We start from the raw sequence: 71,890 nt of genomic DNA on the forward strand, positions 1-71,890 counted from the left end.
GCGGAGCATTTCGGCACTAATTAGGTTAGTTGTCAACAGTTCAGTGATGTGACTGGGTATAAAAGGAGCATTTTAGAGAGACAGAGTCTCTCAGAAGTAAAGATGGACAGAGGTTCACCAATCTGTGAAAACCAAGTCTAAAAATTGTGGCCTTCACAAACAAGGAACAGGATACACAAGATAGCAAAGGCCCTGAATGTTCTAGAGACACCACTGGAAGCAGAGTTCATAAGTTTAAAGTTCCAGGAACTGTGGTTCCATGACCTGGACAGAAAAAGGAAGTGATAACGGCTGCTACCAGATATCTGAGAAGGCAGGTTGTGAAAAACCCTCGAGTGAAAAGACCTCCAGCTAAACCTGGTGGCAACAGGGACTGAGGTTTTAGTGAGGTGGTACTTAACGGAGAGAGTCTCCATGCCAGAACTACAAGACCTACACCTCTACTGACCCAAAAGACCAAGGAGAGTTGGCTCCAATCTGCTCAGAATCATAGAAATAAGCCACAGAGGTCTAGGGTTCTGTTCTGTGGAGCCATGAAACTAAACTGAAACTTTGTGGCATGATGGATCAGCGGTATGTCTGGAGGAAGAAGAATTTAGCAGATGCTAAGAAGAACACAGAGCCCACAGTTAAGCATGATGGTGGCGTGGTGATGCTCTGGGGCTGCTTTGCATCCTCTGGCACTGGAAACCTGCAGCGTGTGGAAGGATGGATGGATTCACGGAAGTATCAGGAAATCCTAGGAGGAAGCTTCATGCCACCTGTGAGGAAACTGAAGCTTGGGCATCATTGGACTGTCCAACAGGACAATGATCCCAAGCAGACCTCAAATGTTTTAGACTGAACTCATGCTTTTTATCTATTTTCGATTGTTAATTAAACATTTCTCCTTTCAAGGACCACATTTGTTCAAATTTCTTGCCAAAAACTAAAATTTGGATTTTCTCTATGTAGCTTTGAACACATCAAAATAAGATGATTTCATCCTCCTTGAATTGTCAGAAGTCTAACGGTCTTTAAACACATCATAATGCTACTGTATGTGGCCTCTTTGGCTTGCTAATTAGTGTTTTTCTTGCTGATTTTCTACTTTGGATTAATATTTTTAACTAAAGGGACCTAGTGCAAGATTTTGGAGTTTTTTTTAATCACTCTGACCAAGACTGAGGAGGATTACTGTTCAGCAGCAGAAGCTAATATTAGGAGTCTATGCTACTAAACAGCTGCTGGAGATTTTCAACGGTTCAAAGGTAGGCTGGCTGCATTTAGTTTAACGTCTTAACCCTTTACCTACTGAGCCGGCGCCAGCACTGTGTTTTATATGTCCAGAGTATTATTACTGTAACTCTGTCGAAGTTTGTCTGATCAGAAAAATTCTAACAGTGTTGGAAAGCTGAGAATTGTGGGCATGCGCACATATATGGTTACATGGTTCGCAACCATATCACATGGGCATTCATAGCAAAACACCAGAAGTATCGCGAAACTGCTACACAGATTCTCAACACTGTAACTCCTCAAAAGTTTGCTCAATCTAAAAATTTCCAATGCTGACAGAGAGCTGAGAATCTGTGCTTTCCGGCAATATATGATGTGTGGTATATACAGAGCTTAACAAATGCATTAGACCACCTGTCATATCTGTCTCAGAGACCATCCAGCATCATGAAGTGCTTTAATGCAGACTCTTTCATTTTCAGTCAGCTCTCCACGTTTTACCATTTTGAACAGGAATGAGGAATTTCAAACTGAATTCACCCAAATTTGAGCCAGCCCACTGGGCTTCTCTGAGAAGTCAGAAATTAATCAAGCATAACATTCAAGCACTAAAACTCAATCTTCTGTTCAGGAATGTAAGTAAATAACTATAATTTGACATATTAATCAAGAAATAATAATATGCTTTACTATCTTTTCAGTTTTTTGTAAATCAGTAAATTTAAAAATTCATGGATAACAATAATAATTATATTTTAGCATTCAAAATATCATTTGGGTATAAGAGCTTCTACATATTGGTGTATTAACCATTGCAGAAACATAAAAATGATTTTGGTAATTACCAATGCTGTTAATTTAGGGCAGCTGTGGCAGAAACATTACTTTGGTTAGGGTTAGGGTGGTCTAATACACTTGTTAAGCTCTGTATATTACAGTACTGTTGAACAGCACCAGGAAAACGGCAGCTTTGGCAGAAGAAGAGTGAGAAAGGAGAGTGAAGGAAGAGAGTGAAAGGAGAGCAAGCGAGAGTGGAGTTTAGTTTTCTAAAAATAGCGTTAGATAGTGGCATTTGTGCACGTCTGTCATGTGCAATAACAATATGTTACTGAGAATGTTGAGAATGCATTTTTCCACCTGTATTTGCACTAATTGTCACCTATGTATATAGTTATTTTTTGCGCTGTTTTTTGCACACCCAGAGTCCTAGACTCAAAAATGACTGCTGATTGTTCTAAACATGTATAGGTTCACATTTCAAAATTCAAATCAAAACTTCATGAGCAATAACAACATTACTTCTCATAAAAGCCATGAAAAACACGTCCGTTTTTGTGTTCTTCTTCTTTTTAACTGCTGACAATTCCATATAATGTGCAATAATCTTTAACCAGATGTTGAAAAGTCAAGTTCAGGTACTCCTGGGAAAAGGGAGCAAAGCTCTCAGACTTAGGGCATTTCTGACTATTTTACAGCCACAATAACAAAACATGTCCAAATTCCCATTTTTAGACTCAGTAGGTAAAGGGTTAAAGACTATGACTACAATACAGAGCAGAGCTGCAGGTTTAATCAACATCAGCTCCTCTCTCTGTCACGTTGCTTCACACCCAGGCTCGCCGCTCCTCCTCCTCTCTCTCCTCTGGTTGTTCTAACAGACAGCTCAGACACAGAGGAGAAACATCACACAACCTGAATGTCGATCAGTCCAGCATTTTAGTCTCAGCTCTGTAACAAAAACTCGTCTGCTTTTCATCAGAGTTTTTATCATCAGTGATCTATTTTTAGCCCATCCTCGTCCTGTCTTCCTCCTTGAAAAAAGGTTGTTTACGGACACTTAACAAACAAACAAAATAAACACTGATTAATAGCAATTAGATATTTTTTCAGTGTTAGTTAATCTATCAAGTGTTGTGTTCATTTAACATAGAATAGTTTATTGCTTGTTTTTTGATGTGGAACTTTAGTCGCATATAAAATAGCAATTGCAATATTGGGGAAAAGAAACACAGTTCGATTATTTTCACACATCAGCCATATTAGAGATCCAGACAAACAGTGCACAACAGGGTTCTGGTTCCAGTCCTCCGCAAACTCAGCACAGGTTCAACTCCTGATCCTGTTTCTAATCCAGGTGCTGTTTGGTGCAAATCTTCCCCTGTATTTCCTCACTCTTTTTTATTGTCCTATCAAATGAAGGCTACAGATCCCTGAAACGATCTTTCAAAATGCACACAACAGTGTAAAATGTTAATAAAGCCATCCAAATGAACAGAATCCAAGAATGTTGACATTTCCATAGTGTCGCACAGCAACTAAAAAAACAGTAATCATCATTTCAGTCAAATTTCATTTCGTATGAATAATGTAAGAGTAATGAGGCAGACAACAGGCCTAACTGTTAACAAGGGGAATACGAATAATGCATGACATGTTTGTGAAAAGGCCGACGGACATCAGACATCTCTCTTTCTCCTGCTTCCACACCTTAGCTCAGGCACAGACTTCGCCTCCAGAGCAGCCTCTTCAGGTGTTTAGAGATTTCCTTCATCTTCAGCCCGTACATGAGCGGGTTAAAGAGAGGATGATACAGAACTAACTGAAAACTCATCACAAAGCCAGCTGTTTTTGGAAGATCATTTTCAAGTCTAATTACAACGGCATCATACACACTGAAACAGAAAATACTGATCAGAGCCATCAGGTGGGGTAGGCAGGTCTCTGCAGCTTTTTTCCTGACTGCTCCATAGCTGCGATAAGACACAAGGAAGATCCTGGAATATGTGAAGAATATGAAGAACAACAGGAGCAGAGCAACATTAAACAACACAACCAAACCATAAAGAGATTTCACTCTCGATAAAACACAGTAAAGCTTTACATTTGAATTATTACAATAAATTCCTCTCAGAGTGAAACTACATAGCTGTTGTTGTGCATAGTGGACAGTGAACCCTAGAAGCTGACAGGCAGGTAGGAGCCAGGCTAAAAGAAGCAGACAGATAACGGTTGTTTTCCTCATGATAGCTGGGTATTGTAGAGGTTTGCATATAGACACATATCGATCATAAGACATCGCTGCCAACAGAAGAAATTCAGACCCACCTAAAGAGTAAAACAGAAAAACCTGACAGAGACACGCTGAATGTGAAATGATTTGTTTCTCCGAGAGAAAGTCGATCAAAAGCTTGGGATAAATAACAGTGCTGAAGAGAACAGAGTTGAACAACAGAGCTGCAATGAAAATGTACATGGGCTCATGAAGGTTTTTATGAATCCAGGTCACACACACAACAGCAGAATTAAACAAGAGGACAAGAATGTACGCGGTCAGCATGACCACAAAAAAAAGATACCTGTATCTGTGCACCTCTACGTACCCATCAAGAGTTATATATGTTTCATTGGAATCATCATTCATGAAGAAAGTCATCCATGAAACCATCTTTGAACAAAGTCATAACAATCACAAATGAATAAACCTAGAAAGTCCAATACTTCACCTTTCAGACCATGAATGTCTCAGAAAGATACTGAGGCGGTCTCTCTGAGAGGAAGTGGACCGTCTGAGTCAGGGGCAGGATAATAAAAGGCATTCTTACTCTCAGTGGAGCTCATTAACGATGGAAGAAACAAAGGCCTCTAGCACTAGGCATTGATTAATCTGAGTGAGATTGGCTGATACAAGAGCATCTTATGTTGTGATGTTTGATGATAGAATATCTATTAGGGGTTTAATCGATGCATATCAATACATCGATCGTTGATTAAATATCTAATCAGATCAATAGAAAGTCTAAACATCAATCTACACCGCCATCTTTAAGATTGCGCTCACCAGCAGCGGCCTCAACAAGCTAGCGGTAGCAGCCGTGGTTTAAAGATCACGGCTGATGCAGAGAGGACATAGCTTCTTCTCTTGGCTGTGTGGACTGATTTCAGACAGGGACTGCACCAGGGCTCCAGCATTATTTTGTCACCTACGTCTGCATTTTTATCTGTGCACAACCGCTGCGTGAGGTCTCTCATGTCGTTTTAGCTGAAGTAGCATGAGCGGTGTCTGAAACAGGCTCCGTGGATAAACAGAGTGCTGCATGTCTCCTTTGAGACACAGATTGAAGCCTGATGTCTCACGTTAGATTAATAATGGCCCCCCATAAGCTGTCTGAGCTCAACGCGGTTCAAGCAGGACAGCTGCTCTCTTTCGTTGTGAGGCTGCTCATCACAGAGTGTCCAATGAAATAAAACAATATCCTCCATTTATCAAAATCAAGATTTCAATCAATCAAAAATAATATAAATTCATCACAGGTCACAGATTTAACCTCATTTAAAGCTCATAATGTACAAATCAACTACAAATGAACTATAGGCAGCATTAGTAGGCCCTTGTGTTCATTATGGAGGGCAGATATAGAGCAGAAATATCTGTGAGAGTTCATGTGTGTAAAAAAATTTCAATAAAAACATCTAAAATGGGAAAACAATAAAAACATCTAAAATGGATGTCTGAACTCCTCACTCTATCTCTAAGGCTGAGCCCAGCCATCCAGCAGAGGAAACTCATTTGGGCCGCTTGTATCCGAGATCTCATTCTTTCGGTCATTACCCAGAGTTCATGACCATGGGTGAGGGTTGGGAGGAAGATCGACTGGTGAATTGAAAGCTTTGCCTTCCGGCTCAGCTCCCTCTTCAACCCAATGGTCCTGCACAATTCCCACAGTACTGCTGACTCTGCACCCATCTGCCTGTCAATCTCACACGCCCTTCTACCCTTACTCGTGAACAAGACCCCAAGATACTTGAACTCCTACACATGAGGCAACGACTCACTCCCCACTCAGAGGGAGCAATCCACTGTCTTCTGGCAAAGAACCATGGCCTTGGATTTGCAGGTGCTGTCTCTCATCCCTGCTGCTTCTCACTCAGCTGCACACCATCCCAGTGCCTGCTGGAGGTCCATCCAAACCACATCGTCTGCAAAAAGCAATGATGGAATTCTGGAGCCCCTCCTTCCCCTGGTTGCACCTTGAGATCCTGGTTCAGGAAGATCATAAACAGGATCGGAGATGAGGGGCAGCCCCAGCAGAGGCCAACGCACACCAAGAACATGTCCGACTTTGTGCTGAGTACGAGGACACAACTCTCACTTTGGTCATACCTGACGGCTTGCCATGGTGGCCCCAGGACCCCATTTTCCCAGAGTACCCCCCACATGGCAACCCGTGGGAGAGGATCGTAAGCCTTTTCGAAATCCACAAAACACATGTAGACTGGATGAGCAAACTCCCATACTCCCTAAAGAAGTCCTTCAAGGATAAAGAGCTGGTCCACTGTTCCACGGCTGGGACGGAATCCACATTGTTCCTCCTGGCTACGGGGTATGACAGTTGGGTGGAGTCTCCTTTCCAGCACAACATCAATATGTTTTAATACTTATGTCCATATTATGTTCCTAATTAAGAGGTGTAGGCTGAAAAGTTTGTAGGTTGATCAAGAAGGAGTTACGCCACAGCAGTGAAACTTGGCATGCATTAAATTCAGCCTTCCCTGATACTTACTGTATTGTTTCCTTCCATATTAACCCACAATGAAGAAACCAGGACTTTGAAAAGCAGCACCAGAGACATTTTGTGAATATGGACAAAATTTGGTGCCATGGTGTTATGAAATACCTGCAGAAAAAGGGTTTAGCCCCAAGGGCATTCATGCTGACATGGCTGCTACATTAGAGGATGATGCCTTAGCTTTATCAACTGTTTAAAAGTGGGCAGTTGAATTCAAGAGGGGTAGGCAGAGCCTTGAAGATGACCCAAGGTCTGGACATCCTGCAACAGCCACCGCTGAAGAAAACACGGACCGTGTTCACCACACGGTGATGGATGGCAGAAGTTTAACTGTTAATCAGACAGTTAATGCTGTAGGGATCTCCTGTGAACAAGAAGAGAACACTCTTGGCATCTCAAAGGTTTTCGCTGGATGGATGCCATGGCTTTCGATGCCCGATGAAAAGTAGAGATGTTCAATACCATTTTTATTTAACTCAGAAAATGGCTCAAAAACAGAATCATAATGTACAGCATCTCTGTGGCCCTAAAGTTGTTTTACTGCTAATTATTGAGTTTTACCACTGAATATTAAAATAAGACTAATACAGGGGGCTGAATTACAGGCTCTCTTTATCTCTCCATTATGCTCTATTTAGGCATCATGACATGATAAAAGCCTGCCATTGGCTGACAGACGCTCACAAAGGGTAAACAATATGGCAGTTAACATTCAAGCTAGCAGTGATAAATTATCGTAACTGGATTAAAATGGGTAAAAAAACGTTTATTATCGTGTAAATTGTTGTGGATTTAATCAATAAAGTCACAAAAAAGTCAGGAGTTCCAGGCTCTCTGAAAACGCTACCTCAAGGGATGCAGAGGCATCAATAGTGTCAATGTAAAGGCACAGCGGCTAGCTTCAAGAGGAAAAACAACTCAGAGACAACGATTTACGGTTCAGAATGATTTAACTTTTGAAAAACTGGGTCACTTCTTATCGTGTACGACAGCGCTGGTCTGGAAGACATTTTAACAGTTATATTCAGAGAAAAACTGTCTCTCTCTCTCACATACACATACACACACACACCATTCTTTGCTGCTGCTACAGGGCCTTTGGTTCTTCTTCGCTGCTCTAAAAACGGTAGCTGATGCATGCAGTGTTTTCTGGCTTCAAAGAAGAATTAGTTTCTGGTTTATAGTGCTAACAGTTAACATGGCTAAAAAAAGCAAAATATAAAGTTTATCAGCTTGGTGCAGAAACTCCTGTACCTGCTGATACCAATACCTGCATTTAAGCAGTGGCAGACATATTCGTATCTGCTGTTGAGGCCGTTTTTAAGGATCAGGATGAGAGCTTCATTACCACAGCAATCCAAGTGCTGATGGAAGAAATTTGTGGGCTGTCCATAAAAGTAAAGTACATTTCGTCAAATTCAACCATTGCATCACAGTCAGCCTAGGAACTTTCCAGCTCCTTCTTGTCCAGGCAGCAAACAGGGAGGGAAAAGTCTGCTGCTGTCCCCTTAGACCATGTCTCCCTTAGGCTGGTAACCTGACACGCCAGATAGATTTGTTTCACACATCCATCTGCTTTGCAAGGTTATTAGCCTGGGAGATCATCCTTTAAAATTGGCTAAAACTTTGTTCTTACATCTCAATTTATCAAATCAATATCGCAGGGAACCGAAATGATGTAAATTCATTGTTGTAACATAATGTCTTAAAAAATGAGAAATGAACCATCTGCCACATTAACAGGCTTCCATGTAAAGCATCAAGAGCTGATATCAGGCAGATATTACTATATATATATGTTGGATATATTATATAAGCCCACATGTTCAAATGACTTCATGAAAAACAATCAAAAGTAGGAAAACAGAGGCCAAAAGGCTTAAGTATGATTATGAGCTGTTGCAGAAAAAAGTACATGCATATGAGGACAAAATTATTAGCTTCTATGACAATGCCATTGATTTAAAAGTATTTTTCAAGTGCTGTTAAACAGAGTGGAGAGTTTTTAACACAGCTTTTTCAAACATTCTAGTTCTATTTTGGATGCTGAAGTTATTTTACTTTGCACACAGAAATGAAAATATTCCATAAAAAATGAAAACTACCACCCCCCTGTGCTAATAGTCAATAGTGTCTCCTTTTTGCTGGATAACAGCCTGCAGTGGATTGTGGTAGTTTTAGTCTCAGACTTGTCTCCTGAGGAATCCCAGCCCATTCTTCTTTGGCCAATCTCTCAATCTCCTCCAGATCTGACAGCCTTCAGGCATGGACCTTCGTCTTCAGGTCCACCCAAAGATTTTCGATAGGATTTTATTTAGGGCTTTGTGCAGGCCACTCAGTAATGCTCACTGTTGACTGCTTCAGGTTTTCTTTCTAAATCTCCACATATCCTCCTTTCTTCATGCTTCCTTCTTTCTTTATGTTTCCTTCTCTCTTCGTGGTTCCTTCTTTCTTCATGGTTCCGTCTCTCATCGTGGTTCCTTCTCTCATCGTGGTTCCTTCTCTCTTCGTGGTTCCTTCTCTCTTCATGGTTCCTTCTCTCATCGTGGTTCCTTCTCTTCATGGTTCCTTCTCTCTTCGTGATTCCTCCTTTCTTTGTGCTTCCTTCTTTCTTTATGTTTCCTTCTCTCTTCATGGTTCCTTCTCTCTTCATGGTTCCTTCTCTCATCGTGGTTCCTTCTCTCTCTGTGGTTCCTTCTCTCTTCGTGGTTCCTTCTCTCTTCATGGTTCCTTCTCTCATCGTGGTTCCTTCTCTTCATGGTTCCTTCTCTCTTCGTGATTCCTCCTTTCTTTGAGCTTCCTTCTTTCTTTATGTTTCCTTCTTTCTTCATGGTTTCTTCTCTCTTTATGGTTCCTTCTCTCTTCGTGGTTCCTTCTCTCTTCATGGTTCCTTCTCTCATCGTGGTTCCTTCTCTCATCGTGGTTCCTTCTCTCTTCGTGGTTCCTTCTCTCTTCATGGTTCCGTCTCTCATCGTGGTTCCTTCTCTCATCGTGGTTCCTTCTCTCTTCGTGGTTCCTTCTCTCTTCATGGTTCCTTCTCTCATCGTGGTTCCTTCTCTTCATGGTTCCTTCTCTCATCGTGGTTCCTTCTCTTCATGGTTCCTTCTCTCTTCGTGATTCCTCCTTTCTTTGTGCTTCCTTCTTTCTTTATGTTTCCTTCTCTCTTCATGGTTCCTTCTCTCATCGTGGTTCCTTCTCTCTCTGTGGTTCCTTCTCTCTTCGTGGTTCCTTCTCTCTCTGTGGTTCCTTCTCTCTTCGTGGTTCCTTCTCTCTTCATGGTTCCTTCTCTCATCGTGGTTCCTTCTCTTCATGGTTCCTTCTCTCTTCGTGATTCCTCCTTTCTTTGACCTTCCTTCTTTCTTTATGTTTCCTTCTTTCTTCATGGTTTCTTCTCTCTTTATGGTTCCTTCTCGCTTCGTGGTTCCTCCTTTCTTTGTGGTTCCTTCTCTCTTCGTGGTTCCTTCTCGCTCCGTGGTTCCTCCTTTCTTTGTGGTTCCTTCTCTCTTCGTGGTTCCTTCTCGCTCCGTGGTTCCTTCTCTCTTCATGGTACCTTCTCTCTTCGTGGTTCCTTCTCGCTTCTAGGGTTCCTTCTCTCTTCGTGGTTCCTTCTTTCTTGGTGGTTCCTTCTCTCCTCATGGTACCATCTCACTTCGTGTTTCCTTCTCTCTTTGTGTTTGTTTTTTTCATCGTGGTTCCTTCTCTCTTTGTGGTTCTGTCTCTCTTCTTGGTTGCCTCTTTCTTCATGGTTCCGTCTTTCGCTGTGGTTCCATCTCTCTTCGTGGTTCCTTCTCTCTTCTTGGTTGCCTCTTTCTTAATGCTTCCTTCTCTCTTCGTGGTACCATCTCACTTCTTGTTTTCTTCTCATTTTGTGTTTCCTTTTCACTTCCTGGTTCCTTCTTTCTTCATGGTTCCTTCTTTTGTCGTGTTTCCTTCTCTCTTTTGCAGTTCCTTCTTTCTTCGTGGTTCCTTTTTTCTTCATGGTTCCTTCTTTCGTCATGTTTCCTTCTCTCTTTTGCAGTTCCTTCTTTCTTCGTGTTTCCTTCTCACTTCATGGTTTCTTCTCTCTCCTTGGTTCCTTCTCTCTTAGTGGTCTCTTCTTTTTTCATGGTTTCTTCCTGGACAAGGTTTCCAGTTCCAGACTCACTGAAGCATCCTCACAGCATAATCCTCCCACTACCATGTTTCACTGTGGGGATGGTGTTCTCTGGTCGATACGCCTCTTTCTTCTCTCTCCATACATCAACAACGTCTCTGTGGCCAAAGAGCTCTAGTTTAGTTTCATCTGACCAAAGGTCACGCTTCCAGGATTCATCATCCTCCTCCAGGTCGTCCTTAGCAGACTTCAGTCTAGCTTGAATGGGTCTTCTGCAGAAGTTGAGTTTTTTCTGGGTCTGTAACCTCTCAGTACATTCCTGGTCAGGGCTCTAGTGATGGTCTTCTCCTAGATTACAGTTCCTGGCTTGGCTAAATCCTTCTCTAGAGTCTTGGTAGTTGTTCTGGGGTCTTTAGACACATCTCTCACTAGTCTTCTTTCCAGGGTCTTTGAGATCTTTCTCTTCCTCTGCCAGGCTTGGTCTGGACTCTGTGGCTCTCTTTGAATTTCTTGATTTCTTGACTTCTCACTCCAGTTCTTGACTCTTGGAAACGCTGTGATAACTTTCTAAATTCTTCTCCTGCTTTGTGAGCATCAACAATTCTTTTTCTCAGGTCTAAACTGATTTCTTTGGTTTTTAATTTTACAAGCTTTGAGCTTTGCAAAGTTAATGAATGTCATTGACTAACAGTGGTTTTTGCCATGGCTCCACTAAAAGGTCATTTCTAAAGGAGGCTAATAATTTTGACCCTGGTAGTTTTTGGTTTTAATGAAATAATTTTGTTCCTGTGTACAAAGTAAAATAATGTAAGCATCCAAAATAAAACTAGGATGTTTGAAAAAGCTGTATTTAAAACTCTCCACTCTGTTTAACAGCACTTGGGAAATACTTGAGAAAAACTGACATTTTCAAAGGGGGCTAATAATTTTGTCCTCATGTGTATTGGTGCTTTAGAGTTGTCAAAGTACAGGAAAGGAAATAAACTGTTTGGTACAGAAAAGGTTTGCTGTTAAAAATTTAACATGTTTTAATGCAAAATGTCCAGTCCTCTCGTGGCAGACTTTGTGACATCAGAAAATACTGTATAGTTGTCCAAGATATCAAAATCGTATTGTATCAAGATAAAGCCGGTGATTTACACCCCTAGAAAATGCTGGACATTCTGTGAGTATATTCATAGAAAGCTTAATTACAATCAAAAGGGCAGTGATGCATTGGATAAACATAATTCATGCTAATGGACTGATGTGGAAATGTTCAGGTCTTGATGACCATTCAAAGGGCCTTCTGTCAGATTTCACTTTGACTGGAGTGTGCTTCTGGAAAATCTCCATTTGTTCAACAGTCAGGACATCCAACAGCTAGACAGGGCCGTGGGGAACATCAGAGTAGGGGCGAGGAGAGTTAGGGGATCTGGTTTTACACTTCAGAGAAAATAACATGAAGTCATTAACAAAGCTGTGTGTAAGCTGACAACAATGAATATCATTTATTAACTGATGCATACTAGTCACTGCTCTGTTTCAACTGCACACTCATGCAGGATGTTATTTAAATACTTTCATTACAGGCAAATGATCTGCCTTGAGGCTTTGCTTAAATCAGTCATATATGCCCATGGTAAACATCCCGCTGTGCCACACGGCGTGCTGTGTTTTACATGGATGGTTATTTGTGTGGCACAGTGGACCTGTTTCACTGTTTTTATAACCTAACATGCAGTAAAGATGAAGCGCTGCACTGAGGGAAGAGAAAGAAAATGATGCAGTCATGTCGGCAGGCATTCTGTGTGCTAAAGAAAGTTTTAAATAAGGAAAAACAAAGATGGGGAGTGTAGAGCCTTTAACGGGTGGAGCTACACAGATCTCTGAGTGGTCAGTTTGTGTCTGCAGACCTCAGAGGATTTCATGAACTCCTCCGATTGACCCGACAGTTTTACAGACGAGAGATGAGAATCATGGTTCAAGCCCCGTTCTGGTGCTTTCTCTCTCTCTCTTCCATGTGTGCATGTCATATGTTTGATTATGACTGATTTAAAATTCTGCACCCTCACATCTTTGTTACAGTATATTTTTCAAAAGCTTTCAGCATACCGAAGTATTTAATGAAACTACATTTGGATAAATACATACCAGTCAGACAGAACTATCACTGCTGCAGACAGTGAGAGAGGCACAGAGATCAAAGAGGTCAGAGTTCATCATCATACAGTCAGGATTCATCAGGCTATAGAGGCAGCTTCAGCCTTTAGAATCTGTTCTCCAGGTCCAGGGATGGTGTTTAAAAGTCACATTTTTTACATTCCATCTCCTCACAAACAAAGATGTGGTTGCAGAAGTTCAAAGTGAATACCCTTTGACAAGTAGATTATATTCTGATGTGTGAAAGTTTCAGACATCATCAGACAGAATGTGAAATGTTAAAATCGTGCATAAAGTAGAGGATGTTAAAATTATTAAATATCCCTTTACTTTTATGAAAAATTAGAAAATAAAAATAAACTACAATAGAAGAAATGAAATGTAAGCACCCAAAATGTCCCAGGAGAGAAAAACCCCAAATATGGCATAATTTAACTATTTAACTTCCTTTCCTTCTAACTTTAATAAATGTATTAGAACGGTATTGTGTTGTTTAAAATACAACATCTGTAGAGAACCTATTAATAGTCGTTTTTAACATAGGAGTAGTTCATTTAAGGGTTCATTCATCTGGGACAACTTCTGTTGAAATAGCAAAAGTGACTCATTCACTATTTTTTATTAGAGTACTTGATTAATCAGCAGAAGAACTGATTACTGCGGCCCTAACATGAACCTCATAATCTCTGACATCAGGACCGCTCTAACGCCCAGCTCTAACATCCCCCTCTAACATCCCCCTCTAACATCCCCCTCTAAGGTCCTGCTCTAACTTCCCGCTCTAACATCCCCCTCTAAGGTCCTGCTCTAACACCCCCCTCTAACATCCCCCTCTAACATCCCCCTCTAAGGTCCCGCTCTAACATCCCCCTCTAAGGTCCTGCTCTAACGTCCCCCTCTAACATCCCCCTCTAAGGTCCTGCTCGAACGTCCCGCTCTAACATCCCCCTCTAAGGTCCTGCTCGAACGTCCCGCTCTAACATCCCCCTCTAAGGTCCAGCTCTAACCCGCCGCTCTACCGTCCCCCTCTAACCTCCCCCTCTAAGGTCCTGCTCTAATGTCCCACTCTAACGCCCCGCTCTAACATCCCCCTCTGACGCTCAGCTCTAACATCCCGCTCTAACATCCCCCTCTAAGGTCCTGCTCTAATGTCCCGCTCTAACATCCCCCTCTAGGGTCCTGCTCTAATGTCCCACTCTAATGTCCCCCTCTAAGGTCCCCCTCTAACGCTCAGCTCTAACGTCCTGCTCTAACATCCCCCTCTAACGCTCATCTCTAACATCCCGCTCTAACATCCCCCTCTAACATCCTGCTCTAATGTCCCGCTCTAACGTCCCCCTCTGACATCCTGCTCTAACATCCTGCTCTAATGTCCTGCTCTAACATCCCCCTCTAAGGTCCCCCTCTAAGGTCCTGCTCTAATGTACCGCTCTAACATCCCCCTCTGACATCCTGCTCTAACATCCTGCTCTAACGCCCCGCTCTAACGGTCCCGCTCCAACATCCCCCTCTAAGGTCCTGGTCTAATGTACCGCTCTAACGTCCCGCTCCTTATGTCAGATGACCTTTGCTTGACAGAACAACTTCCTGAGGTGTCTAGAAATTTCTTTCATTTTTAATCCATAGATAATAGGATTGAATAGAGGATGATACAAAACTGCTTGTAAAGTCATAATCAAGCGTACAGTTCTAGATAAACCAGAGCCCAGCCGTACTATGAGGATGTCATACGTGCATAAACAGGAAAAGCTGATTAACACAAAGAGGTGTGGTAAGCATGTCTGTGCAGCTTTTTTCCTGACTTCCCCACAACTTCGAAAGGATATTATGAGTATCCGAGTATAGGTATACAGGATAAAAACCATAGGGAAAAGCCCGGCATACAGCAGAGCGAAGACGCCGAATATTGAAAGTGCCTGTGAAGTCACACAGTGCAGATCATAAATCAGATTGTTGCAGAAAATTCCATCTAAAGTGAAAGTGCAGAGCCTCATATCAGCACTCAATATTACTGCCACTGCAGTCTGACAAGCGGGCAATAGCCAGGCTATACCCAGGAAAACCCCCACCGTGGTCTTCCTCATGATGCTGGGATACTGCAGAGGTTTACAGATAGACACTGTTGTGTGGGTGTAAGGGTAGGACTCAGGATGCGGAGACGATGGAGCAGATTAAACAGATTTATTGTGCAGGTAAGTGACGAAGGGAGGGGGGATCTCAGGAGTCCAAGGGATAGTGAGAGTGTGCTGGAGCTGGCTGCGGTGATCAGGGCAGGAGGCACTGGAAAGAAGAGGGAGAGGCACGTTAACAACAAGAAGCAAAATACAAGCACTGGAGATTACTCAAAAAGGTTCTTCAAAAAGAGCACTGGAAACTTCTCTGGGAGATCTCGAGAGAAGGAGCCTGGAGCTGACGTTTACCTTAAGGTAAGGTTGGCGAGACTCAGGTGCTGAAGAGAGCTGCAGCAGGTCCTAAATAGTGATCCTCAATGAGTGATTCGCTGCAGGTGTGCGCTCTCCACAGCACCAGGGGGGGAGGGGTGAATGCCTCAGGGAAAGCAAAGAAAGTTAGCAGCCAGAAACAGCCTCCGGAACTGGAAGCTAACCAAAATAAGATAATACAACGACAAAAAACACCACAGTACCCCCCTCTCAACGGACGCCTCCTGGCGTCCTACCAGGCTTGTCCGGGTGGTCCCTGTAGAAATCTCGTAATAAGCTGTCGTCCAAAATCAGTCTCCTGGAGATCCGGGAACGTTCCTCCGGACCATACCCCTCCCAGTCCACCAGGAATTGGTAGCCCCGGCCTCGTGGTCGAACATCCAGGATCTTGGAGACAGTAAAGGTAGGGTGGTCATCGATGATCCGGGGGGGTGGAGGGGCGACGGTTGGAGGGCTCAGGTCACTGGTGGATACAGGTTTCAATAATGACACGTGGAACGTGGGGTGGATCTTCATCGACTCGGGGAGTTTGAGCTGTACAGCAGAGGGGTTTATGATCTTGGTGATCTCAAAAGGTCCAACGAAGCGCGGGGTCAATTTCCTGGATTCGTCTGCAGGGGTAGGTCCTTAGAAGAGAGCCAAACCTTCTGGCCCGGATGGTATTCGGGGGCAGGCGTGCGGTTTGCGTCAGCCAATCTTTGGTTACGCTCCGTCGTGCGTGAGAGCGCAGCCTTGGCTGTCCGCCACACCTCTCTGACGCGTTGAAGATGCTGCTGCACAGATGGTAGGGACACGGAGACCTCTTGTTCAGGAAACAGGGGGGGCTGGTAACCGAGGCAACACATGAATGGAGACATGCCGGTAGCAGAGCAGGTGAGAGAGTTGTGAGCATATTCAATCCATGGTAGGTAAGAGCTCCAGGAGGTGGGGTGATGAGCAGCAACACAACGAAGAGCAGCTTCAAGGCTCTGATTGGCTCTCTCCGACTGGCCATTGCTCTGCGGGTGGTAACCGGACGAGAGACTGACCGTGGCACCCAGCTCACTGCAGAACTCCTTCCACACACAAGAAACAAACTGTGGTCCGCGGTCCGAAACAATGTCACAGGGGATGCCATGAAGTCTGAAGACATGAAGGACGAGAAGGTGAGCGGTCTCCAGGGCAGAAGGGAGCTTGGGGAGTGGGACGTAGTGTACGCCCTTGGAAAACCGATCCACAACAGTGAGTATGACAGTGTTCCCATCAGAGGGCGGTAGGCCGGTGACAAAATCCAAGGCGATGTGTGACCAAGGACGACCAGGAGTGGAAAGGGGGCGCAGCAAACCAGCTGGGGGTTGATGTGAGGATTTTCCTTGGGCGCAGATGGAGCAAGCAGCCACGAACTCCCGGGTGTCCTTCGTCATACCAGGCCACCAGAAGCTTTGCTGGAGGAAACTGAGGGTTCTCTGAAAACCGGGGTGGCATGTAAGTTTGGAAGCGTGGGCCCACTGGAGCACTGGAGAGCGAACCGAGTCTGGAACGTAAAGACGCCCCGGGGGACCGGTACCGGGATCCGGCTGGAGTCTCTGGGCATCCTTAACCGTCTGTATGACGTACCAGGTGGCGGCTCTGACGATGCAGGACGGGGGAAGGATGAAGTCGGGCTCGAGGTCTTCACGAGAGGGAGAGTCCACACGAGATAGGGCGTCCGGTTTCGTGTTCCGGGATCCTGGTCTGTAGGAGAGAGTGAAGTGGAAGCGGCTGAGGAAAAGGGCCCACCGAGCCTGACGAGGGTTCAGCCTGCGCGCCGTGCGCAGGTAGGCGAGGTTCTTGTGGTCCGTCCATATGATGAACGGGTGCTGCGTGCCCTCCAGCCAGTGCCTCCACTCCTGTAGCGCCCACACCACAGCCAGCAACTCTCTATTCCCGACGTCATAGTTTCTCTCAGAGGGGGACAGCCGACGAGAAAAGAATGCACACGGGTGAAGCTTCTGGGTCTTGGGGTCTCTTTGAGAAAGCACTGCCCCAGCTCCGGTCTCAGAGGCGTCCACCTCAACCACGAACTGGAGGGATGAGTCAGGATGTTTGAGGACGTGGGCAGAGGTGAACAGAGTCTTTAGGCGGGAGAAAGCCTCAGCAGCCTCTGGGGACCACCGATAGGGGGAGCTGGAGGAGGTGAGTCTAGTGAGGGGAGCAGCCACCCTACTATAATCCCTAATGAATCTCCTATAAAAATTAGCAAACCCTAGGAATCTCTGGAGCTCTTTGTGGGTGCTAGGGATGGGCCACTCAGTAACCGCTCTGATCTTAGCCGGGTCAGGCTGTAACTGTCCTTGGGCGATGATGAACCCTAGAAAACTCACTGAAGGGGTGTGAAATTCACACTTCTCAGGCTTGACAAATAACTTGTTCTCTAGTAATCTCTGAAGTACTAGCCTGACATGTTGTTGGTGCTCCTGGGGAGAACGAGAGAAAATCAGAATGTCGTCTAGATAGACAAACACGAACCGGTTTAACATGTCCCTGAGCACATCGTTAATGAGAGCCTGAAAAACTGTGGGGGCGTTAGTGAGTCCAAAAGGCATGACTAGGTACTCGAAGTGGCCAATGGGGGTCTTAAAGGCAGTTTTCCATTCGTCCCCCTCCTTAATCCTGATGAGGTGATACGCGTTTCTAAGATCTAACTTAGAGAACACTTGGGCGGAGCAGAGAGGCTCAAAGGAGGGGTCGATCAAAGGGAGAGAGTATTTATTCTTGACGGTGATGTCATTAAGGCCTCTGAAGTCAATACAGGGACGCAGAGTGGAGTCCTTCTTTTTAACAAAAAAGAATCCAGCCCCGAGTGGGGACGAGGAGGGGCGAATGAGACCTGTAGCCAGGGAATCATGAATATACGTCTCCATGGCCGATTTCTCAGGGGCGGAGAGGTTATAGAGGCAACTGCTAGGCAGGGATGCACCAGGGAGTAAATCAATCGCACAGTCGTAAGGACGATGCGGAGGGAGAGAGACGGCTAACTCCTTGCTAAAAACCTGTGCTAAGTCATGGTACTCAGGGGGAACATTGGACAGATCGGGGGGAACAGGAGCGACAGGGGGGCGACTAACTGAGGGGATCGCTGACCGGAGGCAGTGGGAGTGACAATGGACGCTCCAGTTGGTAATGGTAGCGGTTTTCCAATTGATCTGAGGGTTATGTAACTGAAGCCAGAGGAGACCTAACACAATGGGAGCATGAGGAGAAGGGATAACAAAAAGTTGGATACTCTCACGGTGATTACCAGAAATAATGAAGGTTATGGGAACAGTCCGGTGAGTAACTCTGGCAATGAGTCGGCCGTCTAAGGCGGTGACGTTCTTGGGAGCAGACAAGGGTTCTAGGGGGAGTTGGAGCTGTTGAACTAGGCTGTCCTGAATGAAATTATCATCTGCTCCTGAATCAACTAGTGCTTGTATGGGGACGGAATCGCGCCCCCAAAGGACACTGGAGGGAACAGCTATGCGCAGGGGAGGGCTAGAGGAAGAGGAGGTCTGGCTCACACGAGTGCCCTCGTTCACGGGTGAGCCCTCTCTTTTGGCGTCTGGGGACAATTGGCAAGAAAATGGCCCGCTTGACCACAATAAATGCATAATCTAAGATTAAAACGCCTTTGGCGTTCACTAGGGGTTAACCTGGCACGACCTAACTGCATGGGCTCGTCTTCAGGGGTAGTGGAAAACTCATTGGGAGGTCTCAGTCTTACAGGAGAGGGAGAAGTGGCGTGACCAGAAGGGGGTGCTACAGGACGGGGCCTGAATGACCTATGCTGACTCCTTTCCCTCTGCCTTTCCCTCAAGCGATTGCCAATGCGGATGGCTAAAGATATAAAGCCCTCGAGGGAGTCGGGCTCGTCCCGAGAGGCTAGTTCGTCTTTAAGTTCTTCTGAAAGACTTCTCAAAAACACACCCTTAAGTTCCTCCTCCCCCCACCCGCTCTCTGAAGCAACAATGCAAAAATCAATAGAAAAATCTGCCACAGACTTAGAACCCTGGGAGAGGGAAAATAAGCGTTTTGCTGATTCTTGGCCCTGAAGGGGATGGTCAAAGATGCGACATAATTCACTAGAAAAGTCAGAATAGGAGGCTAACACTGGGGATTCACTATGCCACACAGCAGTGGCCCAGCGGGAGGCCTTCCAGCGTAACAAGTTCATAACGAAAGCAATCTTAGCTCTGTCAGTGGGGTAACTCAAGGGTTGCTGGTCAAACACTAGGGAACAACGTAACAAAAAACCTCTGGCGTTACCAATCTCTCCTGAAAAGAAATCTGGGTGAGGGACTTGAGGCTCTCTAAAGTGGGGGAGGGGAGGTGAAGGTGAAGGATCTACTGAGGGTGGCTGATTGTTAACAGGTGGAGGCTCTGGAGAAGGGTGGTGAGGCTGAGTGGCTGAGAGTAACTGTTCGGAGATGTTGGAGACCTGGGAGTTGAGAGTCTGTAGAGATTGCATGATACCTTTGAGAATGGATTCGTGCTGGCCGAGTCGTTGTCCTTGGTGAGTGATTGCTGTTTTCAGGGTGTCCGAGTCCGCTGAGTCCATTTCTGGCCTGAGTCTTCTGTTGTGTGGGTGTAAGGGTAGGACTCAGGATGCAGAGACGATGGAGCAGATTAAACAGATTTATTGTGCAGGTAAGTGACGAAGGGAGGGGGGATCTCAGGAGTCCAAGGGATAGTGAGAGTGTGCTGGAGCTGGCTGCGGTGATCAGGGCAGGAGGCACTGGAAAGAAGAGGGAGAGGCACGTTAACAACAAGAAGCAAAATACAAGCACTGGAGATTACTCAAAAAGGTTCTTCAAAAAGAGCACTGGAAACTTCTCTGGGAGATCTTGAGAGAAGGAGCCTGGAGCTGACGTTTACCGTAAGGTAAGGTTGGCGAGACTCAGGCGCTGAAGAGAGCTGCAGCAGGTCCTAAATAGTGATCCTCAATGAGTGATTCGCTGCAGGTGTGCGCTCTCCACAGCACCAGGGGGGGGAGGGGTGAATGCCTCAGGGAAAGCAAAGAAAGTTGGCAGCCAGAAACAGCCTCCGGAACCGGAAGCTAACCAAAATAAGATAATACAACGACAAAAAACACCACAAGACACGTATCTATCATAGGCCATGCCTGCCAACAGAAGGAACTCTGATCCACTCAGGGAGTACAACAGATAGAACTGGAAAAGGCAGGCTGAATATGATATGATCTGTTTTTCAGACAAGTAGTCAATGAACAACTTTGGGTAGATAGCAGTGCTAAAAACAGCTGAGTTAAGCAGCAGAGCAGCAATGAAAACATACATAGGCTCATGGAGGTTTCTGTGTACCCAAATAAGGCCCACAATAGTGAAGTTAAAGCAGATTATGAGAATAAAAACCATCAGCATGATCAAAAAATAAACATATCTGTATTTGTTCACTTCCACATGACCACCTAGAGTGATGTATGATACATTCAAGTCTTTCTCCATGGCAAAAGCTATCGATGAACCCAAACAGACTTCATAACAATTATCAAAGAATGAATGGAAGAAGGCCTTCTGCTAAGACTGCACAGATAAACATGATCATGATTTTCATTAAAGGATACCCACCCTTGAGTGCCCATCATCAGAACACAGATATGGGACAGCTTCAGTCAGACACATTACTTTATGAGATTTCGTCACCCTCCATGGATCTCATTAACTCCGCTGCTACCATGTGAACAACTTTAACTATCCAGGCTGAACACATATGAGGAGAACGTTGTCCACAGGGCACGTGTTCTCTTTTCAGACTCCTTTAACACTGACCGCTACTACTCAGAGGTACCTCCAAGATACACTAGAGGTTTTTATGTCAGTTTTGGGGCCTAAGATACCTCATTTTGTGGCAACTTACAAAAAAACAAAAATCTTCATAAACCATTCACTTTTATGTGCTATTATTCCTGTCTGTCCAAGCAAACAGGACCTTAAAAACAGCTTCTCCTCTGACTCAGTTTGGGGTTCAGGGTTAAGGTTCTTTACTATAGCAACGCTCTGTACTCTGGTTCCAGCAAGGCAAGCAATGACAAGCTGCAGCTCGTAAAAAATGCTGCTGTAAGGCTCAAGATTTCATCCCAATCTTTGTGGACCTTCTCTGATTAACAATTAGTAGCAGTACTACTGCTACTGCAGTATTTTAAAACTTTGTTGCTAGCATTTAAAAGGAACCCTGCAGGATCAGACCACTGGTAGTACTGCACTGATACTGTGAGGTCACTAGCGCTGCTCGCTGTTGCTATAGTAACCTCTGTTTCAGACTGGCAGTATGTTTTGCTGCTTGCAGCTGTCGCTGACACCAGTTTGCTGCGTGTTGGTTTTGTCTCCCTGCTGTCAAAGCTCTGTCATTCCTCCTCATTAACCTCCCTACAAGTGACTGGATTCAGTGTGTAGTGGAAGCGTGCCGACAGCTTTTTAAAATAAAAGCATTGGGCCAGATCTACTAAGGTCCCAATTTGCGTGTACTAATTTGCGTGCGCAATCTAGAATTTTGCATTTTGGGCTGGACCGTGGTTTGCGGGTGATTTACTAAGAGTGAATGCGCAAAAGACAAGAGGTGCAAATGTGTTGGAGACACACCTATTTAAATGAGTATTTTGTGTGTTTCATGGTTTGCAGCATGAAAGCTGAACACGCAAAATGAAATTGGAGAATTAGAGGAGTTGATGGATGAAGCCAAACACTTAAATGAGCTATAGCAAAGAAGCACTCAGGGAGTCGGGGAGAAGAAAAAGAGTTTTCCCTGTTAGATTTTGCTTCCTGGATTTGGGGGTTTTGGGGGTTTTTGCTGTGTGGATTTATTGTGGGGTTTTTCTGAGGAGACTGGTGGATTATAAACTTTTGCCTTTGCGTTTACATGAGTCATAGACATTTAAAAAAGATTTAAAAGACACTTAAAAGTACTAGGATAAGGATGGGGTGGCTGTTTTCATTAGATTTGGACTTTTAGTTTATTATGAAATCATAAAGACTGAGATAAATCTTTAATTTTGTTGTGACCTACTTTTCATTTGAGTTTACGCATGCCGTGCGCTTATGTTCTGGGGAGGTGTTAATTTAATGGGAAGCGCTTTAAACTCATTACGTTCTCTTGAGATATTTATTGATTATATTTGTTCAGAATTGTTGTTTATTGCATTTTTATATATTCTTTACTTTAAAAAGGTTTTCTATTTTCTTTTAAAGTTCCCCTTGTGTGAGTTTAACACTAGTTTGAGAAAAGTTAAGTGTTACAACTTCACACAGAACATCAGAAAAACGGGACTGGGAGATCCCAGCTGTAATAGCTACTGTACGCTGGAATGACCCAGATGCAAAAAAAAAAAAAAAAAAAAAAAAAAAGTAAACTTGCAAGGAGTTTTGTCATTGCAGGTATTATGTCTGGCTCCAAATCTGCTCTGAGTTCCTGCTACAGCTTCAAAATGGCAAGGCTGGATAGGCGTTATGTTCATTCCAAAAATGTTCACACAAGGGTGAAAAATGTGTTCTCTGCATCTTCTTTTATCGTTTCATGTCTCCTTCTTGCCACAATAACAGCAGCCATGGGCATACAACAGTTGCACAAACTGTTTGCACCTCCCTTCAAGATGTGTTAAGACGTTGTTTCTATGAGGAAAATTGCTTTCAGGTTTGATAAATCACTTTGCGTGCACTAAAATAATATATTTACATTTTCTCCTCCCAGTACACTCACAATTGCGTGTAAACTACCCTAACCCTAACCCTTGAAAGACGCAACCCTTAGCGCGCACTGTTAGTAAATTAGTTTGTACATTTTTTTGCGTCTGCAATGAGTGTGCACACGTTTTTATACATGCAAGCCTTTAGTAGATCCGGCCCATTACGTACAAAAGAAAGGAGTTTCTCCAAAGAAATGCTAAAGTGGATTTAACGTTGAAAAGCGCGAACCAGAAATGTTTTCGTATACTGTTTTTTTATCTTTACCTGCAACATTTTGAACTGTGTGGAAACTGAAAGCTTCATAAAGAGTAGAAGTTCGGGAACAACTTTATTAAACAGATGCATTTGGCTCGTGGCCTTCATCTGATTCATCAAGACACAGATTTCAAATGTATTCTACTGATGTGGATGTAAATATTTGCTACAACAAGGTAATTATGGCTGTGTATTTATCATTTTTCTGTCCAGTTTGACCGATAACCACTAGTGGTGCTGATAGAAAATAGAAGAGACCTCAAATCTCAAAATTGTCTGTGTGTGAGACGTGCAGGGTCTCTGAGATCAGCCCTAACACTGACTGCCAGTCTGAAACAGAGGTTACTGCAGAGGAGTGGTGAGGAGCGCTGCGGCTAAGTGATATCACAGTGCCAGAGCAGACCAAAACATGGCGACTTCCTGGTAAGTCTATAAACTCATCCCCAAAATGCAGATATCCAGTGAGTTTTTAGTTCAATAAACATATGAGAGGTACAGATATCTATCCATAAGGTGAATTGTCTGATCATGCAGGATTCCTTTAGAAGCCTTACATAGCCAGGCACCACCCTTTAGCATAAGAACTGTCTGTCTGTTCCTGAATTTAGGTTTGTGGTTGAGGGTGATCCTGCTTTTGCTGTTCAGGCATCAAAGGTAGTCAGGCCTTTGATGTTGGGCCCCAAAGGTGACTGGACTGTCTCTGTTCTGGACTCAAAGTTGATGGGCCCTCTGCTCTTCAGGCCCCAAAGTAATCAGACTTATACCATTCAGACATCAAAGGTGGTCAGGGTTCAAAAATAGCACGTCAAATCTAAGAAAGCAGTTATGGTAAGAAAGCTAAACAAGCTAACGACTGCACTGCTAGTTAGCTAAACATTTAAGTTCAAATGCACAGCCCCTCATAAATCTCTGTTTTAACTTGCAGACTGCAAAGACACAGTTGTGTCAGTGATAAATGACGTCACGTGTCCAACCACCTATGCAGCTCTGCCACAAAAACGTTACATCATAGGTGATACTATTATCATGTATGTGTGGCGTATCTCTGATAGGAATCCAAGCAGGTGCATAAACTCTCTAAGTATTGTTTTGGTTTTCTCCACAGTCAACTCTTTGAAGTGCAAGTGTGACCTGGGTAAGGTTAAGGTCAAGCTGTCAATCTGTCTAATTCAAAGACACATGAAAGAGCACACATGCACATGCACACACATGCACACACACATATGTACTGATGCAGACACACATGTGCACACATACAAACACTATCTAAAAATAGCCTTATAAGCTCAATAACACAAGCACTAATACTAATGAAATGACAGGCTTTTCATGCATAGGACTATAATGGGGAAATGGCTGATTTTAGTGATGAACATTAAAAAGCCCAAATTTTACTATTTTTCTCAATAATGAAACCATAACATTACAGAATGCATAATTATATCATGCAATGGTGACGAGATCAAAAAATGTGGTTTGAATGGGAGTCAATGGGACGTTTTTGTCCAACAGCTACTCAAAAGGGTCATAAATTTTAAATCAGATGCTACACAAAAACTGATAATGCATCAAGGTTAATATTTTGGCTATTGTTGGACATACCCAGGACTGATTTAAAAAAACACCCCCCATCCCCCCAACATTAGTTTTCTGGAAAATAATGATTGTTTTGTGGGGTTTTTTTTAGAAAAAAATTACATCCTGTAATCAAACTGGCATTTAAAGGGTTAAAATCCTGAAAATTATTCAATAATTGATTGTTTTGATCAGAACTGAAGTTAATCAAAAGATCTGACCCAAAAAAGCAGAAAAAATATTAATGTATACTATTTTTATTGCCATTTTTGAAAGTGGGCGTTTTTGTCCTTAATGGCTTTAAAGGGTCGTAAATTTTAAAACGGATCCTACACAAAAACTAATGATGCAACAAAGTCAATATTTTGGATAATCATTGACATGTCCATGATGGATTTAGAAATAATGCCCCAGCCATCCAACATTTGGTTTGAGGAAGATTTCACATTTTTTCACTTTTTTTCATAAAAAACCACATTGACTTTAAGTAATCAAACTGGCATTTAAAGGGTTAAAATCCTCAATATGATTGAATATTTGGCAGCTTTGAGCACAACAGAAGTTGTTTAAGAGATTTATGCAAAAAAAAAAATCAGAAAAAAATAATCTGTTAAGTGTTTATAGCAGTTTTTTAGAAGTGGACATTTTTGTCCTTAATGACTTTAAAGGGTGGTAAATTTGTTTCACAGTGTTCCCCTGACCTATTAGAGCAATTGAAATTTGACTTTGAAAATTTGCCAAGAAAGATATTTTGTTACAAAAAATTAGACCTTATGGACCAACACAGCCAAAATGGTGAGCAGATAAAGACGAGAAATTTGCTAAAAAATGTCCCTGGTGATGCCTGAGGGTTAAGTAAAGTTTTTTTTATTTCTTCTACTTTTGGCAGGTCATGCTACTTTGTTTAAGACAACGTACAGTTTACATTACTACCCCTGAATAATATGTTGTAACGCAATACGTTTTAATAAACTGCACAAAATGAAGTTACTCACTACTTAAGTAGCCTTTTAACAAGGTACTTATTTACTCTTACTCAGGTACTTATTTTTATGAGTACTTTGACTTCTACTTGAGTAATCATTATTGTTAAGTAACAGTACTTTTACTTGAGTACTGTAACTGTGTACTCTACCCACCACTGGCCTTTGCTGAAAAGGCTGAAAGTTTGAACGTGCTTTGGTGTGAAATGTGTGTTTGAACTGTCGAAGAAAAGCAAAAGACCTGTGAAGATGCTGGCTGAGAATGGTGAGTGTCATTATCCACAGTGAATCAGTCCTGCACCCACATGTGCTGAAAGGCCACTCAGCGAGGAAGAAGCCTTTACTCTAAAAGCAACATCAAAAAGCCAGATTACAGTTTGCAAATTCACACATGGACAGAGAGCTTGAATTTTGGAGACATGTCTTGTGGTCTGATGAAAGTTTAGTTGAACAGTTTGGCTGTAATGACCATCGCTACATGTGGAGAAAAAAGGGGGAAGCTTGTAAGCCTGAGAACACCATCAGTGTACAGGGGTGTCAGCATCAGGAGGAAAGAACAATAAGTATGTAGAAATATTGAAGCAACATCTCCAGACAGCAGCCAGGAAGTTAAAGCTTGGGTGCAAAGGGTCTTCATATGGACAAATTAGTTAGTGAAGTGGCTCAAGGACACAATTTCAATGTATTGGAGTGGCCATCACAAAGCCCTGATCTCAGTCCTGGAGAAAGTGTGTGGGCAGAGCTGCAGAGGCGTGTGAGCCCGGCAGCCTAAAAACCTGACTCAGTTACTCCAGGTCTGTCAGGAGGGATGGGTCAGAATTACAGCAAACTCTTGTGAGAGGCTTGTGGAAGGAAACCGCAAACATTTGACCAAAGTCATACAGCTTAAAGGCAATGCTACCCAATACTGAGGAAATGTATGTAAACTTCTGACTTTGAACAAAGTCATAAAAAAATCTCTGTCATTATTCTGTCATTTATCAAATAGAATAATGTTGGTAATCCTACCTCTGAGTCTGATTTAATGTCAGAGGGAGAAATAAAAGGTTATGTGTCTTTCTATACGGTGTGAGTAAAATTCTGGTTTCAACTGTATCTATAGCTGATATATTGGTTGTACAAACTGGGAGAAATTTTCAAGTCTGCCAATTCACGATTTAAGCTTTTTCAGCTACAGATATCACACCTTTAATTCTGTGTATGCCCAAGAAAATGTACAACTTCAAATCCCTTCAGCTTCATCTCAAGCATGAATCACCTGCAGGGATAAAATTCTTTATTGGTCAGAAGAATCCAGTTTTAGAAAAAGCTGAGAGCTTTCTTTAAGAGTGACTGAACAAGTATAGAAGTACAACAAAGAGAGAGCATCCAGGGTTGATGGTGACATGCTATTATTAGAACAAATACACAAATAAAAGTTAAGCTCATTCACGCCATCATGATGTTAAAACTTACAAAGGAAAATGACTAAGAATCATTCATTTCGTTACAGCTGTGCATAAGTGAACATTATTAATACATTAGACTTTTCCTGAAAAGAACAACCTCCTGAGGTGTCTAGAAATTTCTTTCATTTTTAATCCATAGATAATAGGATTGAATAGAGGATGATACAAAACTGCTTGTAAAGTCATAATCAAGCGTACAGTTCTAGATAAACCAGAGCCCAGCCGTACTATGAGGATGTCATACGTGCACAAACAGGAAAAGCTGATTAACACAAAGAGGTGTGGTAAGCATGTCTGTGCAGCTTTTTTCCTGACTTCCCCACAACTTCGAAAGGATATTATGAGTATCCGAGTATAGGTATACAGGATAAAAACCATAGGGAAAAGCCCGGCATACAGCAGAGCGAAGATGCCGAATATTGAAAGTGCCTGTGAAGTCACACAGTGCAGATCATAAATCAGATTGTTGCAGAAAATTCCATCTAAAGTGAAAGTGCAGAGCCTCATATCAGCACTCAATATTACTGCCACTGCAGTCTGACAAGCGGGCAATAGCCAGGCTATACCCAGGAAAACCCCCACCGTGGTCTTCCTCATGATGCTGGGATACTGCAGAGGTTTACAGATAGACACGTATCTATCATAGGCCATGCCTGCCAACAGAAGGAACTCTGATCCACTCAGGGAGTACAACAGATAGAACTGGAAAAGGCAGGCTGAATATGATATGATCTGTTTTTCAGACAAGTAGTCAATGAACAACTTTGGGTAGATAGCAGTGCTAAAAACAGCTGAGTTAAGCAGCAGAGCAGCAATGAAAACATACATAGGCTCATGGAGGTTTCTGTGTACCCAAATAAGGCCCACAATAGTGAAGTTAAAGCAGATTATGAGAATAAAAACCATCAGCATGATCAAAAAATAAACATATCTGTATTTGTTCACTTCCACATGACCACCTAGAGTGATGTATGATACATTCAAGTCTTTCTCCATGGCAAAAGCTATCGATGAACCCAAACAGACTTCATAACAATTATCAAAGAATGAATGGAAGAAGGCCTTCTGCTAAGACTGCACAGATAAACATGATCATGATTTTCATTAAAGGATACCCACCCTTGAGTGCCCATCATCAGAACACAGATATGGGACAGCTTCAGTCAGACACATTACTTTATGAGATTTCGTCACCCTCCATGGATCTCATTAACTCCGCTGCTACCATGTGAACAACTTTAACTATCCAGGCTGAACACATATGAGGAGAACGTTGTCCACAGGGCACGTGTTCTCTTTTCAGACTCCTTTAACACTGACCGCTACTACTCAGAGGTACCTCCAAGATACACTAGAGGTTTTTATGTCAGTTTTGGGGCCTAAGATACCTCATTTTGTGGCAACAAGGTAAATGTTCTGCCCTTACTGCTCGACTTGAACACAGCTATGCAGATAGATAACTCTTTGACAAATTGACAGGTGTATCATCTTCTTTAATGAGACGTTCCTTCAATCATCAACAGAGTAAAACTGAAAAAAGGATATCAAATACAATATTTAGTCACTTGAGTATGTAAATAACAGGCATGAATATCACACATCCTCAAACAATTCACAAAATATGCGTACAAATTGAGTGCAACAAGATGGATGCCGCTCTTACTAGCCTTAGGCATATAAAAAGGGTACTGCTCGCTAAACAGTAAAATATGTTTTGATGTTGAAATCAATATGCACATTTATCACAATCGCTATGTAATAAACTGCTAACTTGCTCACTAAAATGCTCAAATTGCAAGAAACAAACTAAGATGAGCTATATCTCAAAGCTACACAAAGTCACAATAAGGTCATGTCACTGAAACAATGGTTCATGAATTATAACTCTTTAAAATACTGGAAACACAAGATGACCTTCAAAATATTCTTTAAAATATGTTAAATGATATAAATACTCACAGGCAGTGCTTTCAGTAAAACAACAATGAAGGATGGATGAAGATTCACTTTAACACTAATGTCTGTCACTGTCAGCCATTAACTAAACATATCAGACTCACTTCCTGAATCTTCTTGTTCTGAGTCATTCTCATTGGCTGTGATAACTCCAATAAAGAAATGCAAAATAAAGAACAGCAACATCTACTGACAGCTGAAAACAACACTCTATACTGGCAGACCTGCCAGCACAGTAAATATGGCTGTGTATTTATCACTTTCCTGTCCAGTCTGACCGATAACCACGAGTGGTGCAAATAGAAAATACAAGAGACTTCAAATCTCAAAATTCTCCATGTGTGAGACGTGCAGGGTCTCTGAGATCAGCCCTAACACTGACTGCCAGTCTGAAACAGAGGTTACTGCAGAGGAGCGGTGAGGAGCGCTGCGGCTAAGTGACGTCACAGTGCCAGTGCCAGTCCAGTGAGTTTTTAGTTCAATAAACATATGAGAGGTACAGATATCTATCCATAAGGTGAATTGTCTGATCATGCAGGATTCCTTTAGAAGCCTTACATAGCCAGGCACCACCCTTTAGCATAAGAACTGTCTGTCTGTTCCTGAATTTAGGTTTGTGGTTGAGGGTGATCCTGCTTTTGCTGTTCAGGCATCAAAGGTAGTCAGGCCTTTGATGTTGGGCCCCAAAGGTGACTGGACTGTCTCTGTTCTGGACCCAAAGTTGATGGGCCCTCTGCTCTTCAGGCCCCAAAGTAATCGGACTTATACCATTCAGACATCAAAGGTGGTCAGGGTTAGCCCTTTGGACCTGAAAGGTGATTGGACTTAACCTTGCAAAGCAGATGGAGATACGCCTGCTTCCGTGTTTTTCATTGGCGAATCCATCTTGCAAAGCTCCCATCTGAACCGTTTGGGCCCGGTTAGAAAGTGACAGGACCAATCAGTGACCAGGGGCAGTACTTTCAGGGGGAGCAGAGTCGTGACGTAAATAAGCAGCAGCAAGAGCTGGTGCAGTTATGGAGGACGAGATTAGCAAGGAAGCTGCTAAAGTGCCAGTTTTATCAGAACTTGACGACATTTCTTCTTTAAAAGAAGAACAAAGAACAGCAGTGAGTTGTTTTCTTCTCAAAAATGACAAAGTCGAGTACTTACATGGTTATAGTCACCGTGTTTCATGTTATTCCTCAGTAGCTGCGCACCCGCAGCTTGATAGCGGCTACGTCACGTGTTTTGTTTCTGATTGGCCCATAGAGATGTGACAGACAGAACGTTTACCCAATCATAATCTGAATTTTTTCAAATCCTCTGCCTTTTCTCAAACGTTTCCTATTGAAGCTTTCCCAGATGGATGTGTGAAACAAATCCATCTGGCCTGTCAGGTTAGATTGGACTGTTGCTGTTCAGACATGGACGGTGATCAGGTCATAGCTGTTTGGGCCCCAAAGGTGATTTGGACCTTGCCTATTGGACTGTAAAGGTAACCTGGCCTTCACTGTTCAGAACTCATAGATTATTGGGCCTCTGCGGTTTGGGTCCTTGCTGTGTAGGCCCTAAATGTGATTGGGCCTTTGCCAGAGGTGGGTAGTAACACTTTACATTTACTCCGTTACATGTACTTGAGTAGGTTTTTATGAAAATCCTACTTCTGAGAGTAGTTATTGAGCAGAGAACTTTTTCTCCTACTCTGTTACATCTTTGATTTAAAAACTACACTTCTACTCCTTTACATTGGACATGCACTGGTCGCTACCTTTACTTGTCTATAATTTATTTTCATGAAGTATTTTTTTACTCTCAGCTGAGCTCTCACAGCAGCGTGAGGTAAAATCCTCAGCACCAGAGAGTAAACGGAGGAGTGACCCCTCCCACTTAACTATCAACAGTTGGAGATAATGGGTGAAGATGTAATACCTGCGTCTCCTTCAGAGGAGCATGTTCATCCCTGGACCAACATCAAGACTCTTTACCTTTCAAAGGACGAGGAACAGGAGCTGCATAATGCGCTGCCTACGGTGTCTAGGGGGGGGGCTGGAGCCTATCCCAGCTGTCACTGGGCGAGAGGCAGGGTACACCCTGGACTGGTCGCCAGTCAATCGCAGGGCTGACATATAGCTGACATGTTTTTGGTGGTGGGAGGAGACCGGAGTACCCGGAGAGAACCCACGTGTGCACGGGGAGAACAAGCAAACTCCGCACAGAAAGGCCCTGTTCAGGAAGCAAACCAGCAACCTTCTTGCTATGAGGCAACAGTGCTAACCACTGCGCCGCCGTGCTGCCCCCATGGAAATGTCAAGCTTCAAAAATAGCACGTCAAATCTAAAAAAGCAGTTATGGTAAAAAAGCTAAACAAGCTAACGACTGCACTGCTAGTTAGCTAAACATCTAAGTTCAAATGCACAGCCCCACATAAATCTCTGTTTTAACTTGCAGACACCAAAGACACAGTTGTGTCAGTGATAAATGATGTCACCACCTATGCAGCTCTGCCACAAAAACGTTACAACGTAGGTGATACTATTATCGTGTGTGTGTGGCGTATCTCTGATATCAGTGATTATGCCTAACATGGTTATAACGTGGGGCTAGTAGGCCAAAGTTGTCTTTGGTTTTAATACGTTTCAGTTTGGCTTGCTATATTTGTTGAGTGATAATCAGGATTAAAAAAAACATTAACTAGAACTAAAAAGTAAAAATGAAATAAAAAGGGCAAAAAGTCAGAAATGAGGCTAGTTCATAAGATTGATTTCATAATTATGAGCCAAAAATCATTAATATATGATAAAATGAATATAATATGGTTAAAAAGTAAGAACTGCAAAGTGTAAATTCATGTATGTGGTATTAAAATCATCATGTAGAAATAAGATAACTATAATGAGAGAAAGAGTCTGTTTTTCTCATTATATTGAATTTTTCATCCCATAATTGTGATAAAAAAACATAACTTGACTGCCGCTTTATGTATTAAGTAAAGTTTTTTTTATTTCTTCTACTTTTGGCAGGTCATGCTACTTTGTTTAAGACAACGTACAGTTTACATTACTACCCCTGAATAATATGTTGTAACGCAATACGTTTTAATAAACTGCACAAAATGAAGTTACTCACTACTTAAGTAGCCTTTTAACAAGGTACTTATTTACTCTTACTCAGGTACTTATTTTTATGAGTACTTTGACTTCTACTTGAGTAATCATTATTGTTAAGTAACAGTACTTTTACTTGAGTACTGTAACTGTGTACTCTACCCACCACTGGCCTTTGCTGAAAAGGCTGAAAGTTTGAACGTGCTTTGGTGTGAAATGTGTGTTTGAACTGTCGAAGAAAAGCAAAAGACCTGTGAAGATGCTGGCTGAGAATGGTGAGTGTCATTATCCACAGTGAATCAGTCCTGCACCCACATGTGCTGAAAGGCCACTCAGCGAGGAAGAAGCCTTTACTCTAAAAGCAACATCAAAAAGCCAGATTACAGTTTGCAAATTCACACATGGACAGAGAGCTTGAATTTTGGAGACATGTCTTGTGGTCTGATGAAAGTTTAGTTGAACAGTTTGGCTGTAATGACCATCGCTACATGTGGAGAAAAAAGGGGGAAGCTTGTAAGCCTGAGAACACCATCAGTGTACAGGGGTGTCAGCATCAGGAGGAAAGAACAATAAGTATGTAGAAATATTGAAGCAACATCTCCAGACAGCAGCCAGGAAGTTAAAGCTTGGGTGCAAAGGGTCTTCATATGGACAAATTAGTTAGTGAAGTGGCTCAAGGACACAATTTCAATGTATTGGAGTGGCCATCACAAAGCCCTGATCTCAGTCCTGGAGAAAGTGTGTGGGCAGAGCTGCAGAGGCGTGTGAGCCCGGCAGCCTAAAAACCTGACTCAGTTACTCCAGGTCTGTCAGGAGGGATGGGTCAGAATTACAGCAAACTCTTGTGAGAGGCTTGTGGAAGGAAACCGCAAACATTTGACCAAAGTCATACAGCTTAAAGGCAATGCTACCCAATACTGAGGAAATGTATGTAAACTTCTGACTTTGAACAAAGTCATAAAAAAATCTCTGTCATTATTCTGTCATTTATCAAATAGAATAATGTTGGTAATCCTACCTCTGAGTCTGATTTAATGTCAGAGGGAGAAATAAAAGGTTATGTGTCTTTCTATACGGTGTGAGTAAAATTCTGGTTTCAACTGTATCTATAGCTGATATATTGGTTGTACAAACTGGGAGAAATTTTCAAGTCTGCCAATTCACGATTTAAGCTTTTTCAGCTACAGATATCACACCTTTAATTCTGTGTATGCCCAAGAAAATGTACAACTTCAAATCCCTTCAGCTTCATCTCAAGCATGAATCACCTGCAGGGATAAAATTCTTTATTGGTCAGAAGAATCCAGTTTTAGAAAAAGCTGAGAGCTTTCTTTAAGAGTGACTGAACAAGTATAGAAGTACAACAAAGAGAGAGCATCCAGGGTTGATGGTGACATGCTATTATTAGAACAAATACACAAATAAAAGTTAAGCTCATTCACGCCATCATGATGTTAAAGCTTACAAAGGAAAATGACTAAGAATCATTCATTTTGTTACAGCTGTGCATAAGTGAACATTATTAATACGTTAGACTTTTCCTGAAAAGAACAACCTCCTGAGGTGTCTAGAAATTTCTTTCATTTTGAGCCCGTATATCAGTGGATTTAACAACGGGTTATAAAAAACAGTCTGTAACATCATTATGAAGCGTGCAGTTTCTGGGAAATTGGATTCCACTCGTGCTATACTGATATCATACGCACACAAACAGGAGTAACAGATTAAAACCAGCACATGAGGTAGACAGGTTTCTGCTGCTTTTTTCTTGATTTCTTTGCAGCTTGAATAGGATACAACCAGAATCTTTGTGTATGTAAATAAAATAAAGAGAAAAGGGAGAACTGCAAGGTCAACTAAAGTGAACACACCGTAAATAGTGATTACCCTTGAGCTTACACACTGAAGTCTGTATATTGTATTGTTACAAAAGATTGCTTTTAAGGTAAAGTTGCACAGTTTACTTTTAGCACTCAGTATAGTTGGGACAGCAATGTGACAAGCAGGCAAAAGCCAAGCTAAAAACAAGAAAAGACACACCACGTTTTTCCTCATGATGCTGGGATACTGCAGAGGTTTACAGATAGACACATATCTATCATAAGCCATGACGGACAACAGTAAGAACTCCGAGCTGCCTACGGCATAAAATATAAAAAACTGAAAGAGACAGGCTGAATAAGAAATGATCTGTGTGTCTGATAAAAAGTCAATTAAGAACTTTGGGTAGACAGCACTGCTGAGAACAACAGAGTTGGTTAGCAACGCTGCGATAAAAATGTACATGGGCTCATGAAGGCTTTTATTCCTCCAGATAAGGTACACAACGGTAGAATTACAACAGATTATCAGAACATATACTGTTAGCATGAGGAGAAAATACAGATATTTGAACTTCTGAACTGCAACATATCCAGTAAAAGTTATATATGTACCATTGAACCTCTCATCCATGAGCACGACCTAACCGTGAATTAACCACAGAAAGCTTTAAAGTTCACTTACTTTAATAAGTTTACAAACATTTAAACGTTTCTGGAGTTTCTCTTACGTTAATAGGTGCCAGAACTCAAAAAGCACTTGATGAGTTTCCATGTCCAAAATTCACACTGTACTAGACAAGTCCAGTCGCTATTTTTTATCAGGTGTCTTCACACCCACAGGATCTCATTAGACTTTCAGTCAAAGAATAAAACAAACATGAACTTCATTGAACTCAGGAGGCCTACAGGGAAAATGTGTTTTGTTTGACCTTGTTGTCGGAAGAGTTTTCTCAGATGCACGTGTTACAAAAGCTAAATACACACTAGCAGATAATGGTGCTGATTTTGGGCCTGACCAAAGACAGCACAGACCCAATGCCCTGGTTCTCTTACCCTCCCTACATGCTGCTGAAGCTGCTGAAGCTGCTGGTAATTAGAATGAAATGGGATAATTCACTTTCGGCTAAGAGGCTAGCAGGGCCTTTTTAGCAGCTTTTCTCCTTCATATTGTCATAAACACGCTTCGAGGATAAGCTGATGTGCTGTTAAGTAAATAAATCTTGTGGGGTGCTGGTTTGATTGAAAGGACAACTCAATACAGGACGACAGGTCAAGAAGAAGTTATGTGTCATTGGTGGACCAGCCAGTTCCAAGAGTTGGTTCCTTTTGTGAACAACAGGACCAGCCTCCCATTTGAGAGACCTTTTATTTTTTATCCATTGCGATACAGTTTCAATAAAAATTATTCAAACTCCACTGCAAATCAGGTTTATTGTGACACTCACAGACTTTCTGCTTTTTGTGATGAACAAATCAAACAAAAAGAACTGAAAAGGCTCAAACACAACGAATGCTTCAGGTAGCTTTCACAAATCCAACTGTGAATGTGCCTTCTAATGACTTCTTCAGTCTGAGAATTATTCAACCCCTTCATGTCAAGCACCTTTAGTACTTAGTAGAGCACATTTTTGCTTCTATGACCTACTGCAAACCAGATGCAGATTTTCATATCCCTGCTATGCAGATGATACACAGCTTTTCCTATTCAGTCCATCAGATGAGACAGCTGTCTCAGTTCGGATCTCATCCTGACTGTCTACAGCTGCTTGCTAAAGTATTCATACCCCTGAACTGATCAACATATCTTCACATTACAACCACAAACAAAAACACATTTTATTGTCACTTCATGTGATAGATCAACATAAAGTGGTGCATAGAGGTCTGCAGCTGAACGTCGCATAATACAGTTCTGCTGCTGAAGGCCCCACCATAGAGGTCTGCTTCTAAACGCCCCACCACAGAGGTCTGCTGCTGAACGCTCAAGCATACAGGTCTGCTGGAAACACCCCACCTTAGAGGTCTGCTGCTAAACGCCCCAGTGTAGACGTCTGCTGCTGATTGCCCCACCATAGAAGGTCTGCTGCTGGACGCCCCACCTTAGAGGTCTGCTGCTGGAAACACCTCAGTGTACAGGTCTCCTGCTGAACGCCCCACCATAGAGGTCTGCTGCTGAACGTCCCACCATAGAGGTCTGCTGCTGAACGCCCCACCATACAGGTCTGCTGCTGAATGCCCCTCCATAGAGGTCTGCTGCTGAACGCCCCTCCATAGAGGTCTGCTGGAAATGCCCCACCATACAGGTCTGCTGCTGAACGCCCCTCCATAGAGGTCTGCTGGAAACGCCCCACCATACAGGTCTGCTGCTGAACGCCCCTCCATAGAAGTCTGCTGGAAACGTGCCACCATACAGGTCTGCTGCTGAACGCCCCTCCATAGAGGTCTGCTGGAAACGCCCCACCATACAGGTCTGCTGCTGAACGCCCCTCCATAGAGGTCTGCTGCTGAACATCCCACCTTGGAGGTCTGCTGCTAAAAGCCCCACCTTACAGGTCTGCTGCTGAATGCCCCTCCATAGAGGTCTGCTGCTGAACGCCCCTCCATAGAGGTCTGCTGCTCAATGCACCACCTAGAGGTCTGCTGCTGAATGTCCCTCCATATAAGTCTACTGGAAATGCCCCACCATAGAGGTCTGCAGCTGAACACCCCACTGTCCAGGTCTGCTGCTGAACGTCCCACCATAGAGGTCTGCTGCTCAATGCACCACCTAGAGGTCTGCTGCTGAATGTCCCTCCATATAAGTCTACTGGAAATGCCCCACCATAGAGGTCTGCAGCTGAACACCCCACTGTCCAGGTCTGCTGCTGAACGTCCCACCATAGAGGTCTGCTGCTCAATGCACCACCTAGAGGTCTGCTGCTGAATGTCCCACCATAGAGGTCTGCAGCTGAACGCCCCACCATAGAGGTCTGCTGCTAAACGCACCACCATAGAGGTCTGCGGCTGAACGCCCCCACCATAGAGGTCTGTGGCTGAACCACCAGAGAGGTTGGATGCTGAACTCCCCACCATACAGGTCTGCTGCTGAACGTCCCGCCATAGAGGTCTGCTGCAAAACGCCCCACCATAGAGGTCTGCCTGGAAACACCCTATGATACAGGTCTGCTGCTTAACGCCCCACCATAGAGGTCTGTGGGAAACGCCCCACCATAGAGGTCTGCTGCTGAACGTCCCTCCATAGAGGTCTGCTGGAAACGCCCCACCATACAGGTCTGCTGCTGAACGCCCCACCATAGAGATCTGCAGCCATACACCCCACCAGGGAGGTCTGCTGCTAAACGCCCCACCATACAGGTCTGCGGCTGAACGCCCCACCATAGAGGTCTGTGGCTGAACCACCATAGAGGTTGGATGCTGAACGCCCCACCATACAGGTCTGCTGCTGAACGTCCCACCATAGAGGTCTGCGGCTGACCCACCAAAGAGGTCTGCTGCTAAACACCCCACCATACAGGTCTGCTGCTGAACGTCCCACCATAGAGGTCTGCTGCTGAACGCCCCACCATAGAGGTCTGCGGCTGAACCACCATAGAGGTTGGATGCTGAACATGCCACCATACAGGTCTGCTGCTGAACGTCCCACCATAGAGGTCTACTGCTGAACGCCCCACCATAGAGGTCTGTGGCTGAACCACCATAGAGGTTGGATGCTGAACACTCCACCATACAGGTCTGCTGCTGAACGTCCCACCATAGAGGTCTGCAGCTGAACCACCATAGAGGTCTGCTACTGAACACCCCTCCATAGAGGTCTGCTGCTCAATGCCCGACCATAAGGGTCTGCTGCTGAACGTCCCACCATAGAGGTCTGCTGGAAACGCCCTACAATACAGGTCTGCTGCTAAACGCCCCACCATGGAGGTCTGCTGCTAAACGCCCCACTATACAGGTCTGCTGCTTAAAGTCCCACCATAGAGGTCTGCTCGAGGACTGCCCTAAGATGCCTCTTAAATTGCCCACTGTAAGACCTCCATTGGGCTGTTAGCTGTTTATTCACAAGGCTCTAAAATATGGAATGCAACACCAACTGAAATGCCATCAACACAAGACAGGAAGACTTTTAATCAAAATTTTACATGGTTGCTAAAACAAGGTATACTCAAAAACTGTCATAGTACGGTACTTAGAAGTATATTTAAAAGTTGAAAAAAACAATGCTGTTGCTGAAGGCGCCACCATAGAGGTCTGCTGCTGAACGCCTCACCACAGAGGTCTGCTGCTGAAAGTCCCACCATAGAGGCCTGCTGTTGAAAGTCCCACCATAGAGGTCTGCTGCTGAAAGCCCCATTATAGAGGTTTGCTGTTGAACGCCCCACCATAGAGGTCTGCTGCTGAAACACCATAGAGGTTGGGTGCTAAACACCCCACAATACAGGTCTGCTGCTGAATGCCAAAGCATACAGGTCTGCTGGAAACACCCCACCTTAGAGGTCTGCTGCTGAATGCCCCTCCATAGAGTTCTGCTGGTGAATGTCCCACCATAGAGGTCTGCTGCTGAACATCCCACCATACAGGTCTGCTGCTGAACGTCCCACCTTAGAGGTCTGCTGCTGAACCATCATAGAGGTTGGATGCTAAATGTCCCACCATAGAGGCCTGTTCCTGAAGGCCCCACCATACAGGTCTGCTACTGAATGCACCACCTTAGAGGTCTGCTGCTGAATGTCCCACCATACAGGTCTGCTACTGAATGCCCCTCCATAGAGGCCTGCTGCTGATCGCCCCACCATAGAGGTCTGCTCGAGGTCTGCCCTTAGATGCCTCTTAAATTGCCTACTGTAAGACCTCCATTGGGCTGTCAGCTGTTTATTCACAAGGCTCTAAAATATGGAATGCAACACCAACTGAAATGCCATCAACACAAGACAGGAAGACTTTTAATCAAAATTTTAAATGGTGGCTAAAACAAGGTTTATTCACAAATTGTCATAGTATGGTAAATAGAAGTATATTTAACAGTTAAAAAAATCAATGCTGTTGCTGAACGCCCCACCATAGAGGTTGGCTGATGAACCTCAGACAATAAAGGTCTTCTGCTTACTGTCCCACCATAAAGGTCTGCTGATGAAAGTCCCACCATAGAGGTCTGCTGCTCAATGCCCCACCATAGGCGTCTGCTGCTGAATGCCCCTCAATAGAGGTCTGCTGGAAATGCCCTACCATAGAGGTCTGCTGCTGAATGCCCCTCCATAGAGGTTTGCTGCTTAATGCACCATCTTAGAGGTCTGCTTGAAACGCCCCACCAAAGTGGTCTGCTGCTGAACGTCCCACCATACAGGTCTGCGGCTGAACCACCATAGAGGTTGGATGCTGAATGCTCCACCATACAGGTCTGCTGCTGAACGTCCCACCATAGAGGTCTGCGGCTGAACCACCATAGAGGTCTGCTCGAGGTCTGCCCTTAGATGCCTCTTAAATTGGCCACTGTAAGACCTCCATTGGGCTGTCAGCTGTTTCTTCATACGGCTCTAAAATATAGAATGCAACGCCAACTGAAATGCCATTAACACAAGACAGGCAGACTTTTAATCAAAATTTTACATGGTCGATAAAACAAGGTATATTCAAAACCTGTCATAGTACGGTACTTAGAAGTATATTTAAAAGTTGAAAAAACCAATGCTGTTGCTGAAGGCCCCACCATAGAGGTCTGCTGCTGAACGCCCCACCATAGAGGTCTGCTGCTGAACGCACCTCCACAGAGGTCTGCTGCTGAAAGTCCCACCATAGAGGTCTGCTGCTGAACGCCCCACCATAGAGGTCTGCTGCTGAACGCACCTCCACAGAGGTCTGCTGCTGAAAGTCCCACCATAGAGGTATGCTGCTGAACGCCCCACCATAGAGGTCTGCTGCTATATGTCCCACCATAGAGATCTGTTGCTAAAAGCCCCACTATGGAGGTCTGCTGCTGAACGTCCGACTATAAAGGTCTGCTAGTGAATGCCCCACCATAGAGATCTGCTGCTAAACGCCCCACCATAGAGGTCCGCTGCTGAAAGTCCAACCATAGAGGTCTGCTGCTAAAAGCCCCACCATAGAGGTCTGCTGCTGAACGTCCCACCATAGAGGTCCGCTGCTGAATGTCCCACCATAGAGGTCTACTGCTAAAAGCCCCACCATAGAGGTCTGCTGCTAAACGCCCCACCTTAGAGGTCTGCTGCTGATTGCCCCACCATAGAGGTCTGCTGCTGAATGCCCCTCCATAGAGTTCTGCTGGTGAATGTCCCACCATATAGGTCTGCTGCTGAACATCCCACCATACAGGTCTGCTGCTGAACGTCCCACCTTAGAGGTCTGCTGCTGAACCATCATAGAGGTTGGATGCTAAATGTCCCACCATAGAGGCCTGTTCCTGAAGGCCCCACCATACAGGTCTGCTACTGAATGCACCACCTTAGAGGTCTGCTGCTGAATGTCCCACCATACAGGTCTGCTACTGAATGCCCCTCCATAGAGGCCTGCTGCTGATCGCCCCACCATAGAGGTCTGCTCGAGGTCTGCCCTTAGATGCCTCTTAAATTGCCTACTGTAAGACCTCCATTGGGCTGTCAGCTGTTTATTCACAAGGCTCTAAAATATGGAATGCAACACCAACTGAAATGCCATCAACACAAGACAGGAAGACTTTTAATCAAAATTTTAAATGGTGGCTAAAACAAGGTTTATTCACAAATTGTCATAGTATGGTAAATAGAAGTATATTTAACAGTTAAAAAAATCAATGCTGTTGCTGAACGCCCCACCATAGAGGTTGGCTGATGAACCTCAGACAATAAAGGTCTTCTGCTTACTGTCCCACCATAAAGGTCTGCTGATGAAAGTCCCACCATAGAGGTCTGCTGCTCAATGCCCCACCATAGGCGTCTGCTGCTGAATGCCCCACCATAGAGGTCTGCTGGTCAATGTCCCAGCTTAGAGGTCTACTGCTGAATGCCCCTCCATGGAGGTCTGCAGCCGAATGCCCCACTGTCCATGTCTGCTGCTGAAGGCCCCACCAAAGTGGTCTGCTGCTGAACGCCCCACCATACAGGTCTTCTGCTGAACCACCATAGAGGTCTGCTGCTGAAGGCCCCACCTTAGAGGTCTGCTACTGAAGCCCAAACATAGAGGTCTGCTGCTGATCGCCCCACCATAGAGGTCTGCTCGAGGTCTGCCTGTAGATGCCTCTTAAATTGCCAACTGCAAGAACTCCATTGGGCTGTCAGCTGTGTTTTCATACGGCTCTAAAATATGGAATGCAACACCAACTAAAATGCCATTAACACAAGACAGGCAGACTTTTAATCAAAATTTTACATGATCGCTAAAACAAGGTATGTTCAAAACCTGTCATAGTACGGTACTTAGAAGTATATTTAAAAGTTGAAAAAACCAATGCTGTTGCTGAAGGCCCCACCATAGAGGTCTGCTGCTGAACGCACCTCCACAGAGGTCTGCTGCTGAACGCCCCACCATAGAGATCTGCTGCTTAACGCCCCACCATAGAGGTCCGCTGCTGAAAGTCCCACCATAGAGGTCTGCTGCTGAATGTCCCACCATAGAGGTGTTTACAAAAGGCTGCTGCTAAAGAGGTATGGAATGCAACACTGAAAGTCCCACCATAGAGGTACTGCAACGCCCCACCATAGAGGCTTTGCTAGAGAAAATATGGAGTCTGCTGCTGCTGCCACCATAGAGGTATGCTGCTGAACGCCCCACCATAGAGGTCCGCTGCTGAAAGTCCAACCATAGAGGTCTGCTGCTAAAAGCCCCACCATAGAGGTCTGCTGCTGAACGTCCCACCATAGAGGTCCGCTGCTGAATGTCCCACCATAGAGGTCTGCTGCTAAAAGCCCCACCATAGAGGTCTGCTGCTAAACGCCCCACCTTAGAGGTCTGCTGCTGATTGCCCCACCATAGAGGTCTGCTGCTGAATGCCCCTCCATAGAGTTCTGCTGGTGAATGTCCCACCATATAGGTCTGCTGCTGAACATCCCACCATACAGGTCTGCTGCTGAACGTCCCACCTTAGAGGTCTGCTGCTGAACCATCATAGAGGTTGGATGCTAAATGTCCCACCATAGAGGCCTGTTCCTGAAGGCCCCACCATACAGGTCTGCTACTGAATGCACCACCTTAGAGGTCTGCTGCTGAATGTCCCACCATACAGGTCTGCTACTGAATGCCCCTCCATAGAGGCCTGCTGCTGATCGCCCCACCATAGAGGTCTGCTCGAGGTCTGCCCTTAGATGCCTCTTAAATTGCCTACTGTAAGACCTCCATTGGGCTGTCAGCTGTTTATTCACAAGGCTCTAAAATATGGAATGCAACACCAACTGAAATGCCATCAACACAAGACAGGAAGACTTTTAATCAAAATTTTAAATGGTGGCTAAAACAAGGTTTATTCACAAATTGTCATAGTATGGTAAATAGAAGTATATTTAACAGTTAAAAAAATCAATGCTGTTGCTGAACGCCCCACCATAGAGGTTGGCTGATGAACCTCAGACAATAAAGGTCTTCTGCTTACTGTCCCACCATAAAGGTCTGCTGATGAAAGTCCCACCATAGAGGTCTGCTGCTCAATGCCCCACCATAGGCGTCTGCTGCTGAATGCCCCTCAATAGAGGTCTGCTGGAAATGCCCTACCATAGAGGTCTGCTGCTGAATGCCCCTCCATAGAGGTTTGCTGCTTAATGCACCATCTTAGAGGTCTGCTTGAAACGCCCCACCAAAGTGGTCTGCTGCTGAACACCCCACCATACAGGTCTGCGGCTGAACCACCATAGAGGTTGGATGCTGAATGCTCCACCATACAGGTCTGCTGCTGAACGTCCCACCATAGAGGTCTGCGGCTGAACCACCATAGAGGTCTGCTCGAGGTCTGCCCTTAGATGCCTCTTAAATTGGCCACTGTAAGACCTCCATTGGGCTGTCAGCTGTTTCTTCATACGGCTCTAAAATATAGAATGCAACGCCAACTGAAATGCCATTAACACAAGACAGGCAGACTTTTAATCAAAATTTTACATGGTCGATAAAACAAGGTATATTCAAAACCTGTCATAGTACGGTACTTAGAAGTATATTTAAAAGTTGAAAAAACCAATGCTGTTGCTGAAGGCCCCACCATAGAGGTCTGCTGCTGAACGCCCCACCATAGAGGTCTGCTGCTGAACGCACCTCCACAGAGGTCTGCTGCTGAAAGTCCCACCATAGAGGTCTGCTGCTGAACGCACCTCCACAGAGGTCTGCTGCTGAAAGTCCCACCATAGAGGTCTGCTGCTGAACGCCCCACCATAGAGGTCTGCTGCTGAACGCACCTCCACAGAGGTCTGCTGCTGAAAGTCCCACCATAGAGGTATGCTGCTGAACGCCCCACCATAGAGGTCTGCTGCTATATGTCCCACCATAGAGATCTGTTGCTAAAAGCCCCACTATGGAGGTCTGCTGCTGAACGTCCGACTATAAAGGTCTGCTAGTGAATGCCCCACCATAGAGATCTGCTGCTAAACGCCCCACCATAGAGGTCCGCTGCTGAAAGTCCAACCATAGAGGTCTGCTGCTAAAAGCCCCACCATAGAGGTCTGCTGCTGAACGTCCCACCATAGAGGTCCGCTGCTGAATGTCCCACCATAGAGGTCTGCTGCTAAAAGCCCCACCATAGAGGTCTGCTGCTGAACGTCCCACTATAGAGGTCTGCTGCTGAACACCCCACTATAGAGGTCTGCTGCTAAACGCCCCACCTTAGAGGTCTGCTGCTGATTGCCCCACCATAGAGATCTGCTTTTGGAAACGCCCCACCAGAAAGGTCTGCTGCTGAACGCACCTCCACAGAGGTCTGCTGCTGAAAGTCCCACCATAGAGGTCTGCTGCTGAACGCACCTCCACAGAGGTCTGCTGCTGAAAGTCCCACCATAGAGGTCTGCTGCTGAACGCACCTCCACAGAGGTCTGCTGCTGAAAGTCCCACCATAGAGGTATGCTGCTGAACGCCCCACCATAGAGGTCTGCTGCTATATGTCCCACCATAGAGGTCTGCTGCTGAAAGTCCCAAGATAGAGGTCTGCTGCTGAATGTCCCACCATAGAGATCTGTTGCTAAAAGCCCCACTATGGAGGTCTGCTGCTGCCACCAAAGAGGTTGTATGCTGACTGCCCCACCATCCAGGTCAGCTGCTGACCGTCCCACCTTAGACGTCCGGAGCTGAACGCCCCATCATCGAGGTTTGCATCTAACTGCCCCACCAAGAGGTCTGCTGCTGAACGCCCCACCATAGAGATCTGCTGCTTAACGCCCCACCATAGAGGTCCGCTGCTGAAAGTCCCACCATAGAGGTCTGCTGCTGAATGTCCCACCATAGAGGTCTGCTGCTAAAAGCCCCACTATAAAAGTCTGCTGATGAATGTCCCATTATAGAGGTCTGCTGCTGAACGCCCCACCATAGAGGTCTGCTGCTAAAAGCCCCACTATAGAGGTCTGCTGCTGAATGTCCCTCCATAGAGGTCTGCTGCTGAACACCCCACTATAGAGGTCTGCTGCTAAACGCCCCACCTTAGAGGTCTGCTGCTGATTGCCCCACCATAGAGATCTGCTTTTGGAAACGCCCCACCAGAAAGGTCTGCTGCTGAACATCCCACCATAGAGGTCTGCTGGTCAATGCCCCACCATAGAGGTCTGCGCCTAAGCCACCAAAGAGGTTGTATGCTGAATGCCCCACCATACAGGTCTGCTGCTGAACGTCCCACCAAAGAGGTCTGCAGCTGAATGTCCCACCATACAGGTCTGCTGCCCAAAAGCTCCAATATAAAGGTCTGCTGCTGAACGTCCCACTATAGAGGTCTGCTGCTAATCGCCCCACCAGAGAGGTCTGCTGATGAACGTCCCACCATAGATGTCTGCTGCTGAACGTCCCTCCATAGAGGTCTGCTGTTATATGCCCCCCCATACAGGTCTGCTGCTGAACATCCCACCATAGAGGTCTGCGCCTAAGCCACCAAAGAGGTTGTATGCTGAATGCCCCACCATACAGGTCTGCTGCTGAACGTCCCACCTTAGAGGTCCGGAGCTGAACGCCCCATCATAGAGGTTTGCATCTCAATGCACCACCAAGAGGTCTGCTGGTGAACGTCCCACCATACAGGTCTGCTGCTGAACGTCCCACCTTAGAGGTCTGCTGCTGAAAGTCCCACCAAAGAGGTCTGCTGCTGAATGTCCCACCATACAGGTCTGCTGCTAAAAGCTCCAATATAAAGGTCTGCTGCTGAACGTCCCACTATAGAGGTCTGCTGCTGAACGCCCCACCATAGAGGTCTGCTGCTAAAAGCCCCACCATAGAGGTCTGCTGCTGAATGTCCCACTATAGAGGTCTGCTGCTGAACACCCCACTATAGAGGTCTGCTGCTAAACGCCCCACCTTAGAGGTCTGCTGCTGATTGCCCCACCATAGAGGTCTGCTTTTGGAAATGCCCCACCAGAAAGGTCTGCTGCTGAACATCCCACCATAGAGGTCTGCTGGTCAATGCCCCACCATAGAGGTCTGCGCCTAAGCCACCAAAGAGGTTGTATGCTGAATGCCCCACCATACAGGTCTGCTGCTGAACGTCCCACCTTAGAGGTCTGCTGCTGAAAGTCCCACCAAAGAGGTCTGCAGCTGAATGTCCCACCATACAGGTCTGCTGCCCAAAAGCTCCAATATAAAGGTCTGCTGCTGAACGTCCCACTATAGAGGTCTGCTGCTAATCGCCCCACCAGAGAGGTCTGCTGATGAACGTCCCACCATAGATGTCTGCTGCTGAACGTCCCTCCATAGAGGTCTGCTGCTCAACACCCCATCATACAGGTCTGCTGCTAACTGCCCCACTATACAGGTCTGCTGCTTAAAGTCCCACCATAGAGGTCTGCTCGAGGTCTGCCCTTAGATGCCTCTTAAATTTCCCACTGTAAGACCTCCATTGGGCTGTTAGCTGTTTCTTCACAAGGCTTTAAAATATGGAATGCAACACCAACTGAAATGCCATCAACACAAGACAGGCAGACTTTTAATCAAAATTTTACATGGTTGCTAAAACAAGGTATACTCAAAAACTGTCATAGTACGGTACTTAGAAGTATATTTAAAAGTTAAAAAAAACAATGCTGTTGCTGACGGCGCCACCATAGAGGTCTGCTGCTGAACGCCCCACCACAGAGGTCTGCTGCTGAACGTCCCACCACAGAGGTCTGCTGCTGAACGCACCACCATAGAGGTCTGCTGTTGAAAGTCCCACCATAGAGGTCTGCTGCTGAAAGCCCCATTATAGAGGTTTGCTGCTGAATGCCCCACCATAGAGGTCTTCTGGAAACACTCCACCTTAGAGGTCTGCTGCTGATTGCCCCACCATAGAGGTCTGCTTTTGGAAACGCCCCACCAGAAAGGTCTGCTGCTGAACGTCCCACCATAGAGGTCTGCTGTTATATGCCCCCCCATACAGGTCTGCTGCTGAACATCCCACCATAGAGGTTTGCATCTCAATGCACCACCAAGAGGTCTGCTGGTGAACGTCCCACCATACAGGTCTGCTGCTGAACGTCCCACCTTAGAGGTCTGCTGATGAAAGTCCCACCAAAGAGGTCTGCTGCTGAATGTCCCACCATACAGGTCTGCTGCTAAAAGCTCCAATATAAAGGTCTGCTGCTGAACGTCCCACTATAGAGGTCTGCTGCTGAACGCCCCACCATAGAGGTCTGCTGCTGAACGTCCCACCATAGAGGTCTGCTGATGAACGTCCCACTATAGAGGTCTGCTGCTGAACGTCCCTCCAGAGAGGTCTGCTGCTCAACATCCCACCATACAGGTCTGCTGCTAAACGCCCCACCATAGAGGCCTGCTGCTTAAAGTCCCACCATAGAGGTCTGCTGCTGAATGTCCCACCAAACAGGACTGCTGCGAAAAGCTCCAATATAAAAAAACTGCTGCTGAACGCCCCACTATAGAGGTCTGCTGTGAACGAAAGTATAATAGAGGTCTGCTGCTGAACGTCCCACCATAGAGGTCTGCTGATGAACGTCCCACTATAGAGGTCTGCTGCTTAACGTCCCTCCAGAGAGGTCTGCTGCTCAACATCCCACCATACAGGTCTGCTGCTAAACGCCCCACTATACAGGTCTGCTACTTAAAGTCCCACCATAGAGGTCTGCTGCTGAAGGTCCCACCTTAGAGGTCTGCAGCTGAACGCCCCATCATAGAGGTTTGCATCTCAATGCACCACCAAGAGGTCTGCTGCTGAATGCCCCACCCTAGAGGTCTGCTAATGAATGTCTCGCCATAGAGGTCTGCTGCTGAACGCCCCACCTTAGAGGTCTGCCGCTGGAAACGCCCCACAGACTTTTAATCAAAATTTTACATGGTCGCTAAAACAAGGTATATTCACAAATTGTCATAGTAAGGTACTTAAAAGTATATTTAAAAGTTATAAAAACCAATGCTGTGTACACTAAACATTGAAAATGGTGTTGGCTGGAATAAGAACACAAGTTGTGATGTGAAAATTTTCTGAGAATAACTGTGTATTCTGTGCCATAAAATCGATCTGATGTGTTGCTACTATGAGTTGGATTTTTAACTGTTGCCCTGACAAGAAGTAACTTTTAAAGGCACTTTCTGCAGGGATATTTTGACATCAGTAATCTCCAGACTTTGTCAAATATGTACAGAATTAAACAAAAGAAAAAATACATTTGAAATATTCAGAGATGTGAGCATGTTAAATACTATTTCATTTTAAAATCAGCTCTCTTTATGTAATTCCTATGCAAACTATCTTCTTAAAGCCTAACTAGGGACAGGAGGTGGAAACTAGCAAAAGCTATAATGCCTTAATGTCAAACATCACTTACTTTTAGCTTGTTTTTAACAGGCTGGAGTTGCACTATGTACCTTGCATTGTCCCTATCAAATAATTAGAATGAATAAAAAATAGAAACCAATCAACTTTCTGACTTCCTACAAAAATAAAAAATGTATTTTTTTTTTTTTTTTGAGTGAATTGGTTGATTAACTTTCATCATCGCACACAAGTCAGAAAAAAATAATCTAAGATGGGCTAATGACCCATTAAAAGTTCAAGCATCCAACAGACATGAAGGACTCTAGAGTTCTTGAAGTAGTCAACATGTTTGAAAAAAGTTTAATGAGATCCATGGAGGATCAAACTACCTGTTAAAAACATTCACTGACTCAGACAGGGAACTTTCTGTGAGATATGAGACTGTATCATTCAGGTCTTTGTAATTTTAATGTAAGATTTGTTGAATGTTCTTTCTGTGAAACTCCTCAATCAAATTCAGTGGCTTTGCCTGTAATTTACCCTTTTGATAACAGAGATGAAGCTTTGTTTTTACTCTCTCAATGGATGAAGATGTGCATGTGTCGTATATAACTCTAGGTGGGTATGTAGGACTAGAGAAATATAGCTATGTTTATTTTCTCATCATTCTCACTGTATATATTTTAATCATCTGCTTTAATGCAACTATTGTATGGCTGATTGTGACTCACCAAAACCTGCATGAACCCATGTATATTTTCATTGCAGCACTGCTAATCAACTCTCTTCTCTTCAGCTCTTCTATCTACCCAAAGCTGTTGGTTGATGTTCTATCTGAGGAACAGGTCATATCACATCCAATGTGCCACTTTCAGTTTTTCCTGTGTTATTCACTAGGTGGATCAGAGTTCTTACTGCTGTCAGCCATGGCCTTTGACAGATATGTGTCCATCTGTAAACCTCTGCAGCATCCAGTTATCATGAGGAAAACTACTGTTATTGCTCTCTTAGTGCTGGCTTGGTTTCTGCCTGCTGGTCAAATAGCCGGACACGCCTCTTTAAGTGCACAAAGAAAACTCTGCAGCTTCACCTTAAAAGGAATCTTCTGCACTAATTCTCTGTTTAAACTTCACTGTGTGAGCTCAAGTGTAATAGGTACATATGAGTTGATAATCCTTCTAAATCTTGCGCTTTGTCCTTTCCTCTTCATCATTTTCACATACTCAAAGATCCTCATAGTGTCCTACAGAAGCTGTGGAGAAGTCAGGAGAAAAGCTGCTCAGACGTGTTTACCACACCTGCTGGTTTTGTTGAACTTCTGTCTGCTGGGCACATATCATGTACTTGAAGTTCGACTGGAATCTCAGATTCCTAAAACTGCACATTTAATAATGACCTTACAGCTGATTCTGTATCACCCTCTCTTTAATCCGATTATATATGGACTGAAAATGAAAGAAATGTATAAACACCTCAGAGGTTTGTTTGTTAAAGTGAAATATTTCTATTTTAACACGTCTGTACTATCATTTCTGAGAAGGCGTTGAAGAGCTGGGATTCATAGCTTTGACTTTCAGTATATGAGGAACATTGATCATTTCCACATAGAGGGTTTTTTATTGTTTGATTGCAGTGATTGCCTCAAAGTTGTGAAACAATTTATCAAGGGTACAATCATTTTAGTCCAGGCCAGTTTTATTAGTTTGTTGTTGAAAATGAATTTATTGAACCTTAATTCAAAAGCAATGTCTGATTCTCATTAGTTCACTTCCAGTACATTTTTCATTTATTAGCTCTTTTGCCAGTTTCAAGTAATTTCAGTGACCACTGTGTTTATTGGCTGACCGCTGAGGCCAGTCCTACAGATGGCTCTGTGTCTGACTGACTGAGTGTTCCTGCTTTCACAGCCGTACCCTACAGAGTGGGGTTTGCTTGTACTGAATGCTGTCAGTGATGGCTGCCTCCACTGTGGTAAATAGAGACATACAGTGCTTAACAAATGTATAAGCCCACCTGTCATAAAAACGAGAAAACATAAATATTTTAGACATTTTTCAAAAACTTGTTCAAAACTAAAAATGTTATTGTTATTTATTTGGTAAATAACAAACTGAAACAACTAAACAGTCCTTTTTCACTCATAATAACCAAAAACTTCATATTGTGTATGGCCTCCTTGGCCTTGATAACAGCTTCATTCTTGCTGCCGTTGTTTTTATGGACTTTTCCAAAGTCTCTTTTGTTATTGAGTTCCAAATAGTTTCTAGCTGTTCCCACAGACTTGCTTTAGATGAAACTTTTGTGCCATCAATCTTTGAATCTACTAAATCCCAAATTTGTTCAATAGGATTCAAATTCAGACTTTGACTTGGCCAGTCCATCAGTTCCAGTACTCCAGATTCCTTTTTTTGGTCTAATAGTCTCTGCACAGCTTTGAAGTCTGCTTGGGGTCATTGTCTTGTTGGTATATGAACCCACGACCAATCAGATTCAGTCCAGAAGGGATTCCATGATGCACTAAGATGCTGTGGTAGACGTTCTTGTTCATGATACCGTCCATTTTCACTCATTTGCCCACGCCGTATCCACAAATGGAACCCCATACCATAATGGACTCTCCACCGTGTTTCACTGTGGGTGCATCTGGCATCAAAACCTTCTCAAGCTTTTCTGCAGACATAAACATGACGGTGCTGACCAAAGAGTTCAAACTTGGACTGGTCCGTCCAGAGTACCTTCTTCCAGTCATCAACAGTCCAGTGTTTGTGCTCCCTGGTAAATCTGAGACCTTTCTGGATGTTTGCAGGCCTCAATAATGGCTTCTTAGCAGCTATTCTTCCCTTTAAGCCTTGTTCCCTCAGTCGTCTGCTTATGGTCATTATGGAGACTTCCTCAGATCCTGATGTAGAAGCATTCATCTCTGTCTGAAGATCAGCAGTGCTCTTCCTTCTGTCTCTAGTACTTCAAATCTTCAGTTTTGTCTTCTGCCTCTTCCCTGGCGCATTTTGTAAGTACCAGTCTGGGCAGCTGCCTCCAAAGCAAACTTAACCACACTGTGAGAACACTTTATGTCTTTCCCTATTTGCCTCAGAGACCATCCAGCATCATGAAGTACTTTAATGCGGACTCTTTAATGCCATTTCCATGGCCGAGCAGCTGCATCCAAGCCATACATCACCAAGTGCAATGCAAAGCATCGGATGCAGTGGTGTAAAGCACGCTGCCACTGGACTCTAGAGTAGTGGAGACGCCTTCACTGGAGTGACGAATCACGCTTCTCCATCTGGCAATCTGATGGATGAGTCTGGGCTTGGTGGTTGCCAGGAGAACGATACTTGCCTGACTGCATTGTGCCAAGTGTAAAATTTGGTGGAGGGGGGATTATGGTGTGGGCTTGTTTTCCAGGAGCTGGGCTTGGCCCCTTAGTTCCAGTGAAAGGAACTCTGAATGCTTCAGCATACCAAGAGATTCTGGACAATTCCATGCTCCCAACTTTGTGGGAACAGTTTGGGGATGGCCCCTTCCTGTTCCAACATGACTGTGCACCAGTGCACAAAGCAAGGTCCATAAAGACATGGAGGAGAGAGTTTGGTGTGGAGGAACTTGACTGGCCTGCACAGAGTCCTGACCTCAACCCCATAGAACACCTTTGGGATGAATTAGAGCGGAGACTGAGAGCCAGGCCTTCTCGTCCAACATCAGTGCGTGACCTCACCAATGTGTTTCTGGAAGAATGGTCAAAAATTCCCATAAACACACTCCTAAACCTTGTAGAAAGCCTTCCCAGAAGAGCTGAAGCTGTTAGAGCTGCAAAGGGTGGACCCACGTCATATTAAACCCTATGGATTAAGAATCAGAGACTCACTGATATTCGAGATATTTCACTGACCCTCAGAGACTCACACAGCATCTCCCAGCACACAGTGGCATTGAAATACAATGAAAATGAGTCATAATGCTGTCGAAAATACTGTGTCTTACTGTACATCTGTTGACATAAAAATTTAAATATATTTTAAGTCTGTGGGAAGATTATGCAACGTGCTGTATTCTGTTTTATGTAGTTCTTTTTCATGGAGATGCACTATAAACACAAATTATATTGTAGCCTATAAAGTACTAATAAGTCCTTGTCTACTAATCAAGTAGAAGTTTCAAACTTCACTACTGCTTCTCATTCATGTCAACATCAAACATGGTGTCAGAAGTCTTGCTCCGGACTTTTCATAGAAAATTTTCAACAGTATTTTTTTTCGGTGAGAGGACAAGTAGACCTGCAGCTTGTCGCAGCTAAACGGCAGACATGGCGGATGGATTCCGGAGGCACGAACCACTCGTCTTTGCCAGTAACATTGCTGAAAACTGGAGAGTTTTTGAGCAGGAATATGACATTTTCATAGCGGCTGCAACCTCTGACAAGCCTGCCCACACAGTATACAAAAGTATACATTCTCCTGAATTTAGCTGGGCCTGATGCTATAGAACGTGAACGCTCCTTTGTCTACGCTGAAGAAGTTAGAGAGCCAGGGGCGGAAGGGCGTGTAATCGTTCCCGCTAAGTCGAAGGAGGATCCGGAGTGTCTCAGAAGGAAGTTTCGACAGATGTGCAACCCCCAAATGAACACCACCATGGAAAGACATAAATTCAACACGAGAAATCAGATGACTGGTGAGACAATTGACTCTTATGTAAGTGACCTAAGAATTAAAGCAAAGAGCTGCAACTTTGGAAATCTCTCTGAGGAACTCATCAGAGATAGACTTGTCTGTGGCATAAACAATGATCATTTGAGGAAAGTACTGTTATGTGACAGTGATTTAACACTAGCTAAGGCTATTTCCATTTGTCAAATATACGAGCTGACTGAGGAACACAACAAAACGTTAGCTTCTCCTCAGCACTCAATTACAACTGTGGATGCAGTACAGCATAAGTCCACAAGGAGGCATAAGTATGACATGCAATTCAAAAAGCATTCAGAGAAACCAGGAACACAGTGTATCACTAACTGTAACAACTGTAGAAGCAGCCATGCAGCTAAGAGAGACAAATGTCCAGCTTTTTGTCAGCAGTGTCATGCATGCAAAAAGTGGAATCATTTCAAAAAGTGCTGCAAGTCATAGAGACATTTAACAGACAGAAGCCTAAAAGAACTGTTCACCAGTTAGAGCCAGCCCACACTGATGACTGCACTGATGAGACATTCTATGTTGATGGAATAACACTGCAAAAGTCTGTCTATTCAGCTGAAACAAGAATGGATGTAAACGATGAGGCTTTTGTCACTGTGCAGGTTGATGACAGCTCAATTGAGATGAAAGTTGATACCGGTGCTAAGTGTAATGTGCTATCCAAAAAGACTCTGGAGCAATTCAAGTCTAATGAAGAAAATACAAGCATGTACAAAACCTACAAACCTCTTTGTATATGGAAGAAGCAAAATCAAAACAGTTGGCATGGTAACACTACAGTGCCACCTAGAGGGACAGCGTCATGCACTGCCTTTCTACATTGTTGAGGAAGATGTTCTGCCACTGTTAGGACTAAGGGCATGCAGAGACATGGGACTTGTTTCGTTCAGCAGAGATGTACACCATCTAAGTCCCACAAATGATGATTTGTCACATCTTATTCTAAAAGAATACAGTGATCTCTTTTCAGATGAGCTAGGAAAGCTTCCTGTGACATACACTATGACTCTTGATCCAGATGTCAGACCTGCACATTGCATTCCAGCGGCTATGAGGGACAGAGTAAAAAATGAGTTGGACAGAATGCAGCAATTGGGTGTTATTGCACCTGTTTCCGAGCCTACAGACTGGGTGTCATCAATGATAGCTACAAACAAAAAAGACAAACAAGAAATCAGAATATATATCAACCCAAGAGACTTGAACACTGCCTTGAAAAGACCGCATCACCCTATGCGTACTGTGGAAGAAGTTGCTGCCCACATGTCCAGTGCAACTGTGTTTTCAGTTCTAGACGCAAAAAGTTCATTTTGGCATATTTCACTTGACCATAAATCCTCGCTGCTAACCACTTTTAGCACATGTTTTGGTCACTACAGGTTTCTACGGATGCCGTTTGGACTCAACTCTGCCAGCGAAGTGTTTCAACGCTCCATGGAACAAATCTTTGCTCGGTATCCCTGCGCCATCATCGTTGACGACATACTCATTGGAGGCAAAGATGTGGAGGAACACAATGCCAATCTGAGAAAAGTGCTCAACCGTGCCAGAGAGGTAAACCTGAAGCTTAACCCCCTCAAGTGCAGGTTCCCGCTGAACCAAGTCAGCTACGTTGGTCATGATTTCACCAACGAAGGCCTCAAAGCAGACCCTTCTAAAACCAAAGCCATCAGCGAAATGCCAGCACCTGCAGATGTGCCTGCTCTGCAGAGATTCCTAGGAATGGTCAACTATCTTGGCAAATTCATTCCCAACTTCAGCCAGCTGACTGCTCCACTGTGACAGCTTACACACAAGGACACTGAATGGATATGGGATGTGCCACAACAGACTGCCTTTGATGCACTCAAAAGACACATGTCTAGCCCCCCTGTCCTCTCCTATTATGATGTCAAAAAGTCTGTGACACTCACATGTGATGCTTCACAGTTTGGTCTTGGAGCTGCATGCTTACAGGATGACAGGCCTGTGGCATATGCTTCACGAAATCTAACGGACACTGAAACCAGATATGCACAAATCAAAAACGAGTTGTTGGCTGCTGTGTTTGCTTGCTCGAAATTCAATGACTACATCTATGGCAAATCAGTGACCATTGAAACCAACCACCAGCCTTTGGTCACCATCATCAAGAAACCCATACACACAGCACCAGCCCGACTGCAGAGAATGATGTTGAGGCTGCAAAAATATGACATCACCCTCATGTACAAAAGTGGAAAACAAATGCACCTTGCTGATACCGTGTCACGTGTGCCCAGAAGTTCAACACTTCAGCAGCCTGAGAAAGAGGGCAGCTTTGATGTTATGACCATCAGCAACATTTCCTCATCTCGTCTTGAGGAGTTAAAGAGACACACAGAAAATGACACAACTCTACAGACAGTACCATCATCAGACATGAATGGCCTAACAAACAGCGCCATCTTCCACTTGCCATTCGTCCTTCATTTCCTTTCAGAGTTGAACTGATTACTGATGATGGGGTCATTATGAAAAGTCATAAAGCTGTCAATCCTCTGTCATTACAAAAGGAATACATCAACATCATGCACAGAGGACATCCTGGTGCAGAAGCTACAAAACGTAGGGCAAGAGGCATTTTTTTGGCCTACAATGACAGACGACATTAACAGAGAGATACAGTCATGCTCTGTGTGCAACAGCACAAGACCACATCAGCAGAAGGAACCACTCCATCCACATCCAGTTCCAGAGCTGCCTTGGTCTACTGCGGCAACCGACATCTTTGACTGGCACAACCAGCAATATCTTGTGCTAGTTGACTCGTATTCTGGCTGGTATGAGATTGATTTGCTTCGAGACATCACCTCAGCTACTGTGATTTCAAAGCTTAAGAGACACTTTTCTGTCCACGGTGCACCACACACACTCATATCAGACAACGTAAGACAGTTTACAAGCCAGCGCTTCAAAGACTTTGCCACACAATGGGACTTCACTCACGTCACCAGCAGCCCAGAATTTCCTCAATCTAATGGGTTAGCTGAAAGAGCTGTCCGCAGTGCGAAACAACTCATGGAGAAGTCACATAGAGATGGTACTGATGTTTTTCTCAACCTGTTAAATCTCAAAAATATACCTCGTGACACAAAGTTTGGCTCACCCGCACAAAGACTGATGTCAAGACGGACTCGCACTACCCTCCCGGTCTCCAAGAAACTACTTGAGCCACACCTGCGCAAGCCGCAACACGTGAGTGCCCAACTTCTCAACAAAAGACTTTCCCAAAAATTGTGGTATGATAAATCCTCTCGACCACTTCAACCTCTTGGTGAAGGACAGGTGGTGAGATTGCAAACTCCTCATGGTTACAACCGCACAGGTGTGGTGAAGGAAGTCTGTAAAGAGCCCAGATCATACCTTGTGGAGTCAGAAGGAAAGCTCTTCAGGAGGAATCGCTGACATATTCTACATGTACCTGAGCCTGCTCCAGCACAGCACAGTCCAGATGTCACTCATCACCATGATGATGAACTAGAGTCGAACAGGCATGAGACTCTCTCAAGGAACACAGAGATGGACACTGAGAGGTTGCAGAGAAGTACATCTCTAACAGAGCAGCCCTCCAACACAACTGAAGAGGTGTACCAGACACTGGTCTGGTCGTGTTGTTAGGCCAAATCCTAAATACAAAGACTGAACTCTAACATTCTTAGTCAGCTGTTCTTGAAAGAGGCAAATTGTTCTGTTAAGTTACTCATATGCTTAGAGCTGACAGAAATTGAATTTATATTTCAAACAGGGTTTTTTACTCTATAGCTTATGTTTTTGAATCTGAAAATCTCAGTTTGTACCATTTTGTTCAGCTAAAGTGATTATTCCTCATTGATATAAGTTGTTGTATGTAGCATAAGCTAAGGAAAGGGGATGTAGATCAGCCTGTGTATTTACATTTGTCTTATTGATCCACTAGGGCCACCGTACTTGTTAGTTTGCACATGCTCAGTAAGTCACTCTCGCTCTCTCTCGGCCTGTGTACAACCAGTACGTTGCCATGTTTGCTATGTTGCATCCTCAATGTGGTTATTAAACCAAGTTTCAAACTTCACTACTGCTTCTCATTCGAGTGAACATCAAACACATAGCATACCTTTAAAAAAACAAAAAAAAAACAACAGAAGGCACCTTGTGTGGTGATTTTGTGTTTCACTCTTCTTATTTTGAAAGACTGATTTCTGTTTGCACACCTTGAAAATAGAAAAACTGTCAAAGCGCCTTCACAGCGCAGTTAACATGCAGTCTGGACATAGAGGAGTGAACATCACAACATTTCCTTTTCTTTGAAAAAAAAAAAACCCTCCTTAAATCCATCTCTCATCTGTAGAACAGTCAAAGAAAGTATTTCAGCAAAAGCTGGACATTTTGACATTTACTGTTGCTGTCATTGATCTGACTCTCAGTCTCAATATGCCTGCGTGAAGCGGCTGTGTGTGTCGGAAACCAGGAATTTGTGGAGTGGATTTCTATTGATATGGTTATTCCCCTACTGAAAAAATAGAACGGATTTGATTGTGAAGCAATGCAAAGAACGCTGGAGTAGACTGGTCATGATGGCAAATGTGGGGGGGTCCGAAAACAACGTTTTTTTCAAGGTGAGGGGGACATGACCCCCCCCCAACTGTATTGTGGCGACGCCCATGCTTTTCTCCCTCACATACGTGTCCTGGAGCCTCTCCAAGAAACATTGGCATATCTCCCCTGGTAAAAATCACACTGAACCACCGCTTTTAAACCAGGAAAAGGACAGCGCGGGGCAGCTGCGGTAGAACTAACCGCCGTAGTGGCAGCTAACTTTGTTCACAGACCTACAGCATTGAATCAAGTGTCAAACACGTAGTTTATGCACTTATCGGATAGTTTAAACTCCTCTGTGACTTTTTTCCAGTCATTTTTCTTATGTAGTCGATCTCTTTACATTGAGTCGAGTTAGAGAGCTCCGGTGTCTGTACAGTAATGTTGATGTGATTCCGACACTGATTGGCTGCCGCGTCACAGCCTCAGGCACACTTGTCACCAAAATTGAATATTTTGAACTCATGCGAGGGCACGAATTCAGCTCCATCCCGCAACCACATGGATGTGAACGCTTGTACAACAGGTCTGTTGCACTGCCTGCCCTGAATTTGCGTCTTTTCATTGACTTTCTACGTAAAATTGTCATGTGACGAAGCAAAATTCGCTTTTGGTCTTAACGTACAGTTAGTCTTTTAACAAACATCCTTTAAGTCCAGTTAAGCAACACCACGCCATAAGATGAGATGGTTTTAGAGTGCTGTGGTGACGGTCACAGCTGTCTGAACAGGGACAGAAGTTGGTACCACAATGGCTCTAGCAGGTAGCTAACAGCTAGCCACATTAGCTTTTTTACTCTAAAGTTCTGTTTGACCACATGAGATTTGGAGTTTCAAGAGTTTCTAATGTCTGTGAACAGAATCTGTCACTGTGTAGGGAGCTATGTTGATCAACTCATTCATACCCTGACTTTACAAGCAACACGGCTAAATGTGTCATTTTATGTCTCCATGGGTGAGGTCTGATCAAATCTGTTCAAACACCTTTCAGTGTCCTCTTGAAGAGAAGCTGTGGTTGTGTTGTGTTGGTGGGTGTCCTGTTACATTGTGGTCTACTTCTAAAAAGCTAAATGACCAAATTTTCAGGATTGTCCATTTCAGCTTCCTCCTTCTTAAGTTCAGGGGACGTGTTGTCTTTGTCCACAGAGGGCTGTGTTCTGTGGTCGTCATTGTCAGGCCCTTCAGGGGAGCAGGGGTCCAAGGTCTTAAAAACCCAGCCTCTTGTGGCGTGTTTGTCTTTGAGGACCAGATTTGTTGCCACAGTGAAAATGTTAACGAGTCGGACGTTGTGATTTGATGAGCAGGGAACCAAGAGGTCTCTTCTGGACCACTCCATTGCTAGTGGTCCAGGTTCCAAAGACCCAGCAGAGTCACTTTAACTGGCTTGACTTTTGAAACTTGATGGTAAATTCAATCCGGACCAATCCAGTTCTAGCAGAAGCTGCTGTTTGATGTCACAGCCTCTCATCCAGACAGATCAAGGCAGTCCTGAAAGTTTCCAGTCTCAGCATGCCTTAAATAGACCTGGATCAACAGGTTTTGATCTCCTCGTGAGGAGATTTCCTGTTGCTGTGAAAGATGCCACACAAGATTCACAGGCTGTAGTGGAAAATGCTTTGCTCTTGTCTCTGAGGCTTTAAAATCGTCTGCGTGGCAGTTAGTAAAACTAGAAAAGCACTTGGAGAGTGCAGACCTCTGCCATTAGCCTTGTCTCCCAATAGTACAGAATCCTTTAAAAAATTCCTGGATCCAGACGGTGATCCAGATCACTCCCAAAATCTTATCAGTTCTTCCTAATGCCATTTCTGACATTTCCTGCAAATTTCATCAAAATCCGTCCATGACTTTATGAGTTATGCTGCTAACAAACTAACTAACAAACACTGCTGATCACATAACCTCCTTGGCGGAGGTAAAAATGAAGCACAGCTGATCGTCCCTCACCTATCTGAATCACTGCTGACATTCCTCTCTGCTCGTTCCAGTTGCACGTTACCAGCAGACTGAGGAAAAGGAATCTTCTGTCAAATAAATCTGCTGCTAAATACCTGCCTGTAGTTACAGCGAGAAGAATGGGGTGGTTAAATAATGCATTGATGCACACAGACACAGCCTGCTAAGTAATGATGTGCAATACTCTTTCCTTCCTCATCCTCCTCTCCTGCTGCTATTTTAACTTTTCCCCATCACCTCACCACAGCTCATCTGTCAGCTCTCAGACACTTAACAGCCCCTAGCAGTAAACTTATAACAATGTCTGCTGTAGAGTGCTTTGTTCACTCCAAAAATTACAGACATAGTCGCTAATAAACATGACGCACACTCACCACGCTATGAAGGAGATGTGTGTTTTATATGTCCCACCCTGTCAGACCAAATGAAACAAACGCACATCGATTTCAGACAAAAAAAAAGTCTGCATTTTATCACAAATGTGTCATCAACAGATTTCTGTAGGTGTTTGGTGAAATCCATGATAGACGATGAGAAATCAGCTTTTACATTTCAGTCTTTTACTCACAATAAAAAAAATTCAAAATAAAAATATAGTTCAGGCTTATCACACTGCTTCTATTTTCTTTGTTTCCATTAGAATAACAACAATCGGTCTAGAAGTAATGAGGATGTGACAGACTATTAACATGTGTGAGTACTTGATATGAAGGGCTCTTAAATGCGAGTTTGTCATGACTAGAAAAGAACCTCTCTAGTCATACATTCTGCTATTAAAGTTTAAACAAAAGTGGAAAATCTTCTCTCGTCTAGTGACAAAGTCTCTCATCATAACCTGATACTCTATAATAACAATTCTCAAATGGGCCCTGGTTCCTGTTAGAAGTGTTTTTTGTTGAAGCCTGTGCAGTTAAACATGTGTGTGCACACCATAACAAACACACAGACGTGTTAAAATCAAATTATTTCACTTTAACAAACAAACCTCTGAGGTGTTTATACATTTCTTTCATTTTCAGTCCATATATAATCGGATTAAAGAGAGGGTGATACAGAATCAGCTGTAAGGTCATTATTAAATGTGCAGTTTTGGAAATCTGAGATTCCAGTCTAATTTCAAGTACATTATATGTGCCTAGCAGACAGAAATTCAACAAAACCAGCAGGTGTGGTAAACACGTCTGAGCAGCTTTTCTCCTGACTTCTCCACAGCTTCTGTAGGACACTATGAGGATCTTGAGTATGTGAAAATGATGAAGAGGAAAGGACAAAACCCAAGATTTAGAAGGATTATCAACCCAAGTGTAGTTGATAATCCTTGAGCTCACACAGTGAAGCTTAAACAGAGAATTAGTGCAGAAGATTCCTTTTAAGATGAAGCTGCAGAGTTTTCTGTGTGCACTTAGTATAGTCTGTGCTGCAAACTGACCAGCAGGCAGAAACCAAGCCAGCACTAAGAGAGCAATAACAGTAGTTTTCCTCATGATAACTGGATGCTGCAGAGGTTTACAGATGGACACATATCTGTCAAAGGCCATGGCTGACAGCAGTAAGAACTCTGATCCACCTAGTGAATAACACAGGAAAAACTGAAAGTGGCACATTGGATGTGATATGACCTGTTCCTCAGATAGAACATCAACCAACAGCTTTGGGTAGATAGAAGAGCTGAAGAGAAGAGAGTTGATTAGCAGTGCTGCAATGAAAATATACATGGGTTCATGCAGGTTTTGGTGAGTCACAATCAGCCATACAATAGTTGCATTAAAGCAGATGATTAAAATATATACAGTGAGAATGATGAGAAAATAAACATAGCTATATTTCTCTAGTCCTACATACCCACCTAGAGTTATATACGACACATTCACACCTTCATCCATTGAGAGAGTCAAAACAAAGCTTCATCTCTGTTATCAAAAGGGTAAATTACAGGCAAAGCCACGGAATTTGATTGAGGAGTTTCACAGAAAGAACATTCATGAAGATAAAACATGTAAAGAGATACAACCTGATAATGAATATCATTAGTTTTCAGGACCAGGACCTGAATGATGCAGACCTGACTCATATTTATCTCTCAGAAAGTTCCCTGTTTGAGTCTGTGGGATGATTTCATCAGGATGTTTGATCCTCCATGGATCTCATTAAACTTTCTGTAAACATGTTGACTACTTCAGAAACTTCTAGAGTCCTTCATGTCTGTCTGATGCTTGAACTTTTAATGGGTCATTGGCCCATCTTAGATTTCTTTTTGTTTTAAAATTAGACGTGTTGATGAAAGTTATTCGACCAGTTCTTGTGTAAAACGGTTTTTACATTTGTAGGAAGACAGAAAGTTGATTGGTCTACTGATATGAGGGAAACTGGGACTTTTTACTATGGAAACACCATAAGTGATCAATGATGATGTCTCTGGATTAACACTCTATGTCAGCACCCACCTTTTCTCACAACTCTTCTCAGACTTAGAGGAAGTTGTCCAAAACCATCTTTTTCTGCTCATAGAGCTGTGTTAGTCATAGACCACTATGCAACCTGTTCACTTATCTCATGACTGGCACCAGCCAGGGCCGGAGTGGGACTCTTTTCAGCCCTGGAGTTTCATGGTTCAGAGCAGCCCACTTTAGTTTCTGGCCTTTTAAATGAAGGTCTACAATTGGGATTAAGTACATTCTTTACAACAACATTCAGCTATGCATATTTTTATTAAAAAGCATTAAAGGTTGTGTTTAGTATCTAGGTACAGATATTCTGGAACCAGTTTAATCATGTGTAATTATTCACACACTGTCAGACAGCAGCGAGCCTGGGCCTTGTGTGAGCAGTAGCTCAGTACTGGGACCTGGTACTGCTACTGACACTAAACCAAGTTTTAACACCTAAGAGGTATTTGTTCAAATCAAAGAAAGCTGGTTTCCACTAATAAAAGAAGAATAAACCTACATTTTATGTCAAATTATTGACTACAGTGCTGTGAAAAAGTATTTGCCCCCTTTCTGATTCCTGATGTTTTTGCATATTCATCACACTTGTATGTTTGGGATCATCAAACCAGTTTTAGTACCTCACAGAGACAACCCAAGTAAAAACAAACTGCAGTTTCTAAATGAATATTTTATTTATTAAAGGGGAAAAAATCCAAACCTACACTACATTGCTAAAAGTATTCACTCACCCATCCAAATAATGTAAATCAGGTGTTCCAGTCACTTCCATGTCCACAGGTGTATAAAATCATCACCTAGGCATGCAGACTGTTTCTACAAACATCTGTGAAAGAATGGCTCGCTCTCAGGAATCAGCGAATTCCAGCGTGGTACTGTGATAGGATGCCACCTGTGCAACAAGTCCAGTGGTGAAATTTCCTGGCTCCTAAATATTCCACAGTCAACTGTCAGTGGTATTATAACAAAGTGGAAGCGAGTGGGAGTAACAGCAACTCAGCCACCAAGTGGTAGGCCACGTAAAATGATGGAGCAGGGTCAGCGGATGCTGAGGCCCATAGTGCGCAGAGGTCGCCAACTTTCTGCAGAGTCAGTGGCTACAGACCTTCAAGCTTCAGTTTGGGGATGGCCCCTTCCTGTTCCTACATGACTGTGCACCAGTGCACAAAGCAAGGTCCATAAAGACATGGATGAGAGAGTTTGGTGTGGATCAACTTGACTGGCCTGCACAGAGTCCTGACCTCAACCCCACAGAACACCTTTTGGATGAATTAGAGCGGAGACTAAGAGCCAGGCCTCCTCATCCAACATCAGTGCGTGACCTCACAAATGCGCTTCTGGAAGAATGGTCAAAAATGACCATAAACACACTCCTAAACCTTGTGGAAAGCCTTCCCAGAAGAGTTGAAGCTGTTATAGCTGCAAAGGGTGGACCCACGTCATATTATAAACAGCAGTTAGGATGTGATTATACACGTGGGTGTATCTTCAAATGTTGGAAATATCTTACTGTTTCACTGATTATAATTATTTTATATCAGGGTTAAGACAGCTCTTACCTCAGTAAATGTCCTTCCCAGCAGGTTAACAAGTGCAGATGCTCTTTGAGGAGCAAGAGGACTTTCTTCTTCCATGGTCTCTGGATTCTCAGCCCCAACCCCAGCCTCAGCTAGCACCACCTCTTCCTGCAGACAAGCCAGAGCAGATGCCACATTATTTTCCTTCTATGTGCAAGTTCCTTAACATTAAATACAACTTGCATGCATATGCTCCCTTATTGTTAAGAGACATCACAGAATTAAAAGCTCTGTATATGTTTGTACTTTACACATTTAAAAAAATACATTTTATCAAAGGTGTGCTAATAATTTCCTCAAGAGCTGCAGCCTCTGCAATCATTTTGCTATGGACATCCTGCTGCTCCTCTCCGGTAAGGAAAGGCAGGGCTGAACCTGGGATCCAGTGTGGGGGCAGTGGGAAGAATGCTCTTAGTCTGCACACTTGTGTGTCTCTTTGAAAGATCTAAATGGTCATTTTGGTTTCCTGCGCAAGTGGTGTGTCACCATCAGCAAAGCCTGCTTCGGTGTCATGAAGCAGCTGAGCATGCAATGGAGCGATCAGTGGCAGTAGGTGTTGAGTCCTCTGACATGATGTCTGCTGCATCCATCAGTGCTTTCAGTGCATTGGCAGTTTCCTCAGCATTGGAGACATCATATTCTCCAAGTATGCAGAAGTTACCTGAACTTATGCATTTTCTCACCTGAGGAGAGCAGCACAAATCGCAGGCTGCTGTAAAAATCTGTCAACCGTCTGGTAAGCGCTGTTCCATCTGGTTGCTACATCAGTTTTCAGCTTGTGTGCTGGCAAGCAGAGGTGGGGGACTCGAGTCACTTGACTCCTGTCAGATTCGAGTTGCAAATTTGAGGACTTGACACTTGCTTGATGAACAATGATAAAAGACTCAACTTGCTTGTGACTTGGTCTTCATGATGTGAGACTTGACTTAGACTTGAGGCAGATGACTTGAAAGGACTTGACTTTTTCTAATTTAAATATTTGCATTGTTTTTAGTTAGATTACGTTAGAAATTATGTTTTATTTGAGAGGCATCTGGCTGCAGCCCTCAGGCAAACCTCTACACTGGGGCGTTCGGTTGGAGACCTCTACGTTGGGGCGAAACCTCTACGCTGGGGCATGACGTATATTGCCCGAGCTGGCGGACCTCTCTGCTGGGGCGTGACGTATATTGCCCGAGCCAGCGGACCTCTACGCTGGGGCGTGACGTATATTACCCGCAATGAAATTTCAGCTCTATCCGCTTCCCGACAGGCTGACCCTAAACCTAACCAGTCAGATTTAAACACCTAAACTGAACCAGTCGGGGTTTAATAGCTTCGCCCCAGTGTATGGGTCGGCGATTGCTACTGCACGGTCCAGCATAGACCATTACACTGGGGCAAAGCCCCAGCGTAGGGGTCTGGGTGTGTTGCTGCGAGCCTAAATTAGCATAACCCCCAGCTTCGCCCCAGCGTACGGGGCTATGCTAATGTGTCATAAGCACAGTGTTGTAGTCATGCTAACAATAGCTAGGTCATGCTAACAACAGCTAACATGCTGCACGCCTTAGCGTAGGCTTGGGCAATGACGTCACGCCCCAGCGAAGAGGTTTTGCCCCAGCGTAGAGGTTTCGCCCCAGCGTAGAGGTCTCCAACCGAACGCCCCAGCGTAGAGTTTTGCTCGAGGGCTGCAGCCAGACCCTCTTGTTTTATTTTGAAACATGATCGGGTGATTTGACAGTGCAATGCATGCGGCCTGCAGCATGCTGCACGGACTAACAGCGGTCCGCAGGTCAATGCAGGAGCAGCCGTCATGGAGGCAGCTAGACCAAGAATTATTCAGTTTGGGTTCAAGGATTATGTTGTTGATGAAGGTATGAAGAAGAGAACAGCGGTATGTAAGGTCTGCAGCTCAGAAAATCAGTGACATGACCACCACAACCTCCAACTTCATCCGTCACTACAAAACCCACAAAGAAAGGTAAGCTACATGAATGTGTCTTTTAGCTAGCTGTTATGGCTGTTAGAAAGCTAACCTTTGCTAGCACTAACATAGCCTAAACAAGCTAACTAATGTATATGTCTTCTCAATAAAATGTGCAGTAAAAGTGTCTTTAGCTAACTTATTGGCTTGTCAAATGGGTCAAACATTAACTAGAAAGGATGTGTTTGCATATATGTATGTGTGTGTGTGATATGGATGTGTTTGCATGTGTGTATGATATGGATGTGTTTGCGTGTGTGTGTGTGATGTAAAGCTTGTGTGGATTAGCTTTTTGTAAGCAGTTTGATTCATATTTGATTTAAATGTGGAAACTGGGGTAGATCTTCTGATTTTTGTATGTCTTGACTTGTGACTTGCTTGACTTAGAGCAGGGACTCGACTTGACTTGCTTGATTCTCACCACGGTGACTTGTGACTTGCTTGAGACTTGAAGGTTATGAATTGAGACTTGCTTGTGACTTGCACATGAGTGACTTACCCCATCTCTGCTGGCAACTGCAAAAGTCTTTCTCCTGCAGTGCATGGCTTGCGATGGGACTATGGTGGAAAAACCCAGTGATTCGTCTTATCCTCCCAGGAAGTGGGGCCTGATTTAGCTTCAATGCTCGCTGAGCAGTCAGGTTTAATGTGAGGACAAAACACGTGACATGTGTTAATTTACAAAGCTGAGCAGCAGCAGGTGTGTTCGCAGCATTGTCTGTAAAAATAACCACATCCTAACCTTGCAAAGCAAATGGATACGCCCGTTTCCATGTTTCTCACTGGTGAATCCATCTTGCAAAGCTCCTGTTTGAACTGTTTGGGCCCAGTTAGAAAGTTACAGGACCAATTAGTGACCAGCGGCAGTACTTCTGGGTATGGCAGAGTCGTGACGTAAGCAAGCAGCAACAAGAGGCCAGGTCAGTTATGGAAGAAGAGCTTAGCGTGGATGCTGTTAAAGCGCCAGTTTTATCAGAACTTGACGACAGAAAGAAGAACAAAGAACAGCAGTGAGTTGTTTTCTTTCCAAAAACAACAAAAGTCATGTACTGACATGTCTACAGTCACCATGGTTCGCGTTATTCCTTGGTCGCTGCACATGCGCAGCTCGGTTGCAGCTACGTCATGTGTGTCATGAGTTTTTTTCAAAGCCTCTGCTCTTTCCCAAACGCTTAGTATTGAAGGTTTTCCAGACGGATGTGTGAAACACATCCATCTGACGTGTCAGGTTAACCAAAACCTGTGATTGTTAGCTTCCATTCATCTGCCACAGTGTGGAACACCATAAGCACATTCGTATGGCTCGTGCATCACTCATGTTCGTAATACACCTGACTCAAGCTGCTGGTTGTCTGTGATGTAGAGAGTCGTGAATGTGACGAAGGAGTGGGTTGCTTTGGAAGTCCACAGGAAAGCTGTAGGCTTCCTCAACTTTAAACAAGGCTTTCTCTGTGAAAAACTGACATGACGGTATGACAAACAGTACTTGGGCTCAATCATATAAATGATGAATCTAACGCCTCCATTCTCCACAATGCTGCAGGGGTAGAGATCTTTTGAAACGAAGCATGTGATAGGTTTAGTTCTTCTTTTTGCCCTTTCAGAGTTGGCTGGGAGTTTTGCGAAGTGATGGAGTGTGCGTTGGTCAGGAGTTGCTAGCACCTAGCCGCTGCCATGGACGTTGTTAGACTCTTTATGGGAGGGCTAAAGCCACTAGGGAATCACTAGTGGCCCCACAATATGATATTATCGCAATAATTGGGTCACGATTTGATATTGTTGGGATTCAAACATTTTGCAATACAGTGAGTATTGCAATCTATACCATTTTTTTCAACTGTTTAGCTGATTTAGCATTAGCCTTGCCCTCATGTTTGACTTATTTCTGCAGTATTTTATTTTAATGCAGCACTTCTTGCAAACCTCATGTGTCATGTCCATTTCATTCATGCCTTGCTTCCATTCCTCATGTCCTTCCTCTGGTGCTGCCATGTTTGTCGTACTAACTTTGTCCTGCTCTGACCATCACCTCTGCCAACCTTACTGTACTAACAGTTGATTTTATTTTTCCATTATCATAGACTTCAATTCATATTAGCAATGAATTTGGAAATAATCAATACTTGGTGTACGAGACGATATGATATATCACCAGACAAAATATTGCGATACTATGCTGTATCGACTTTTTCCTCCCTAAAAGCCACCCTAAAATGTTCCTCAGCTCTCCCCAACGACAACTACAGTAATAACAGTGACGAAACTTATAAAGGAATGCACCACACCATTATGTTACTGTGTGCCTAACATATAGAGCAGAGATAGTCAACCCATGGCTCTCCAGTCACCTGTGGCTCTTTAGTGCCAAGTCTAAATGAAAACTTTTATTTCCTTTAATCTGTGTATTATTATCGTCAAGTGACAGAGGAAAAGGTAGGAGAGAGCAGGGGAAGTCCGCTGGTGCTGCGTCTCTTCAGGAAGTTCTTTCATTGAGTTGTGCTGTCTTGTGTTCAAACTGAAGCTTCCTCTGCCCTCGTTTTAATAAGTTTCTTAAGTTGCTTCCTGTCCATGCTCTCCCACACTAGTATGTTATGATGATCATTGTGATACCTGTCATCAGCGACCCTCACACTCATGGATCACATGTAGAGATAACGTAATATCACGTGAAACTTGTCAAAATGTGGGTGTTTTACTTGATCTTTAATTTACTGCTGATAATAAAAACTGTCAAAAGAGCAGAAACAGGAAACCAGAGCTACAAAATGAGGTGGGGTCAAACAATGTGTCTGGAGAGCTTCAGGTGTGAGGCAGGGCCGGTTTAGTTAATTTTTAGATCCAGGGCAAAGACCAATATGAGGCCCCTCCTCCTTTAGCTTAAAGCATCAATAATGAGTGAAAAAAAAAAGAAAACATCTCTTTTAAGTTAAACAGAGCCACAGAACTACAGTAAATGTCCCAGTGTGAGATATAAATACCCAAATAGCCAACCATAATTCATCAGCTCTTTTAAAAACGTCTCAGAGCTCAAACTAGTATTTTAACACGTCATTAGACCAGGTGGAACCTGCATAAATAAAAAATATACGCTCATTATTAGTAACATATCCTTTCTTCTTACGCTAGACATTTTTATGTGGCCTATTGCATCCAATTAAGGTGGCTTTCACATTAGGGGCCCGGTCCTGGATCCAAGTGCACTTGAGGCCAAAGTCCAGTTTGTTTTGGTAGTGTGAATGCAAACGAACTGCACCTGCGCACCGTCCCCAGGCCCACTTGAGGAGGTGGCGTCGGGCGCAATTCAAGTGGACTCCGGCACGGTTCGGATGAGATGTGAATGCAACAGCGCTCGGATCCAGGACAGAGCATCGAATCAGCTTTATGACATCATCATAAAAGCTAAACTTTTTTAAACAGCGCGGCAGTTTGTTCACATTTTTCTCAATTAAAGGGCGGAAATCATCAGAATCCGGTCAATAAATGGTCTGCTGTGACTCACCTTACAGATGAACGTAAGTAGTCAGTGAGAGGAGATGCAAAGGCAGTAAAAAGTCTCCTGTCACCTCAAAAACCACTGTCTCTTTCTCTCTGGACGCTGTGCACTGATCCCAGGTTGGGTGAAATGATCACAGGGTCTGATCAGATATTGGGGACAACAGGTTGCCGTTTTAAAGCCATTAACAGTCAAGCTGAAAGAATTTTTAGAAGGAATATTCCAGTCTTGTAAATTTAGCATCAGTGGGTCTTAAAAACGTTAGAAATGCGAAAAAAATTGCCACCTGATACAAGGACAGCATATTTATGACTAACCTGTTTAGATTACTTACAAGTAAATCCTCTGTCTAAAGTAGCCAACTAAGCCATACTCTGTGTGTGTGGGTGTGTTTATGTGTCTGTACATTTATATATGCAGTGCTCAACAAATTTATTAGACCACCTGTCATAAAAACAAGAAAACATATTTTAGAAATCTTTCAAAAACTTCTTTAAACTAAAAATGTTATTAATTATTTGGTGAATAACAAACTGAAACAACTAAACAGTCCTTTTTCACTCATAATAACCAAAAACGTCATATTGTGTATGGCCTCCTTGGCCTTGATAACAGCTTCATTCTTGCTGCCGCTGTTTTTATGGACTTTTCCAAAGTCTCTTTTGTTATTGAGTTCCAAATAGTTTCTAGCTGTTCCAACAGACTTGCTTTGATGAAACTTTTGTGCCATCAATCTTTGAATCTACTAAATCCCAAATTTGTTCAATAGGATTCAAATCCAGACTTTGACTTGGCCAGTCCATCAGTTCCAGTACTCCAGATTCCTTTCTCCTGGTCAAATAGTCTCTGCACAGCTTTGAAGTCTGCTTGGGGTCATTGTCTTGTTGGTATATGAACGCACGACCAATCAGATTCAGTCCAGAAGAGATTCCATGATGCACTAAGATGCTGTGGTAGACGTTCTTGTTCATGATAACGTCCATTTTCACTCATTTGCCCACGCCGTATCCACAAATGGAACCCCATACCATAATGGACTCTCCACCGTGTTTCACTGTGGGTGCATCTGGCATCAAAACCTTCTCCAGCTTTTCTGCAGACATAAACATGACGGTGCTGACCAAAGAGTTCAAACTTGGACTGGTCTGTCCAGAGTACCTTCTTCCAGTCATCAACAGTCCAGTGTTTGTGCTCCCTGGTAAATCTGAGACCTTTCTGGATGTTTGCAGGCCTCAATAATGGCTTCTTAGCAGCTATTCTTCCCTTTAAGCCTTGTTCCCTCAGTCGTCTGCTTGTGGTCATTCTGGAGACTTTCTCAGACTCTGATGTAGAAGCATTCATCTCTGTCTGAAGATCAGCAGTGGTCTTCCTTCTGTCTCTAGTACTTCAAATCTTTAGGTGTCTGACATCTTCTTCAGTAACTTTTGTTTCCTGCCCCTTCCTTGGCGCATTTTGTAAGTACCAGTCTGGGCAGCCGACTCCAAAGCAAATTTAACCTTGTTTGTCTCAGAGACCATCCAGCATCATGAAGTACTTTTATACAGACTCTTTCATTTTCAGTCTGCTCTCCATGTTTTACCATTTTGAACAGGAATGAGGAATTTCAAACTGAATTCACCCAAATTTGAGCCGGCTCACTGGGCTTCTCTGAGAAGTCAGAAATGAATCAAGCATAACATTCAACCACTAAAACTCATTTTTCTGTTCAGGAATGACAGTAAATAACTATAATTTGACATATTAATCAAGAAATAATAATGTGCTTTACTATTTTCTCAGTTTTTTGTAAATCAGTAAATTTGAAAAATCATGGATAACAATAATAATGATATTTTAGCATTAAAAATGTCATAAAAGTTAAATAGCTTCTACATATTGGTGTATTAACCATCGCAGAAACATCAAAAATGATTTTGGTAATTACCAATGCTGTTAATTTAGGGCAGCTGTGGCATAAACCTTACTTTGGGTGGTGGTCTAATAAATTTGTTAAGCACTGTATATATATATATATATATATATATATATATATATATATATATATATGTATAAAATAAATAATAACACTTTTAAAAAATCTAATGTCTGGCCCTCTGGTTTCTGTCCTTGAAATATTTTGGTAGCCCTCAGGAAAAAGTAATTGGGACCCTGGAGTAGACCGTACCGAGCTGTGCCTGTGCCATGCTGCATGAGTATCTGTGCATCTGTATGTGTGTGTGTGTGTGTGTTTGTCTTTTCCAAAACTGTCCTGACATCATTACAGCGTTTCCGCTAGACTTTATTGTCCCCGGTCAAAATGACCGGCAGTCCTCAAGAATTCCGGCCATTTAGAACAACTACCGGACACTTGCTTCATTTATTTGCTGCATTAACATCAGCAAAAAGCATAAATCTGGTATTCTGTGATACATTGATACATAAGTCTGCGCTAAACGGGAGAGAGGACACGTTTCTATTTCCAGACCTGACAGTAAACCTGACTAATTATTACCCCGTTATTAAAAACTGGTAGACACGTGATTAGACACTAGAAACGACTGCGCAAAGACTTTCTCTTATTTTTCTTTGTGTAAGTGGTTTAGAGTATCAAAATAAAGGCTGCGCGCTTTTCCTTACACACGCAGTCAGTCACAAAATATACGCCCACGTCAAACTCATAAACAACAGTTAACGTCACATTAACACCGTTAGCCTGTTAGCTCATTGGCCGCTAAGTTCTTTGTTGCTTACATCAGCAAAATACCATCCTCCGCCGACAACAACGAAGCATCCAAACACATAACAGAAGTGCTCTCTTAACTCGACACTGTGTTGCAACTCTATACTTCAAATGAAAAACGAGTCCTACTGTCAGTTGCTACTATCAGTCCCCATGATGATATCACTGTAACCTCCAATAAAGCAGTAAATCCAACCATCCTGGTTTATTTGGACTAGTCCCAAAAAGATAAAAGCTCCAAAGCAGATAGTCTGGTCCAAACCTCCTCTCATTGATGGCTTATCCAAGACTACTTCTGCTAATTAGCCAGCGTAGGCCT

At 43.8% G+C, this 71,890-nt stretch overlaps 5 protein-coding genes and 1 pseudogene across 5 annotated transcripts; 1 reads left to right on the forward strand and 5 right to left on the reverse strand.

The window, feature by feature from the left end:
- Window positions 1–3,706: 3,706 nt before the first annotated feature.
- On the reverse strand, window positions 3,707–4,639 carry LOC121522568 (olfactory receptor 6N2-like). Its single transcript, XM_041807099.1, has one exon. The coding sequence runs from the start codon at window positions 4,637–4,639 to the stop codon at window positions 3,707–3,709; it is 933 nt and encodes a 310-aa protein (XP_041663033.1).
- Window positions 4,640–14,576: 9,937 nt separating this feature from the next.
- LOC121522880 (olfactory receptor 11A1-like) lies at window positions 14,577–20,923 on the reverse strand. The gene is made up of 2 exons (XM_041807556.1): window positions 20,554–20,923; window positions 14,577–15,139 (listed from the first exon to the last, which is right to left on the reverse strand). Exons 1-2 carry the CDS (start codon window positions 20,921–20,923, stop codon window positions 14,577–14,579), a joined length of 933 nt encoding a protein of 310 aa, XP_041663490.1.
- A 6,568-nt stretch (window positions 20,924–27,491) lies between these two features.
- Window positions 27,492–28,415, reverse strand: LOC121522908 (olfactory receptor 6N2-like). Its single transcript, XM_041807592.1, has one exon. The coding sequence runs from the start codon at window positions 28,413–28,415 to the stop codon at window positions 27,492–27,494; it is 924 nt and encodes a 307-aa protein (XP_041663526.1).
- A 5,576-nt stretch (window positions 28,416–33,991) lies between these two features.
- LOC121522886 (olfactory receptor 11H2-like) lies at window positions 33,992–34,915 on the reverse strand. The gene has a single exon (XM_041807562.1). The coding sequence runs from the start codon at window positions 34,913–34,915 to the stop codon at window positions 33,992–33,994; it is 924 nt and encodes a 307-aa protein (XP_041663496.1).
- A 13,799-nt stretch (window positions 34,916–48,714) lies between these two features.
- Window positions 48,715–49,680, forward strand: LOC121522569 (olfactory receptor 11A1-like). Its single transcript, XM_041807100.1, has one exon. The coding sequence runs from the start codon at window positions 48,715–48,717 to the stop codon at window positions 49,678–49,680; it is 966 nt and encodes a 321-aa protein (XP_041663034.1).
- Window positions 49,681–58,485: 8,805 nt separating this feature from the next.
- LOC121522570 lies at window positions 58,486–61,087 on the reverse strand (annotated as a pseudogene).
- Between the last annotated feature and the right edge of the window lie 10,803 nt (window positions 61,088–71,890).

The sequence above is a fragment of the Cheilinus undulatus genome, linkage group 15, assembly GCF_018320785.1.
Source record: "Cheilinus undulatus linkage group 15, ASM1832078v1, whole genome shotgun sequence".
Taxonomy (NCBI): Eukaryota; Metazoa; Chordata; class Actinopteri; order Labriformes; family Labridae; genus Cheilinus; species Cheilinus undulatus.

Bases quoted from the DNA above. Each gene is read 5' to 3' on its own strand.
- LOC121522569 (XM_041807100.1), top strand. From the start codon at position 48,715: ATGGATGAAGATGTGCATGTGTCGTATATAACTCTAGGTGGGTATGTA.
- LOC121522568 (XM_041807099.1), bottom strand. From the start codon at position 4,639: ATGAATGATGATTCCAATGAAACATATATAACTCTTGATGGGTACGTA.
- LOC121522908 (XM_041807592.1), bottom strand. From the start codon at position 28,415: ATGGAGAAAGACTTGAATGTATCATACATCACTCTAGGTGGTCATGTG.
- LOC121522886 (XM_041807562.1), bottom strand. From the start codon at position 34,915: ATGGATGAGAGGTTCAATGGTACATATATAACTTTTACTGGATATGTT.
- LOC121522880 (XM_041807556.1), bottom strand. From the start codon at position 20,923: ATGGAGAAAGACTTGAATGTATCATACATCACTCTAGGTGGTCATGTG. The intron at 15,140-20,553 runs GTGGTGTTTTTT...CCCACACAACAG, and splicing joins CTATGATAGATACGTGTCTT to TGTCTATCTGTAAACCTCTG.